General features: G+C 39.8%; 2 protein-coding genes across 3 annotated transcripts; one reads left to right on the top strand and one right to left on the bottom strand.

Annotated features, from left to right (window-relative positions):
* Positions 1-14,210: 14,210 nt before the first annotated feature.
* Positions 14,211-43,138, top strand: LOC149313043 (AP-1 complex-associated regulatory protein-like). 2 transcript variants are annotated; one of them, XR_016281341.1, is made up of 11 exons: positions 14,211-14,655; positions 22,565-22,613; positions 23,935-23,961; positions 26,232-26,257; positions 27,689-27,785; positions 29,411-29,509; positions 34,872-34,924; positions 36,548-36,621; positions 38,405-38,533; positions 40,772-41,276; positions 41,644-43,138. XR_016281341.1 is itself a non-coding variant. In XM_089525957.1 (10 exons), exons 1-10 carry the CDS (start codon positions 14,573-14,575, stop codon positions 41,035-41,037), a joined length of 903 nt encoding a protein of 300 aa, XP_089382083.1. In that variant the 5' UTR covers positions 14,211-14,572; the 3' UTR covers positions 41,038-43,138. The 2 variants fall into 2 exon arrangements, 1 of the variants encoding a protein (XP_089382083.1); XM_089525957.1 differs by having other exon boundaries at positions 40,772-43,138.
* Positions 43,139-43,284: 146 nt separating this feature from the next.
* TIFA (TRAF interacting protein with forkhead associated domain) lies at positions 43,285-49,004 on the bottom strand. The gene is made up of 2 exons (XM_089525958.1): positions 48,990-49,004; positions 43,285-44,799 (listed from the first exon to the last, which is right to left on the bottom strand). Exon 2 carries the CDS (start codon positions 44,778-44,780, stop codon positions 44,226-44,228), a length of 555 nt encoding a protein of 184 aa, XP_089382084.1. The 5' UTR covers positions 44,781-44,799; positions 48,990-49,004; the 3' UTR covers positions 43,285-44,225.
* Positions 49,005-60,275: the final 11,271 nt, after the last annotated feature.

Raw genomic sequence — 60,275 nt, 5'->3', positions numbered from 1 at the left:
GCATGCACATGCTCTGAGCCCTAGTTCCGCCACCGAGGCACCATCTTGGTGCATGCCTGTACACATGGGGGGCACCATAATGACATCCCTCGGGTGCAGCACCCAAACAGCGCTACGCACAAGGGGTATCATAGCGTGCAAGTGCATCAATGGCATCTCATTGGGGACAAAAAGAACCCACCAGGAAGTGGGTTCTTTTTCGTCCTTCCAAAGGCTGTGGCATCTGGTTGCCACAGCCTCCTTCTGGGGCAAAAACAGGCGGCATGGAGCCACCTGTCTGCACAGCCCCAAAGACATTGACTTTCAAATTTATGTAAGTCAGACAGCTCCACATCTTTTACTTAAAGACAACAGAGGATTAATTGTACCTGCCAATTATTTAACAAGCTTGAACATTCCTAAACTAAGAAGGGCTTTTATGCTAGCTGGATTGAATATTCTCCCTTCTGCTGTATTAGATGGCAGATATAAAAAGATCCCATTCTTGAAATGGATTTGCCCTTGTGGTTTAGATAAAGGTGAATCAGTGTGTCATGTCCTACTTTATTGCCATTTTTGTGAAGACTTCAGAGTCTGACTTATAATTCCTCTGATTCAAAGAATCCTGTGTAGACGAGATAAATGTATATAAAATACCTTCACTCAGATCTAAATGAGTGGATAACAGCCAAAGGTGCTAAATTATGTGCAGCTGCTATCAAATGCCATAGAGGGGTTAAAAAACAACATTGTCAAATATTTTGTTATGTAACACCCCCAACTTCCTTTTGTGATGGCTGAAGTGATTTTAAAATGTATATATTATAACCAGCCAACTGTCTTGTAATATTTGTATCAATTTTTATTATGCTGGCTATTTGTCATAATAAATGAAATGTACATGTATTCATATAGAGCAGTGATTTCTAAAGTGGGTGGTACTGTCCCCTTGGGGGCAGTGGAAAGATCCGGGGCGGGGGGATGTGAGCAAAAAAGGGCAGCAAGAACTATTTCAGTCAAAATATTGGCATGCAAGAAAGACAAGGGGACCTAGCAGCCTTTAGGGCCATGTTGGAGATGAGGATTGCATGAAACGTTTCTTTTCAGGGTCCCTTAAAACCACCACACAACCTTGTTGGTCACAAGGGCCAGTTCGGTCACTGCTCACCCAGCTGCTTGGTTGCTGTTCCCAGGGTGGCCAGATGCAAAGGGAACAGCAACCGAGCAGCTGGTTGAACAGTGACTGTGAAATCTCACCTGACCCAGCCTTTGTCACAAGACTGGCAAGGGCGAAAGGCTTATCAGAAAGGCTGCTCATCCAGTTTATCGATTGGTGCTCCAAAGATAACTGAGTGCAAAGGGAGCAGTAACCAAGACTGGTTGTTTTGTAATTTGCAGTAGATCTGTAGACCTAATATCAAGAAATAGGCGTTGGGGTACTGAGATTATTGTCCAGGAGGAAAGGCGGTGATAGCAAAGTTTGGAGATCACTGATATAAACACCATCTTTATTATTATATTCTTTAACAGTTTAAACAGTTTCATCTCTGTATTTGTGATGATTTTGTGTTTTATGCCTTTGACACTAAAACTCTGCCCTTTTGTATTAAATATGAGACACTTAGCAGCAAAGCATAAAACCAGTTTGTGATCCATTGTTCCTGGCTCAATGGAGCTTAGGCATTCTACCTGAAGATTATGAAGTTTTAACCTCACAATTAGGATTGCTCATTTTTGAGCTGGACACCACTCACCCTTTGTTTGATTTGCTGCAGTTAACAGAAAACAAAGCTTCCCTCCTACCTTAGAAATCTTCATCCACAGATCTCACACGAGAACAAACTGTCTCCTCCCTCACCCACCACAACCAACCTGCTGGATAACAACAATGCTGTTGGACAGGTTAGGCTGGATTGACCTTTCAATTGCCAGCTAGTGAACCTCATGGCTAAGAAAAGATTTGAAGCTAGGTCCCATCTCTGATTTAAGTCCAACATAACAACATAGGTGAGTTATAATTATTCCTTTTTGCGCTGCAGTTGGGCAGTTCAATAAGACAAGCCTTATGCTGTCAAAATAGCAGTATTTTCCAGTTAATTTCAGTTGCTGCACAATTATAATTTCCCTGAACAATAATATTTAGTTAAAAGATATATGGAAAGAGAAGTGTATGGTGAAATGTTTGTGTATACTGTGCTTTATCATCCGGTTATATAATATTATCACAGTGAGTGCTAGTTGTATAGGAAAAACCACTGTGTAAGCAGTTAGTTGTTAATCCCTTTCTGTCCCCATTTCATGGCTGTTGGGGCCTTGAGATACATGAACAGCAACATAGATTCATGATGGAATTTCTGTATATTTAAGAACATACATGTTTTACCAACACTGTATTTATCAAAGCTGATTTTAAGTTACCGGTAAGTAGTCATAAGCTCAAGGGTCCTATCAACCTCTAGCATGATTCTGTCTTATTTTCCTGATAAACTTGTAAGCATCCATTCTTATCACATATAAACAAACTCAGGGAGGCTGTCTTATTACTTTTGCAGGACAACTGGGTATATTTAAACAAATGTGGCCTCTAGCAGTGGTGAGTGTGATGGGATTAAGCAATCTCTTCCTCTAGCTATGGAAAAGTAAAAGCTGAGGTCTAAGTTCTCTTAGCATTGCCCTTCATGCAAAAAGCTGGATTGACCTAGTCGTGTATGCATTTCTTGTATGCATACTCCTCAGTACTGAAACAATTATTATTATTATTATTATTCAGATTTATTTATAAAGCACTGTAAATTTACACAGCGCTGTACATACAATTAAATTAGATAAAAATAAACCTGCCTGTGACATACATTCTATAAATATAATTGAATATAATACATATTAGTGCATGTTAACATTCAATAAAATAAGGCAGACAGCAAATTAAAATAACATCATAACAATCATGCAGTGCCTGGGAACGCTTCCCTGAACAGTAAAGTCTTCAACTCAGTTTTGAAGCTGGTTAAAGAGATGATGACCCATGCTCAGAGGAGTGATTTCTAGAAAAACTGTTCTACCAGGGAGGTCCATTTGGAAAACTAAGGATCTTACCACACTGCTTTTTGATACTGCATTAATCCACACCAATAGTTTGTGGTAGGATATCTGACTGTAGATGAACTGTACTGAACCTTGCCACATTTCTGCAGTAATTTCACAATTAGCATTCTCCTCACCTATCCAGCCCCTTGCTTCTTGATTGGTCTGGTTTGTTTGTCCTCTTATGTCCTCTGGTGTGCATTTGCCCTGACATGCATGCTTGGTGGGAAAACAAACTTGTAAAGCAGTCATGCATTTCCCTGGTGGAAAGTTCCATGAAGCTGTTTAATAGTGATACTAAAACATTATTAAGGTGCTATAATATTGATGTTATGATGGCACAACAGAAGGAGTGTTTTTAAATTACTGTAAATTAAACATGTCACAAAAGTTGTCTTTGTCGCTGAAGCACCGGCAGTAGTCTGTGAAGTCCCTGCCACACAGATCTCATGGAGAATCTCTGAGAGAGAAATAAGATGTCAACACCCATATCCCCTTCATCAGTTGAGTTTTCATGGAAGGAAGCACAATGGGTGCTGCAGGACAAAAAATTAGTTTGGTAGCAAGAAAGAAGGTAATCAGTTGATTATTTCCAGCATGTAAGACATGCACACTTGTAACAGAGCTACGACAGAATAATGCCAGGCCACCAACAATATCATGCAGTAAAGCATAATGCTAGTGGTACCGATGCATCACTATGGCACTTGTGATAAAGCCCTAGTGCATGGTAGTGAAGGTATAACACTTAATTCCTAACAACAGAGCCAGAAGAGGAATAGCAATAGCAAGTACATTTCTATACTGCTTATCAGTGAACGAAACACTCTTCTAAGCAGTTTACAATCTGTAAGCTAATTGCTCCCCACTGGGTACTTATTTTGACCTACAAAAGGATGGAAGGCTGAGTGGATCTTGGAGCCCTGCCTGGGATCAAACTCACAACTCTCTGGCTGCAGTACTTGCATCTAACCACTGTGCCACCAGAGCTCAGGCACATCAGGAAGTGATGCTGTCTAACCTAACCTAGCTCTAAACTATTTCACACTACAAAATGATAGCACTGTGAATCCATTTTAACTGCCATAGTAACATCCTTTGGAATCCTAGGTTTGTAATTTGGTGAGGCACTAGAGCTCTCTGGCAGAGAATTCTAAATTACCGCTCCCTAGATTGAAAATGAGTGCAAGTATGGTGTAATGGTTTGAGTGTTGGACTACAACTTTGGAGACCAGAGTTCAATTCCCCACACAGTCATGGAAACCAACTGGGTGACCTTGGGCGAGTTGCACACTCAGCCACAGCAAACCCCATGATAGGTTTTCCTAAAGGTCACTATAAGTTGGAGACAAGTTGAAGGCACACAACAACAACAAATATTGAAAATCCCAGAATTCCATATAAGGTTTCCATGGTACCTGAAGTGGTATCATAGCACAAAGCAAGTAATTGTGTAATGTGAAAGAGCCCACTGTCTCTCACACAACTACTTCAAATGAGTCATTAGTGAAGCAAAATTATGCATTTACTTCCAACAAAGCCAAAAAAGAACTTGCTATGGTGACTGTTCATGAAAGGATTTGAGAACTATCACCAATTCTACATAATCGAAACACTGAGAATCCACTGGCATTTCTTCAGATCATCTTCCTTAGAGGATGCTAAGAAAAATAAGAGATACATGTGCTTCTCTTATTTTGTCACAATGAGCCAGTTTTCAGCCTAATTTCAAATCCAAGGCCCAAGCCGTATGATGTAATAATAATGAACAAATCCATTCTGTTTCCTCCCACACAATCACACTCCCTCCTTTTCTTTCTTTTAAAATTTCTTCTGCCATTTATTGTGTGAGGGGCAGATGATGATAAAGGGAAACATTTATAGACTACCTCACCAAATTGAAACCATCATAACTGACAACACCCCAAAGACAATGTAGGCCTGTGACTTTAACATCATCACCAGTTTTCCCCTGTATGATTTTTAACAACTTTGCCTGATAAAGAAGACAATTAAGCTTCAAAAGCTTGTATAATGTATTGTATGTTTTGGAGTTGGCCCAAGAAAGGTATCATTGCTTGTGGATTTTGGATTTCGTTGCATTTTGCTGCACAGCCAACATGGCTACCTTTGAATATTTTTTTCTGAAACTATGCATATAACATTAAAACTGATCTCAGTTGTACAACACAAAATGAGTCCTAGAATAAAATCCAGAACTCAGTTTCCATGTGTTTATCACTTTAAAAACAACAACAAAGCTGTTTCTCTGTTACCCACTGAAGCTGTGAGGTCAAGCATTCTTTGCATTAGCTTTCCTGTAAAATGCATTAGAGTGTCCCTGTGGAAAATCAAAACTCTTATGGACTTAGGGTTTATAAGCCTCTAGTAGAATTTAAGGCTAGCAATTAGGATCATTATCTCTATGCAATTCTGTTTCATTGGCTTCATTATGGACTGAGTTTAGTGGAACAATTCTTGATCCATTATAGATTTATAGTATTTCTATTACTACTGTGAAGCGAAACAAGCTGTGATGCGTCTTTCAAAATGAAGGACTCCAGCTTTTTAAAAGTTTAACATTTTCCTGTCTGAAAGACATAAGGAGGCCCCTGCTCAGCTGGAAAATGCATGTCATGTCTGTATATTTCAATGTGTATATATTCCCTTCCCCTCCCCTCTAGGTATTTCCTCCCAAGAATAGCAAGATTTGCTTGTTCTTTATCATGGGCTCATTGACTCACACAAATGGGTTATTTACAGTAGCTGTGTTCATTGAGGCATACTCACTGGTGTTTAAGACCATGTGTTTATAGGGACATACAGTCCATTGAACTCAACAGGACTTATTTTCCATGCATATGCAGGAAGCTGGCTAGCATCTCACCATGGTAAAATGAAAAACTGTGCCCAAGCATATAATATGCTCTCTTGAATTGTGTGACACATTTTAGATTCATAGTATTTCTGTTACCATAGTGAATTGTGGGCTGCATCCTATCACTCTATTTGTTCAAGTTATATGCAGAAAACATTGTCAGAAAAGCAGAATTAGAAGAAATAAGAGTGAAGTTAGGAGGAAGGAACATCAACAACCTAAGGTATGCGGATGACACAGTACTGGTGGGAGGCACCACAAAATTGGAACATTTACTAAGGAAGGTAAAATATGAAAGTGCAAAGGCAGGATTAAGGTTCAACATAAAGAAAACTAAAATAATGACCACAGAAGAAATTCATAAATTGAATCTAGATGATGAGGAAATTGAAATAGTTAGAGAATCCCCATACAAAGGATCAAACATTGACCAGAGTGGTGACTGCAGTCCAGAAATAAGAAGAAGACTAAGAATGGGTAGAACAACTATGAAGGAATTAGAAAAGATTCTAATGAGTAAAGATATACAACTGAATAGTAAAGTTAGTATTGTCAAGGCTATTGTATACCCCATCGTCATGTATGGATGTGACAGCTGGACAGTAAAGGAAGCAAACGGAAAGAAAATCAACACATTTGAGATGTGGTGCTGGAGAAGAGTGTTTAGGATACCGTGGACACTGAAAAAAAAACAAACAGATGGGTCCAACGGATCAAACCAGAACTCTCCTTGGAAGCCAAGATGATCAAATTGTGGCTGTAGTACTTTGGCCACATAATGAGAAGGCATGGCTCGCTAGAGAAAACAATAATGCTACAAAAGGTAAAGGGTAGAAGAAAGAGGGGCAGACTGCATGCAAGATGGATGGACTCAATCAGGGGACCCGCAAGCATGGGTTTGCAGGGCCTGAGCACAGCAGTGGAGGATAGGGAGTCTTGGAGGTATCTCATTGGAGTTGACTCAAGGGCAACTAATGACAAATAGCAAAGAAGAGAAATGAGGCAAAAATTGGGGGGGGGGGGAGAACCTGAACAAAATCAGGATGCAAGTGCAATAAATCCAGTAGCTGCATAAATATAAAAACAAATTAAAATGTACAAACCAGGGAAATGTTAGTTGATTAATCAACAAAACCTAAGAATCGCCATAGTTTTCTGTGGCCATGTGATGCAGCCATCTTGTTGAAGTTAAGCTGCCCCACATTTTGCTTGCTTCTCAAGGGAATCAAGTACATTTCGCCTGGAAAACCCATGTGCCCCACCTTGAACTGCATGAATGAAGAAAGATGTGATATAATTATACCAAGAAATAATATTCTTTGAAAGTGACAGCTGACAGCACTAGACTATCAATGTCCTTGGCTTTTTTCCAAAAGCCCATTGTTTTAGGATTGTTCAGCTGAGGGAGGTCAAACCAGTTGCTTGCATCAGTCCTGGAGCAATACTACATTAATGTGGTGTCATTATGCATATTCGCAGGGAATCATAGGCCTGGTATAGATGGGCCCTTTGCAGCATGCCCATGAAGTGCTAGAGTTGCTCAGGGGCGGGACGTGGACATGCCCCACAACCCTAGCATGCCATGGGTGCGCCGCAGCTGCGCAGTGCCAACCAGACGGGGCACGTAATGGTGACGTCACAGCTGTGCCACTTCCAAATGATGTGGCGCAGCTGCGACATCACCATGCCATCTCTGGCACTTTGCTGCATCACAACAGCAAAGAGAGGTGCTGGGGAGGCGCCTCTTTTTGGCGCTCTGTACCGCACCATAGTCTTCTACATTTAAGGACTTGCTTTGAATGTTAAATTTATTTACCATTTTATATTGTTTTATTTATACGTCAAAAGATGCCCATGGTTTCTGGTTCACTAGCATTTCAGAAAGCACCAAGATACATTAAAATATTTGTGCATCCTGAGTGAAATTATTATTTTGTGTATAAATCAATGCACATCTCTCTTTTCTGTTCTGGGTCCAATGAGTGAAAAATGACATATTAAGAAGCTTAGAGTATACTTTAGTTCTTGGATAGCAATTCAGTGCAACTCTGTTTGAAATTTTATCATCATCTGCAATACTGATAGTTTAGGTACTTAGGCTGGTGTAGAAAGATAAGAACATAAAAAGAGTCATGCTAGCTCAAAGGCATATCTAGCTGTTGGAACTCCACAGCATGACATGATATTGACAGTACCTTTGTGCTTGTATTCCCTGCATCCATACATAGAGATATACAACATATGAAACTGGAATCATCATATAACCATCACGACTATTTGCCATTGATGGCCTTATCCTCCATCAATCTAAAGTATTTGTGTTATGTGCCCACTGTTTGCCATTTATGACGATTTACCACAATATTTCCTATTCCCCTATGCAATATTTGTGCATATTTTGATCCGTAAGTGAGTTCAATAAAATTGACTCCAGTCTGCCTAAGATGCACTGCTTCCAAAGTCACACAATAAGTATGTTCTTTGATCATATTTGGTAACACACCCAAAAAGAGGGTGACAACCATAAAACACATTTCTTATATTTTACCCACTTCATATAACAGTTAAACAATGACAATACCACTAAACCATAACAAAACAAAATGCATAACAAAAACACAAAAATCAGCAATTGTATAGCAGCATTAAATATATATTCCACACTGACTCCAAAATTCCTTATAGCACAGAAGAGTTCTTCTAAAGCAGGAATAGCATTTAAAGAATTAGGGTTAGATCTTCAATGGCACTTTCCTGGATGATCTAACCCTGATTCTATAAATGCTGTTTTAAACATGGAAAGAATATTTGGATATATTTTTAGATGATTGAGAAATATGCGTTTTTTCAAGTATCAAAAAATCTGGATAAAACAAATTCTGCAATCACTAGAATATTTGCACTTTGGGACTTATTATGCACAAAATTCACACATGGTTGTTTTGCACAGAAAACAGCATTTTCTGCGCTCTGCAAAACACAGTTTTCTGCACAGAAAATGTTACAATTGGGGATATTTCATCCCAAATTTGCACATGGTTGATTTATACCGAAAATACAGTAGTTTTATTTTTCTGTACAGAAAACAGCTTTTTTCTGTTCAGAAAATAATATTTCCATGCTTAAATATTATTTTCTGTACAGAAAATGCTGTTTTCTATGCAAACAGCCACCTGTGAATTGTGTTCAGAAAAGTTCTGAATGGTGAATAATGTTCAGAAACTGTGGTTTTCAAAGTCTTTCTCGCAGCAGGAAAAAATTGCTAGAATTACTTGTATCTTTCAAGAAGCAACTTATTAAAGAATTACATCCCTAAGAAGTATGTACTCTATAAAACACTGTTCCCATAGGATTTCTAATTTAGTCACTGATTATCTAGTCATTCAGTTTTGCAATCAAGACCCTAAAATGATTAAGTATAATATAAGGAAGTTAATGGAATAAAGTAACAGAAGCAATTTGTACATGAAACCATAATCTCTGAACCAGTTGCCAGTGCCAACTGAGCAGACCCATTGACTCACTTGCTGAATGGTATATCAACATATACATAACATCCATTGCTTCATTTAATGTAGTGGAGACTAACAGTTGGATTTATGCAATTATGTATTCATAATGGTATATTTACTAAACTAAATGTTCAACTGCCATTATGTCCTTTTAACTGCAGTTATGCACTTGTAACACAACAAATTTATATTGTGGTACTTGTTATCGATTTCCACCTTTTGGCACTGCACTTGGTCAGTAGTCATGTTTGCTTATTTTTAATATATGCAAATGTAGCAATGCCAACTGAGCATATGCAACAAAAAGATAAAATTGTGTTTTACTCTGCCATACATTTTGGCAAACATTCTCGCTACGCATTGTTATGGTGCCACCTGTCTTATCTTCCAGTCAGCAAGTGGCCTGAAAAGCAGATGGCTGGAATGCAAGAGCTGTTGGAGAGTTAATCCAGTTTAGATCAGTTGCACAAGTTGAAGGAAGTTGCAAGAGGGTGATTGACAGCCGGCCTGGAAGTAGTTACTGCAAATGAGTATTCCCAATACTAGACGCCAGCAAGGAGTAAAGAGAGGGGGGATACAGATGGGCGGACAAGTGCGGTTTCTTTTTAGAGGCGTCATAAGCACCGTGATGTGGCACCATGATGCATCTTCCGACTAGAGCCATTTGGGCGCGTGGATGCCCGTGCGTCACAATGCCATACCCTATGTGGACAGGGCCATGGCAAGATAGGGCACAGATGCCGATTGAAGGGCTGGGTGTGTATGGTCGCCCAGCCCTACGGAGCCCTAATATCAGCCCCAGGCTGGAGCAAAGCACCAGTCTGTACTGGACCAGAGTAATCAAATTTTAGATTGTAAGCCTGAGGGCAGGGAACCGTCTGACTAAAAAAATTTATGTACAGCGCTGTGTAAATTTACAGCGCTTTATAAATAAAGGTTAATAATAATAATAATAAGAAAACACTAATGCTGAAGAGTACTGCCAATAACCTAGACAAGATTGTTGAAAGCAAAAAACATGACAGAGAACTACTGGAAGATTTATAGGCAGCTGTCTCAAGAAACCAAGTGCCTGATTCATCAGTGTCTCCTATTTAACAGCTGCTGGGATTGTCATAACCTCTCCTTATCCCTTCAACAATCTGCAGTGGCAGTGTGTATTCCGCTTCTCCTGCCTCAGTCCCTAGCCCCTCAGACTCCTTAGGAGCTTAAATTTCTGGACCGCTGACTCCTCTGAATCTGAATTGTCCCACTTCAGAGGGCGAGTTATGACACCACCCAGGGGCTGTAAGTGTGGTGCAGAGACAAAATAAAAATGTTCCCTATGCACAGGTTATGCACAATCAAAAGGAGCTTAAGTATAAGCTCCACTGACCCTCTCATTAGGCCTTATTTGTATAGATCCATATAATAACATTATTAAAAATTCATAATAATGATTAATGGGTTGAAGTCTACTGGGTATGCTAGAAAAATAACTGGTGGGGATAATACAGGAAGCACAATATAAACAGATAGACAATGGAGGAAGCAAACTATAATTCTTACAGAAGACCTTGATTTATTTGGGACCATTGCTTTAATTGCTTCTTTAATTTATTCATAAATAATTCGGAATCAACAGTGAATTAAAGTTTTCAAGCCACGTTTTCAGATGGCATCTTGTCATTTAGAATGCTAAAGTATCTGTCAGACAGTTGGTCCAATCCATGCCACAGTATCTTACCATTCAGGCTATTTTGTTCTCTTTCCAATTACACATAGTCAAATGAGCCTTCAAATATAATATTGTGTTTAAAAGAATGCAAAATCCTATATGGGGCATTTGATCTATTAGAGTATGTGCTCCCTTCTCCAGTCCAGTATCTTCCAGCTAGTATATGTGAGATACATGTGTGTGTGTGTGTGTTGTAGTCCAATCCAGCTGTAGGGTGCCAGATATAGGAGGCCACTGTTTATGGTTTTCATTGGCACCAAGGATATCTCGCTTCAGTCAGTGTTTGCAATAAAATGAATATAAAAAATAAAATAAATTTTAATGCATAAACAAAGCTGATCTATGAAGTGCTCCATCCATAGAGCATATGTATGGATTAGTGCTGTTTAGTTCAGCATCTTGTTTCCCAAACTAGTCACGAAGCAAGTGCTTCTAAGAAGCCCACAAGCAGTAAAGATAGGAATAAGAGAGATTTCTGGCTGCATCCCGGTACTTTCTGAACTCGCTGGTGCTGGCTTTTGCATATATACATACAAGCATTGATTTTTATCTCAAGTGGACCACTTGTTATAGTCAGTGACACTGGACCAGATAGAAAAATAGTCAGACTTGGGATAAAGGAGTTTTCTATGTTCACTGGGACGTCTGAGCCCAGCCTGTACAACCTGTTCTTCTTCTTCTTCATTGTTTCACAAAATGAGTCAGTGATTCCACGGATCAAGTACAAGGTGACAACATAAAGGAATACTGGAATAATATGCTGATTACAGGAAGGGTTTTTCTTTTAAGCCTTATACTTTCATTTGTGGAGTCTCCTGGAAATGATCTGTTCTCCTAATCCTATTAAGCTATTGGAGGCAAATGACTGAAGAATCCTATCTTGGCAATGAAGCAAACAGAATGCTAAGATCAAAGGCATACTGAGGCACTGTGAATTCTGCAAATAGTCTGCATCTGGTGTGCATCAGCAGTTTACTTAGTTATATTTTTATGAGGTCTTTCAAAAGTATGTTCTCAAAGCAGTTTCCAAAGAAAATTGGCTAACAACAAAACATTTTAAAGTATATTACTGAAGGACAGCTGTGTGTTTGTGTGTGCGCACAAACATGTGTGTGCATACTTTGCAAGGCAGTCTGTGCAAAGCATGCAATGGTGCAATGAAAGCATTGATTTGGTACAGTTTAGAAATAATGTTATACTCTTTGTTTTTTCTCCTCTGTCCTGTATTGGCTTAGACCTTATGATACTACAAGCACAGAAGCAAAATCGCAGTGGGGTTATTATTATTGTTTGAAATGGCATACAGACAGCGGGATTGGATGCGCAAACATGGCACTCCTAGTACAACACTGAGTTGCTTGAGACCGCTATAACTGCCCTGGGTCAATGCTAGGGAATTCTGGGAACTGTAGTTTTGTGAGACATTTAGTCTACTCTGTCAGAGAGCTCTGGTGCCACAATGAACTACAATTCGCAGGATTCCCTAGCACTAAGCCAGGGCAGTTAAAGTGGTCTCAGACTGGATTATTTCTGCACTGCGTGAAGTTAGCCTTCTGTCCCCAATCTGCTGACTTTGAAAATACAGTATGTCCTACACGTTTCAAGGAAATTTATCTTTTTTCATACCTGCGCGGTTACATCAGGCCCAATGCTTCCACAAAGGATTCACAAAATCTCATTAGGGACATGTTATTGGGTGATTAAATAGGTGAAGGTTAACTCAGTACAGTGTTCAGTTGCAGTCCAAGGATTTGGAAGATTTTAGCTTTCAACTGGGTTTTGCTTTTGAATCTTCTGCTTGCTCCCTGAAACAAATAAGCCGTTATTACGTTATGACTAATAACACTTTTTAAAAGAGCCATGCTGCCACAACAATAAAAGCAGTAGCATGCATTGCAAGGTCAATAGAGCCTGATCCATTAAGTGCTCCAGAGCTGGAAAGCACAAGGAAGGATAACTAGGGAAGCGACAGGCGCCTGCAGTGTGAGCGAAGCCTGTTTTAAAGCAAACCACAAAAGTATTAGACTCCTACATCCTTCCCTTGCGATCACTGGACCACAAAAGTCCATTACCACCAGGATACCATGCATCCATGTTTAATAGGTTTGCCAGGAAAGCGATGGGGGAGTATTTGGCTTTAGTCCTGCCGCTGAAAATGCCTGGCCCCTAAGCATCATACCCAGGGTGACCGGACATCCTCCTTTTCTAGGACATGTCCTACATTTCTACCTTCCGTCCTGGAAGAATTCCACAATGGCCTCCATTTTGAGCATGACTATGCAGCATGGATTTATATGAGTGGGGTTTTTTAAACATTTTCTTTGGTCACGTCCTACATTTTTCCTGAATGTCATTTCGCGGTGCCTTTGTCCTCCTTGGCGGCAAGGACCCCTGGTCACTCTGGTCAATAAACCATTTCAAATGGTTTTATATCCATGTTTTAATCTATTTAGCAACGTCCGTCCTACATTTTCCTTCAACGTCCTGCATTTTAACCGTGGCTTTGTCCTCCTCGGCGGTTAGGGCCTCTGATAAATACAACTATATGAAATGGATTTGTATCAATGTGTTTATAATAATAATAATTATTATTATTATTATTATTATTTATACCCCGCTCTTCAGCCAAAAGGCTCTCAGAGCAGCTTACAGTTTGTTAATTAGACATTTCCCTGCCTCAGGCTTACAATCTAAAAAGACACGACACAAAAGCTTTGATTATTATTGTTATTATTTAGCTTTTATTGGGTCATGATGTTCCACATTTTTTTCCTTGAACGTCCTCCATTTCACTGCGCCTGGAGCTGAGTAACCTCGTTACTCATCCGTTTCCCAGCTCCTCAGGCGTTACTCATCATCCCTTTCCCATTAACTTTCCCTTCAGGCCACTTTAAGAGCCCTCCTATCCTCCCTCTTTCGAGGAGACACAACGTCCTCAACTGCGCATGCTCCAACCCCGCCGCTGTCAAAAGGACGGAGCCATGAATGAGCGCAGGGGGCGTGGCCTAGCGGGAGGCGTGGCTGGCGGGCATAACTTGCGAAGCGAAGACGAAACAGCGCCGTCGACGTAAAGCCACAGCGTTCCTCCTCTCTCCACCCACAAAGGGAGGGAGAGTTTGACGTCACGACGGTCGCCCCGCCCCTTTTTGCCTGTGATTGAACACCAGTCAAAGGGAGTGGTTGATGTCACGACGGTCACCCCGCCCCTTTTTCCTTGTGAGCCGAACACCAAAGGGAGTGGTTGACGTCACGACGGTCGCCCCGCCCCCTTTTTGCCTCGCTGACTGGCGGCGGTGATTCGAACGCCAGTGAAAGGGGAGCAGCCGTTGCTGGCTTAACGGACGTCGCTGGCTGTCTCGTGCCGCGCATGCGCACCAGCCCTCTTCCTCCCAACAACATGCCATGGGGAACAGCTGGGCGGCGCAGTGGTGCTGCTGGCTCTTCCCGAGGCGGCAAGCGGGACGCGTCCAAAGAGGCGCCGGCGGGTAAGCCAGCCCAGGAGGGTCCTGAGCAGAGGGCGAGGGCGAGGGCGGAGGAAGGCCTGTCTGTGTGTCTCTGTCTCCGCCTGTCGGGGCTGATGTCGTGTTCGTGTGTCCCTAGTTCCGAGTCGCCTCATCCTCAGTCGGTTGGCCGCTGCTTCTGTCTTGAAAAGGCCGCCTCAGTCGAAGGCCGAGCTGAGAGCGGACTCTTGGTAGCCCTGCTCCAGTATTTGAAGGGTGTCACGCTGAGGAGGGAGCAAGAAGAGGAGACTGAGCAACGGCTGCAAGCCTCAGGGGAAAGGGATTCGACTGTGGAACACACTCTTTCCTTCCTTAGAGGTCTTTTAGCAGAGGCTGGATGGCCATCTGTCAATGGAGAGTTCCTGCATGGCTGAAGGGGGTTGGACTGGATCAGGGCCCTTGGGTTTCTTTCAGCTCTATGACTTTGGAAAGCAGGGTTCGGAATAATCCGGTTTGGCACTGCCTTAACCCTTTCTGGCTCAAGGATGTGGAGTTCTGGGAGTTGGAGTTTGTCAGAGCTCTCTGACAGAGAAGGCTAAATGTCTCACAAAACTACAATTCCCAGGATTCCCCAGCACTGAGCCTGGGCAGTTAAAGCGGTCTTAGGCTGCATTATTTCTGCAGTATGTTTTGGACCCAATTCCCTATTTCCTTCTTAAAGGAATGTATCTGAAACGTATCACAAGCATGCTTCCTAAGTCATTTGATGGCACTTTAAATGCCCTGGCTCAGTACTGGGGGAATCCTGGGAATTTTGGGGTTTTTTTGTGGCCCCAGAGCTCTCTGACAGAGAAGGCTAAATGTCTCACGTAAGCACAGTTCCCAGGATTCCCTAGCATTGAGCCAGGGCAGTTAAACTGGATTGTTTCTGCAGTGTTTGGGGCCTGAGAGAAAGAAGCTGGTAGCAAGAGCTTCTATAGACTTGAGTCCGCTTCTTCAGATGCATGGAGTGGAGTGCAGAATCCAGAGAAAGGCCTAGATAAGCTGGTTCTGTGTGAGTCTCAGGACTATTGAACCCTCCTTCCAGCTCAATAGATCAGGCTTCTGTGGCTGATCATCAGGCTTTATGCTACTACAGTCAGCCCTCCACATTTGCAGCCTTGACTTCAGATTGGATTAATATGTTGTATTTGATGAACATGTTCACTCTAGGAATTGCTAGATCCCCCAAAGAAATTTTGTGGGAAATTGACCACGGGAGGACCTAGCGATTCCTAGAGAAATCACTTGTCTAGGCATTTGTAGGTCCTCCAGCATGACTCTGTGGTCAAAGTCTGGCAGATGTTGACCATAGAGTTGCATCAGAGATTCCTAGAGAGGTGTTCTCTCGGGTAAAAAGAATAGTGTTGTTGTTTTTTATTTGAGCTTTTCCCACATCCATGGGGGCCCTTTAAGCCCAGCAAATATGGAGGGACCACTGTAGTAGCCAGAGAAATGCAGCTAGTAAGTCTTTTTGCACAGAACTAAAGGCTAAGCATCAAGCATAAGCATCCCAAAAGCATTAGCTCTGCTCTACAAAATTGGTGGACTCAAACATTTCCCCATTGTCAAAACAGTTGGTTCATCTTTGGTTGTTTTTATCTTTTTTCCCCCCAGACATTCTTGCACAGTTATTCTGTTGCGTAAGGCTGATAACAGCAATTCAGTTAGCACACCTGATGTAAACCTGTCTTTATGCTCTTATAAAACAAAACATCTAAGGGAAGCATCATGACATCATATCATACCTTCCATTTGAAACCGTACAGTTGGATCATATACAGGATACATAACATGGTTCCCCAGCATAATAATCATAGCACGATTAGCTTGACAGTGAGAATGTCATTTTGAATCCCAAACCTTGTGGGCATGGAGATGAGGTGGCACGTTCGGTTTTAACAATGGTTGTTGGGAGCAAAGGCAGGAGGAAGGATGTTGCCTAAAGCCAAGGAGAGTTGCTAACCATATGAATGAGTACTGGAATGTAATCCAGGAAACAGAGAGGGGATGTGACAAACTGGTCATAGAGTTGGAAGAGACCTCAAGGGCTATCCAGTCCAACCTCCTTCCATGCAGAAATACACAATCAAAGCACTCCCTACAGATGGCCATCCAGCATCTACTTAAAAACCTCCAAAGAAGGAGACTCCACAACACTCCCAGGAAATAAATGGCACCCTCATGAGGAGGGGTCTTGGTGGATAGTATTGAAATCTGTGTAGTATGCCAGGAAAACATTGTCTCTATTCAACCCTCTGCTGATGGACTGGGGTCTGTCCAATACTCTTTCTCTTTCCAATCTTACTTTGTAATTCTTTTGTCTGCTGTCCTTGGGCAAAAGAACTATAAAGGAAGGTTGGAATTCCTATATTATGTCTGCAGTTACAGTCTCTAACAGTGAATACCTGTGACTCATCCTAGTTTGAAGGATCATGGTGATTTCATTTCAGATTGGTAACTACAGGTACTAGGTAATTCTGGGAATGATGGGAGCTGCTCTGCTGTGCTTCAGCCTCTGGTCAGTATTGCCCATGTTGAATTGGCTAGTATGTTGAAGGGTTTTTCCAGCCTTGCTGAATTGTGATCTTTCACGTCGACATATGGAGCCTGCTCTGTGTACACTTGAAGAAGGAAATTACAGTCAGCCCTGTGGAGCTTATTACAGCTAAATAATGCATAGAATTGCTGTTGGAATATAAACAAGGTGCTTGGAAACACAGGGAAATACATGAAAGGGTTTTTAGAGCCATTTCTGGATATTTATTTCATGATGGTTTCCTTTTTAGCTATTACAGAAGAAGGGAAGGAAAATAAAGCTAGGCCAGCATGGTGTACTACAACTCTAGAGATCAGGGTTCAAGTCCCTGCCTGATCATGAAAACACACACACACACACACGTACATGCAGCCCCAGAAAAGCCTGCCATAGGTTCACCTTACGGTCACCATAAACTGGAAATGACTTGAAGGCACCCAACAATAAGTGACAGTAGAGCAAGACTGTTGCAAGTTGGGGGAAAAGTAGAAGAAGTTGTGCCAAAATTATCTGGGCATACCTCTGTGTAATAATAAAAAAATAATAGAACTTTTATTTATATACCGCTTTTCCTCCAGATCAAAGCGGTTTACATACAGTAAACTATATGACACATGTCAGATACAATATAAGAACAATTACAAACAATTCAATAAAAATAATTTTAAAAACAGTATATTAAAACAGTGAAGACTATCAGTTGTGGGTAAGCATCTTAATCTAGTTGGGGAATACTTTCCCTAAAGAGAGTCGGGAGGGTATGCTAACCGGAAGAGATAGGTTTTCAATGCCTTCTTGAAGGCTTCCGGTGTACAACTAAGTCGAATCTCTTCTGGGAGTACATTCCAGTGAGTTGGAGCTGTCGCTGTATAGGCTCTGGTGTGTTGCTGCCAGTCTCACCTTGGGGTGTTCAAGTAAACATTTCCCTGTTGTTCTGAGAGTGCGGGGAGGATTATGTAGGGAGAGGCACTCCCTCAAGTAACTCAGGCCCACTTTGTATTGGGCCCGGAAGCGAATTGGCATCCAGTGAAGAGATTTTAATACGGGTGTTATATGGTCCGACCTTGAGGTTCCCGTGACCAATCTGGCTGCAGCATTTTGAACTAACTGAAGCTTCCAAACCTGATACAAAGGTAGCCCCATGTAGAGCGCATTACAGAAGTCCAAGCAAGAGGTTACCAGTGCATGTACTACTGTTTCTAGGTCCCTTTGGTCCAGACAGGGACGCAGTTGGCGTATCAGCCGGAGCTGGTACCAAGCACACCTGGCCATCACATCCACTTGAGATGATAACTGTAGAGATGAATCCAGGAGTACTCCCAAATGGCGAACCTTGTCCTTTAGGGGGAGTGTAACCCGGTCTAGGACTGGATGGCAAATTTCCCTGTCTGGATTTAGGGCACCTATCACAAGTACCTCTGTTTTCACTGGATTCAGCTTGAGTTTGTTTTCCCTCATCCAGCACTAACAGCTTACTGAAAAGCACATTTGAATTTTTCCTTTGTTGAAGGGTTGCAGTAGATTTTGCTTACATTTTACTTTTCAAAGAAGTAGCCATGTGAGTCTCTTACAGCATAAAAAGGAGTAAGGAGGGGGGAGGGGAAGAAATGTAACAGCACCTTTAAGACTTTTTATTTTTGCTTGAGCTTTCATGGATATAAACTCACTTCTTTGGATGCAGTACCATGTTGCAGGTTGCCTTCCAAACGTCCTACTAACTTATTTCAGTCCTGAATTTTTAAGTTCAGACAGCATTAAACTAATGTTGATCTGAGAGGCAAGGCAAATGTCTTAGCTTGAAATAATATTTTATTTCAAATACAGTTGAAATAATAACCTCAAAAATAGGAGGCTATAGAGAATTGTAGAGCAGAAACAGAGAGTGAACCATTCCTAATAAATCTGAATCTCTGGTCCAAAACACACTGCAAAAACAATCCAGTCTGAGACCGTTTTAATAGCCTTGGCTCAGTGCTAGGAAATCCTGGGAATTATAGTTTGTTGTGGCACCAAAGTTCTCTGACAGAGAAGGCTAAATGTCTCACAAAACTACACTTCCCAGAATTCCATGGCATTGAACAAGGGCAGTTGAAGCAGTGTCAAACCAGATTGTTTCTGTAGTGTGTTTTGGACCTCTGTCCCTTACTCATGGCAGTAATAGAAGTGAGTTCACCATGATATTCAAACAGGAGCAGCTATGTTTGACTGTTATAATCAGTCTTCAAATAAAATGCTGAAGATAAGGTAGTTATGTTGGAACTCATGTCAGACTTTTTTTTCCTCCTTACCACAAGAACTGCATCTCACTTGTCTTAGACATCAAAATAATAAATAATTATTATTTGTAGTTTTTTATTCACAGCTGTCAGTCACTTTGAGAAATTTAGAACAATCTCACCACTTTATATCATCTACATTTGTTTCAGCTTAGGGGTATTATGAGTTATCCTTAACAAGTTGCTCTGCATAGTAGTTATGATTTTCAGCTGTGAGTGAGCATATGGATAAATGAGAACGTCTCTATAACAGACTGACAACCCAATGAATTTTTTCCCCTCAGCCTTGTGTCTGTCAATTAAATATAGTTTCCTTGCATAATATATGAGGTATAATGTTTCTGAGTCAGGCTAATGGCTCTGAAGACAGTAAAAAAAAATAAGTGTTTTCACCATTGATGTCACATAGAGGGACCATTCTGTGAAAGGGGTTATGAAAATTTATAGTGGATCTGAAATATGCACCAAGTTTGTATTGATATCTGTAACTTGCTAAACTGGATGGCAGACATTGTATAATATTAATATGAACTGTAAAAATGTTTACATTTAAGTGAAAGTTATAAAATAGTGGATTTTACTTTTCCTTAAATATATTCTGATGAATGATTTGGGCCCTACATTTTGTCATTCCTGTTTAGCCTACAGATACCTGAAAGATGTTTGTGTATTATGAAAGAGAGAGAGAGAATATATGAATTGGCTGAAGTGGTTGATTTGTATAGATCATGCTTTACATTTTCATATCTATTTTTCTGAAGATTTCCTCATCTTTGGTAACTCTCCTGTAAATCATTCTGCTGTTCTTGATAATGTTATCCACTATACAGTATAACCTGGCCTTCTAACATGAGATTCACTACAGTTTTTTTAAATGGAATTGTCATTTATATTATGAGTTATTACAATGAGTAAAGAGTGGTCTCCCAGGCACAAGCTCTGTGTTATGCTATTGTAAAGTTGAATTATTTTTACAGTGTTTGAATGTCAAGCGGCTCTAAAATTGTTTGTTGTAAAATAATCATTGTCTGGGTGCTGCTGACATAATTAGAAACTGGGTCAGATTTAGTTTCAGTGCCCTCATTGCCAGCTTTCACTTTATTCCTAGAGGGTTTGTAGCATCATTCTTTAAAAGCCTGTGGGAGTAAATACAATTAGAGCTGTGGGTTTGCTTGCATGCTGTTTACTGGAGAACAACTAAACCAGAACATTCATGCCATTTGTATTGTGTGGAACATTCTATTTGTTGTTCTCAAACAGTTAAAAATGTACCTTAACTTGTGTAAGTTCTTAAGATTCCAAACATTGATTCAAGATATTTTGTTATTTTAATTGAGAGGTGAGTGATAAGATTGTGACAATTCACATGTGATAAGATTTAACAGTAAAATATTAAATGCAGTTGGTTAGATCCAAAGTGATTAGGTCCAAATTGTCTTTTCCAATAAGAGCTTAAGATCCAGTGGAATGTCCCACTACATGAAGACAGAGGAAATTTGCCAGTTTACTGTATAACCCACTGTAACCTCTTACACTTTTTCCAGAGGATTCACAATCATCCAGAGAAACTAGTGGGAAGGAGAGTGTGTGTCATTTTTCCCTCCCCTTTCATCCATTGGATTGTCTTATGAGTGGATCTCTGGATACAAGAATTCTGAATCCAACCCTGTGTGTGTGTTTGTCCGTCCCATAGGGCAGTACTGGTTATTCTGTTAGGCACTCATGTAATATTGCCCTAATATTAATAATGCCAAGGCTCATGTTGTGCTATGAATCTGGCCATGCTGTGCATGTGCACCAGTCTGTTTTTCCAGGGAGAAAATTATACTTTTTATTTACTGGAGAGCATGACACTCAGTTACCTTTTAAAAAATAAATAATGTCCCTTTTAAGTGTGTGTGTGTGTGTGTGTGTGTGTGTGTGTGTATGTAATTGATTTCAGAATTGGAGAGTTATATAAATAATTTTTCAGATTTTTTTCTGTAATTTTTCCTGTGTTGTAAAGCAATTCAATATTGCCAAGAGAAAAGGAGTAATGTTTTTCTGATTCCTCAACTTATTTCCCTAATGGCTTTTCAATTCCTGGGTAGATAGGTGTGGGGTGTAGCAGCTTCCCTGACTGTTCTGCTGATAAATGATACAGGCTGCATCCACACTGCAAAAATAATCCAGTTTGATATTGCTTTAATTGCCATGGCTAATGCTATGGAATTCTGGGAATTGTACAGTGGGCCCTTGGTACCTGCTGGGGTTTGGTTCTGGGACCCCCTGTGTATATCAAAATCCATGGATGTTCTAGTCACATTAAATGCATTGGATAGTAAAATGGTTTCCCTTACATGAAATGGCAAAATCAAGGTTTGCTTTTAGTAATTTATATATTTTTAAAATTATCTTCAAGCTGTGGATGCTTGAATCTGTGGATAAAGAAAAGGATACGAAGGCCCAACTGTAGTTTTGTGAGACATTTAGCCTTCTCTGTCAGAGTACTCTGGTGCCACAACAAACTATAATTCCCAAAATTACAAAATATTGACCCATGACAGTTAAAATGGTGTCATACTGCATTATTTCTGCAGTGCAAATGCAGCCATAGAAGGTGTTCTGACAGGGGCAAAGCCAAATAGCTCTTCAGCTAACTCTCCATGTGTGTGTAACTCTTCACTGGGGATCCAGGACTATTCCTTGTCTTTCTGTGTGAACAGGTACCTCTCTTCCTCCTCCTCAGAGTTGTCACTTTCCACGGGAAGAAAACAGCAATGGTGGAGGGTAGGGCAAAGCCTTCCCCTCCTCAAGTGTTGATTGAAATGATGCAAATACAGTAATTCCTGTACAAGCCTAAAGTCTTTCCACTTCCAGAAGAAGTGATTCTAATGAATTCTTTCTCTCTGTTCTATAATTATGGATCCTAGTTTTGAACTTGTTGTACATAAAACTAACAGCACAATTTTCTTGTCTTTACTAGTTGTGTAGGAAGAGGAATTTGTTACAGATAGGTTCCCATGACAGTGTTTGAAGGGGCCTGAAAGGTACTGAATGGAAAACCTGTTAGAAGAACAATTAATTATTAATCATATTGTTATGTTGCTTTCTTTCCTAGATCAAAGTACTTTAGGCCATGCTCAACAGGAGAGCACTTCACTATAGAGGTGAGTCAAGGTTATCAACTCCAAAGCTTATTGTTCACCTTTTGCAAGTAATAGGAAAAATTTGTGAGCCCCAAATTTGCTAGTGGAAATGTGACATAAAATAAATTAAATTGAATTTGGACTTGTTCCTAGTTAGAGCAGATGAAGTAAACTCAGTGGAGGTTAAATTAATTATGACTACAGTAATTTAAGGACCATTTATTTCACAAGTCTGTGCTAGGTATAATTAGGTCTGGGCTCAATTCAGTATTTTAAAAACAGTTACAGAAGTCATTTGGTGCAAAGATGTAAGCCTTTTGTGACAGGAAAAATATAAACATAGTAATGCAAATGTATACATCAAGTAGGTGTGTATATTTGTGGGATTAATGTTTTTAATGATAATTTGTTTATGTATTTAGTAAACTGTATCCTTATGTCATGAATTCTCTGGGTGGCATATAAATAATAGAATTATAAATAGATTTTTAAAAATTAAAATAATAAAAACAATTTAAATAGACTAACAATATATTGGCGTTGTTAAGTTAAAACACCATCCACCACAAAGCTGGGCCAGTGAGATGCTATACTTAATTGTCTCAAAAGCTGTTGAGAGAGCCAGGAAGAACAGAATAACACTATTACTCTCTTTCCCCAGAGTAGGTTAGAGAAACTACAGCTATTTTACTGTCATACCCAGGTTTGAAACCATTCCAAATGAGTCCAGATAATCTTTCTTCCAAGAACAGAGGAAAATATCTCTGTTGCCCAGCTACCACATGTTCAAGCCTCATGCACAGAAGTGGAATATTCAAAAAGGGCAGTAGTTCTCACTGTACTTCATAGGCAAGGGAGGTCCTCTTTAGGTGAGCATGCACTACTGTCTTTTTGAAGCACCAGGCTCTTCCCCTTGACAGAGTGAAGTATTTACCAGTCTTTGAATGGGAGCCACCAGCTACATTAGTTAGATGGACTGATTCAAACATTTTAGCCACCTCATCAAGCCACGGTAACTGAAACTGATGCCATAAAATCTGACCAGACAGTGCACTAGTCTCTTCTATGGACTCTGGACTAAGTATAACATTAAATGCTAAGTGAATACATGCAATTTTGGCAAATTTCTCACAAAAGGGTTCCATTTCTGCTCACCACTTGGAATAAGCTTGTTGAGCATCATGTTTTTAATTATATCTTCACCATATACTAAACTGTAGTAATATCTGGAGTAGGTAATTAAGCATGACCAAGAATATAGTAGATGATGTAGATTACTAAATATGTTGATTTGGAGCTAGAATTCTTTGTTTAATGGAAATACTGTTTTATCTGTTTTCAGTTTGAGAATCTAGTGGAAAGTGATGAGGTAAGCACTTGGTTGCTGATTAAAATTCAGGGCCAACATGTTATATGCATATGCAAACTGGATCATGAAACTATAAAGAACCTATAAAGCAAAGGTATCCCCAAATGGTAGTATACTGGGTGCTAATGGACAAAGTTTTTTTCTAGCTGATTTAAATTTTGGATGTGGGTTCCCCTTGTTTTTTACTGATACCATTGTGTATGTGTTTAATGTGCATGTGTGAGATAGAGTGAGAGATTGCAATTATCAGAGGGGAATTTCTGTTCTTGATTCATTCTTGACTAAGCCACCAAAACCTTGATCACTTTGAAAAAATGGAAAATATTGCACATTTGTATATTTGTTGGTATAAGGCAGTGGCTAATAGACAGGGCTATGAATTAGGAAATCACTGGTTTTAATCTCACCTCTGCATGAACTTGCTAGGTGGTTGTAGGCAGATTAACCTTAACCTTAATTAGCCCTCTTAACCTCAGTTAACCCTCTCCATCTATAATATGGAAGATAATATTAGCATACCTTACAGGAGTGTTATAGGAATGATAGCTAGGTATGTTTAGGAAGTGTCTGAACATTCAAAAGTGCTATACAAATGTTAGTCAAAAGAGACAGATGGAAGTGGAGGGCTAATTCATTAGTTCTACTGAAAAACTTGTTTCAGTGGGTTTCTTCCTCCATCAGCAGTCACCAACAGAAGTGCTTAGACTTTGAAACAGCTGAGCAAGAGATTAGATTGATGGGTCACTGCATTACCTGTACAGCTTTGTTTAGTTTTTTTCTCTTTCAGCGATTTTCATTAGTAAATAGGGGGAAATGGTAACTTTTAGAACTGAGTAACTGATTTGCTCATTTTTCCTCCCCATCAATTTTTCTTTTTATTTTTTGTGTGAGCAAGTGACCTTCCAGATGCTGATGGACTTTAGTTGCCATCAGCCCAAGCCACCATGGCTAGTAGTGAAAGATTATTGGAACTGCTGTCCAAAATTTTCTGGAGGCCCACAATTGCCAAGTCCAGTTTTAAAGTGCAATCCTATAGGCAGAGATTGTCTTGGTTATTGGTGATCTTATCCAAGTTTCTAGGGCCCTGCCCAGGTGGGCCATTTTGTATGTACTCCGTACGTACTAGGGTTGCCTGCGGGGGTCTCTTTCAGACGCCCGCAACCCTAGTACCTATGGAGTATGTACAAAATGGCGGCACTCCATTCACATGGGCGCTGCCATTTTGACGTAATGGCCGTGTCGTGTCCAAACAGTGCAGTGCGGCCGTTACGTCTTGGTGCCGCTGAAGGGTGCTTGTGGTGCCCTTTCAGCGTCGCCCGAAGGAGCTCCATTTTGGAGCTCCTTCTGCCGTGCGTATTGCTGGCGTGCCAGCAATACAGAGAGAGAGCCCCTTTCTCTCTCTCTCCCCGCCACTTGGGGCATGAAGCCCCAAGGACACCCCTTTACAGGCCATGGGGAAGCGGCCTTTTGTAGACCTGTAATGCCAAAAAAAAAAAAAATGTTTCTACCTACATTGTGGTGGTGGTGGGGACCCTTTGACCCTCTAGATGTTTTCACCTGTAGCTCCCATTAGCCCCACCCAGAGTGGCTAATGGTAAAGAGTCTCCAGAACATCTGGAGAGCCAAGGTTTCTTGACTTTTGGTACAGTAAATACTCTGAAGCATTTTTGTAGCAACCTCTTTGACTTTCAGCACCGAAGTTTAGCCAGAGTTTTAAAAAATCAGTGAAGGGAATCACTTCAGTAATTCAGAATGCAAGAAGAAGGAGACCTGAGCACATTACACATGCACATCCTTTCTGCTCTAAAAATTTAGGTGACTGGTCATTTAACAAGTTATTTAGGCAGATCTAGGCTTAGGCTAACAAACGTACTGTTTCATCTAGTTGGGATCAGTAGCAAAGTAATACTTAAGAAATTTAAGATATTACTGGAAAGGTATGTAAACTAGAGAGAAGCTTGGAAGAGAATCATATCTCTATAGAGGAAGGTTGATAATTGTTTGAAATCCACATTTCACTAGAATTGTTTACAAACAAAAACAGCTATCCCACCCTGCTCTTAATTCACCATGGTGTTCTGGAATAGAAATATGTTGACAAGTTTTTTTTCTTCCATACATTTAATACCTGTTTAATTTGTTTAAAGATAGGAGTATTTTAATTTGTTATTGTTTTAAGTTAGATTTATTATGTTTGAAGGATAATTTGATGATGAATCCTTTATAATTTTGCAACTGTAAGTATATAATGTTTTGGTAATTTGTAACAGGGTGAAAGTCCAGGGAGCAGCCAAAGGTAAGACGTTTTATTTATAATAAATGTTTCCCCTCCTTCATCCTAAAATAGCTGTGAAATGGGGTCATATAGAAGCAGGGAGGAAACAGGATATGATCTGCCAGGTCCAAAGTCCTACCAGACTTTTCAGGAGCAACAAGATCATATTATTAATGTATGCAGCCTAAATTCACCCCCATTTTTGGCCAATAGGAAACCAAAGCCCACTCTGCTGGAGTATTGCAATTGGAAGCACTTTCAGTCCACTCCACCTACTGAAAGCTGGGAAATAAACTGCCACATCACTCCATTGACCCCCCCCCCCCACTCAGAGTTAAATGGAACTTTCTTCCAGGTGTATGGATGTAGGTTTGTAATTTTAGCTCTGATTGATAAAAAAAAGATTCTGGCTCACACACGAAATAAAACATGCACAAAAGAAGAGGGTTGTACAACAGGAATTGTATATATTACAGTCCTTAGGATACTATAATATTTTGTCATTTGTAGAGCACTGAAGAAGTATCTTATTTGCATTTCCGCTTAAATTTGGGAATATGTAGTAAAAATATGGATTTTAATATTGGCCCACTTTTGGGGATTCCAAATAAGTTTCTGCCTTAGTCATTAATTTTATGGTTTTTTGTGGGTTTTTGGGGCTATTCGTTTTAGTCAGAATATACAACTAAATACCTCATCAAAAATTGCTAATGTGATACAAGGTTGGATTAAGTCCTTGCACTTGATTCTACAGTTGGCCCTTGGCATCTGCTAGGGTATGATTCCAGGAGCTCACATGAATACCAAAATCCATGGATGCCCAAGTCCTATTAATTACAATGCTATAGTATAATGGTGTCACTTACATAAAATGGCAAAATCAAGGTTGGGTTTTTGGAATTTATATACAGTCGGCCCTTCTTATACACAGACTTTTTATACACGGATTCAAACATCCACGGTTTGAAAATGTTCAAAAAAAGTATACATTTCAAATATCAAACCTTGATTTTCCATTTTTTTTTTACAAGGGACACTGTTTTGCTGTGTCATTATATTTAATGGGACTTGAGCATCCACAGATATTGTTATCCACAGGGGATCTTGGAACCAAACCCCAGTGTATAACAATGGTCCCCTGTACTTTTAAAAAAATTTCAAACCATGGATGCTTGAATCCATGGATAATAAATCTGTGGATACAGAGGGCTGACTGTACAATAGAGAGCTGGTAAGTGGTATTTTGACACTTTTAAATGTACTTCACTTTTCTACCCACCCTTACTGTTGGCTCAGAATAGGGGATTTCATGCACATACACTAGTTTTTCACACAGTTCACTCTTGATGTGAAAATTGCATGTGGAAGCCTGTCTCTCCATTACTCTAAAATGATGTCAATATGACTAATTTTCTTTTCTTCTTCTTCTTGTTCTTTCCTCCTTTCGTTCAGGCCTTTGACTGAAGAAGAAATTGCTGCTCTAAAAGAGAGGCATTATAATTCCATTGCTGAAAAACAAAGAACGTTGGATGATAAACTGCATTCTGAGGTAAGTAAATACAGTAATTTTTTGTATGTATGCTCTTTTTGTATGTATGCTCTTTTTAATACAAATCTTAACATCACTTTGGCACCTTGTTTCTGGTTTGTCATTAAACCCTGGCTTAATGTCCATTTAAAAGTAAAAGTACTCAACATTTACACCAAGAGTCCCCCAGCTGAGATGTAATGGGAACATTATAAGCCAGAAACAAACCAGCACATGAAGATAGCAGTGTTCTTTTTCTATACTTGTTCCTGACTTGTTCATAAAATGATTCTTGACCCAGGGCCAAGTGTAAATGTTACATGATTGCTGTGGAGAGTTGCCTTTGCAGTGTGGTATCCCACATATAGATCTTCCTCCCTGGGAAGGCACACTGTACTTGATCATATTTCTTCCAGGCACCAGAGAAAGACCCAGGCTTTGATGTAGCTGTGGACATAATGTAGGAAAGCAGTTGAGCAAGCTACTTGTAAATAAGAAGGGCAGTGGACTTGCTTATCCTTTGTTGGTTGCTTGGCAGGGACAAGAATTCTAACAGAAGCCCCATAGTTTCAGTCATGCTTTAATGATAGGGAGAGGAAAAAGGATAAGAATTTGTGTTTGGAAAGCAAAATTCTGTACAGTATTTTACATTGGGCTGAATAAAATTTTAGTCACAGATAGAGTAGACTAACACTTGCAAGACCCATTTCAGTGGGTCTGCTTTAAAACTGAATATCACCTGTTATAATTTGTCTAGGTGCAAAAATAGTCATATACCCACAAAATTGCATGATACTGTAAATGCGTTTCTAACAAGATCTGTTGTGCAGCCGAATGTGTCAGGTGGTTCAGGTGAGAAAGGTTCAGTGCTATTTATACAAACAACCAGAACTATCTGTGAAGCAGCACCCAAAATGTAGATAAGATGAACACATGTTTGCCAAAATCTTTGTAAATTGGCAACTTGCTTGATAAATAACACTACTGATTTCATGCAGTAAGAAAGGAGTTAGTTGAAACCAGCATGGCTGCTTAAAAGCTCAACATTGCTACTTCAGTCTGAATGAGCAAATGCTAAACTGCTCATCAGAAAAATAACAAAAGAGACAGCAATGTGTAGTGGTTTGAGCATTAGACTACAAGTCTAGAGTCTGGGGTTCACACACAGTCACACACAGTCTTAGCATCAGAGGAGAACAAAGGCAAACTCCCCTCTGATCAAATCTTGCGAAGAAAAGCTCGTCATAGAGTCATCTTACGGTCGCCCTAAGTTGGAAATGGTTTGAAGGCACACAACAACCAAAATTATAATAGAGGTTATGTGTTAATTCTTTAGTGTTTACAAATACTTAAAAATCATTTTAGTCTTCACCCTAGTCTTGCAATCATTACTGCTCTTAGGTTGCGATAGTTTAAATGTCTATATTGCACCATCAATAAAAATGTACATTAGAGGTTCAGTCAAAACTCAGTTGGTGTTAGAAAATCATATGAAAATATTTTCTTGTTTTTTCCCCTTCTTATCTTACGAATAATTTAAAAATATTTTTCCAAATAACATTTCCTTTGAATTCAGTGCATTCATTTTCATAGGAGAGTTAGCTAGGTTCTCTTTTGTTAACCCTTATTATTTTGTTCATATACAGTTAGCCATACAAGAGGAGAAGTTAAGAATAGAAGAGGAGACTTTATATGCTGCGCAGCGTGAAGCAGCCAGGGCAGCAAAGCAGAGAAAGCTCTTGGAGGTGAGGGGAGAAGACCCCAAAATATATGTGTTAGAGCCTCAATTATGTATCTTGCGCTTAGTTTCAAATGCTTTCTTAAATAAAGTGATGCTTGCTTTCTACTGGTTTCTATTTCTTGTAATCTCTCAAGCTAAGGATCTTTCATGTTGTCAGGCATTTTATGCAGGAAATATGTATATTAGGACTATGTTACAAATCAGATTGTTCCCAAATATTTAATAATAACAATAACAATAATGACAGCAGCAGTAATATATATTTATATTCCACCTTCCTCCCAAAATTGGGACTCAAGGCAGCTTACACTTTAAAAGAATAATACATTTAAAAACATACAAAAATTAACATTAAAATAGAATTAATATTAAATATTAATCTCTAATTAAAAGGCTAGAATACTATTTTAAACAGTTCACTTTAAAACAATACAGCACCCACTTACCTGTTCTTTAAAAACTTTCTGTATTAAACGTCTGCTTTAATAAAAAGGGGTTTTCTTGCCAGTGGAAGGACATCAGGGAGAGACCATTCTGGCCTCCCTGGGAAGGGAGTTCCAGAGTCTAGGGACACCCATAAGAAGGCCATCTCTCCCATCCCCATCAACCATGCTTATGATGCTAGTGGAACTGAGAGAAGAGACTTTCCTGGGCCTGAGTAGGCACATACAGGTCTGTCAGCCTGGTCCTGAGCCATATACAGCTTTATAGGTTATAACCACCACTTCAAATTGCATCCAGAAACAAACTAGGAGCCAGTCGAACTGTTTGAAAAGGGGAGTAATATAGTCTGTAACAGAGTTAATATTCTAGATGCAGTTCTTTGAGCTAGCTGAAGGTTCCAAATATTCCTTAAAGTAGCCCCATGCACAACACATTACAGTAGCCCAAACAGATTATAACTAAGACATGTACCACCATGGTCAGATCCAGCATCTCAAGGAACAGGCACAGTCAACACACAAGTTTTAAATGTACAAAAGTATTCCTGGCCACCACAGAAACCTGAGCTAAATCCAGGAGAAAACCCAAAATGCTAACCTGTGTCTTCAGAGGGACTGTAACCCCATCTAACAGAGTTTGAATTCCTATTCCCTGATGAGGATTTCAACTGACCAGGAATACTTTGTCTGGATTAAGTTTCAATTTGTTCGCCCTCATCCAGTCCATTACTGATGACAACCACTGGATTAAACCGAGACAGCCTCCTTGGTCTGAGGTGGAAAAGAGTAGATCTGGGTGTCATTTGCATATTGATAGTGCTGCACCCCAAAACTCTGGGGGAAAAATTCCCAGCAGTTTCATGGATATATTAAATAGTATGGGAGACAAAACAGAACTCTGGATTCACACCTCAAGGAAGCAAGAGAACCACTGTAAAGCTTCCAAGACCCTTCCCAGCAAGGCAGCCCAGAAGAATACCATGATCATGATATCAAATGCCAGTGAGAGGTCTAGCAGAATGAACAGGGAACACTTCTCCAGTCCAGTTCCCTGGGTAAATTGTCCACCAAGGTTATCAGTGCTGTCTCTGATTCATACCCAAACCTGAAACCTGGAGCTGGGAAGCCACCAGTAACTTGCCCAAGAATAGTACGTTAGACACTGGCTGGACTGCAGTGAGATTGTTCAGACAGATTTGGGAGTGAGACTCCTCCAAGGCAGGCTGAATCTGAATCTGAATCGGCACATTTAAAGATTCATTGGCAAACCTGGAGTCAGAAGGTCTAAAAAAAGTTCTTCATATAAGAAAAACATCAAAATAAATGAGGAAGGTAAGGGGTGTAGCTTTGGGACTAACAGTTCTAGTTTGAATCACAGTGAGTAGTTATATTGCAGCTCTCCAATCCTACTGATTTGGTAGAAGGATATTAAAATAATATGTCACAAGACTGACCCTGCCAATGTTCAGTGTTTGTTTGCTAATTTATCTCCCAGGAGCATTATTTTGAAGAGGGTAGTGCCAGGTAGTTGCTTTGGAAATGCTAGATGCAGTCTGGACCTTTGCCCTCTGCCAGTATATTCTCACTTATATCATCTACATCTGACCTGTTGTTTTTCCTGTATTTAATATCAAGAAAGCAGTGAACAAAACCCAAGTCTTAAATTACTTTTCATCCATCTTAACCCATTTAATATTGCAGCTTCATGTTTAGAGACACCTCTGTCACATATTTTATTTACTTACTAGTAGCCAAATTCTCCTTGGACAGTGATAAGGAAAAGCACATAACTTCTTCTCTCTGCCTAACTCAATTCTGAATACAGTTGTTCCTCCATATTTGCTAGGGTTAGGGGAACAAGACCCCTGTGAATATGGAAAAAATGCAAATAACAAAAACACTGTTTTTACACCTCTCTAGGAATCTCTAGGTCCTCCAGTGCAACTCTGGTCAATGTCCAACATAGACTGACCATAGAATGACACTGGAGTAGCTACAAATGGTCTTTCAGTGCAACTTTTAGTTAACGTTGACCACAGAGTTGCACTGGAGGACCTAGACAGTCCTAGGGAGAACATATTAATGAAATCTGTGAATAATCAAATCTGCAAATATCAAAGCCGCAAATATGGAGGGATGACTGTATTATGTTTCTTCAAATGCTGAACCTATTCTTCTGAAATGGTGTAGGTTTATTTATTATGCCTATTCTATATTATTTTTAAAACAGTTGCCCATGAGGATGGGGAAGGGTGGCAAAAAATCCTTGTGGCACAAGTGCACTCTTTGTCTGAAAAATCCCAAATGTAAAGATGTTAATGCACAAAAGTCTTAGTGCCTGTTGTTCTAAACATTGACAAACATTTTTGTCAGATATTGGGTAAGTTTATTCCCCTCCAGTGGGGATACTATATCTGCAAATTCCAGCCAAGTATTATAAAAGAGGAAGAAATATAATAATTGTTTAATTATCTATAATAATAATCAGTGGGAATAGTCAGGCATGTAGGTTTGGATTTTCAAATCAAGGTTTGGATTTGGACCTGAATAGAATTTTGCAGCATCCAAATTGGTCCAACCCAAATAGGGCTGTTTTCTGAATATGGTATATTTTAAATGTTTTGTAGAGTTCAGCCTAGGGTGATCAGATAGTGTTCAGCTAGTGATTTTACATATTTTTAGATGCTAACAGCATGTGGCTCAAGTATAAGAAAGCAGGATTCCTTATTTGTGTATTTAGACAGGGTTGGTTTTTGTTTTTGTTTTTGTGTGGAAGATATATTTATTCTGGGTTAGCTGTCAGTGTAAACATAGCATTGTTGCTTTTCATGCTAAGAAGTGCATACTGCAAATTGGGGGACTGTCTAGCAAAATTTAGGATAAGGCCCTTGTAAAATTACTAAACATTCAAAGGAGTACTGGAAGCAAGTGAGGGAAAGAACAAAGTATGCCACCTTCAACTCATTCTAGGGAACCCAGATTAATAAAAACCACCTGTTTGAAGAGCAGTTTCTGTTTGTGTATTATGTTGATTTTATTGTTCACAATCTTTACTTGTTTTCTTTTACTCTCCTTTTTTTCTCCTAGCAATTCTAGCTTGCCATACCAAATCATACACTGAATTTCTAATACTGGAGAATTTTCCAGTGATTTTTTTCATGCAACAGAGATCAGTTTTTAGTTTTATAATTGCGCAGATGTTTAAATTGTGACTCCCATTACTCTGGTTTGTTAGAGCTTCATAAGCAGGTTTTCGCATCTCCTTTTTCTATGCACCAACTTGCAGAGACTGTTTCAGCTGCAATTTATTAAATAACAATTTTCTGTGACATCCAAGCACTGTGGTTGAAGCTCTGCCTATCAATCAGAATTGCAATCATAATTTGATTCTCCTTTTCAAATCAGCTTTGTGGACAGCAGCAATTAATCCGGTCACGTATCACAGGATACTATGTTTTAACAAACTGGGAGGTTCCCCCTCAAGCCAAGGGGAGAAGCAAATATTTCTCATTGTTCATGTATGTTCTACCCAATCATAGTTTGTTAGTAGAGCAGTGTTATGACTGACCTGGTCCCATATATAATTAAAAGTCTTTAGCCTCTTACCACATCTCTGTGTAAGGAAGCTGTTTGTGTTGTTTCATATTATATAGAGAGATAGTTATAAAACATAGCATTCATGATTTTGATATGATTCCCTTTTTAATTCCTTTTCGGAAAGGGGGATGTAGCTTAACAGTGGGTAGAATACTGAGGCCCAATTGATTAGTATTGGATTAGTAGATTACTAAATCAATGGATTAATAAACATTAGAGGATTGGTATTGTGGAATAAAATAAAATTGTCTCAGTGTTACTTGGCTTTTCCCAACCAATCCACATACTTTAAGATTATGGACATCTAGAGTCAGTTACATACAGACATAATTAATATTTCTTACATTATGATAAAATATTTTGAAAACAAGCATGTCAAGTCATCCCAGTACTTTAGTAATTAAGAGTGTTGTGTCTGATAGCATCTTAGGCTTCATGTATAAAATTGCCTGCAAAGTGCATTCTTAAAAATGAGGATGCAAAATCTGTTCTGATCTGTCAGTTGCTTCCAGCACTATTGAAATTTTGAGGAACCACTATCAATAAAAGATATTAATAGCACAATTGATATTTCTGTCTGCTGTCTATAGTATTGGTTGTATCAGGTATTACAAACTAAGTGCAGGTAGTTTACTTAATGACCTGTTCCAAATATTACCCATTCCCATTTAAGAAACATAGCAAACTCATCTTCATTTTAGAAAATTATGTTTTGCATGCTTCAAGTTACACTTACTGAAACATACCTTTGTTTTACTTTTATATTGTGTAAGTAAGGAAAGCTTTACCACCCAGTTTGCATTCAAGTATTTTGGGGTCTTGGTCAAAATTTTGAATTGTCTTTTCAAAAATGAGTAGCATTGGATTTTCTGTATCAAATGAATTCTTCGCCTTAATTTTTAAGCTACTGTAAAATAGTCAGAATTGTTAGTACAAGTACAGAATATTTAATAGTAGGATTAAATTTGCTTCTGTAAATTGAGAAGTAAAATAAAAATAGAAGAGCTGTTTTAACTGCACTTGAAACTGATTCTCACACTTGGGCACCCTCAGACTTGATATTATTAAAAACATTTGGGAATAAAGTCATTCAGCTCCTAATGAGAAATGATCCATCAAGCATCAGTTGAGACATACATGATATTGATCATTTAACTTAACTTGTAGAGAAATGGCCATAAATTGGATATGGCATGAAAACACTATTTAAATGAATACTTGAGTTGTAGTAGAGCATCCAGGCAAAAGCAGATTCTAGAATGTGAATAGTTTTTCTTTTGAGTTTATTTATTGAAAAAAAATATGTTCATTTTTTGTTGTTGTTAGCAACAAAGGCAGCAGAGAATAACACAACGAGCAAATAATGGAGACCCCCAAAGGTAAGATGCACAGTTAGAATTTGGAAATTTGAAAGAAAGATATATTGATTTATTGATTTATCTATGTAGATAAATCTGAATTTTAACAAAGGAATGTATTCATGTTGCACAAGTCTATATGCTTAGAAGGAAATATGAAAAAATTAACAAGGAAAACAGCATCAAACAAAAACAATGTCATCTTAAAACTATGCTGAAATTCTGATCTGTCACACTAGCTACTAGCTCCTTCCCCTGGGAGCCTTGGTGGCACGGTAGTTAAATGCTGGTACTGCAGCCATTCACAGCCATAAGGTTGTGAGTTCGATCCCAGGCAGGGCTCCAGGGTCAACTCAGTCTTGCATCCTTCCGTATGTTGCTAAAATGAATATCCAGCTTGTTGGGAGCCATTAGCTTACACAAGGGAGTGCTTACGTGCACTGATAAACAATATAAAAGTATACTTGCCATTGCTATTGCTATTCTGCCAGTGTCACCCATCAAAAACATACTTCTTAGCCAGTCAGCGCCACAGCCGAACTTTTTCCAAGATATTGCTGATCAGGGAGCAGGAGAACGATGACTATAGTGCTCTCCTGACTGGGGTGCATTGAGATAGACAACTAGAGAGATTCCTTGGGGTCCTGCTGCAGCTGCTTCTCCCAGTACACTCTGCAACCAGGCAGCACCTTGGACACCTATCATTGTCAAGGATTCTACCTGGCTTAAGAGGTAGGTTTAGAGGGACATGTTTGGTCATTAATGACTGTAAACATGAGTCCCAAAAGTTACAAGATTGTAAGTCCATCTTTCAGTCTCATAAATATTGAATAGAATGCCAGCTAATGGGTGTCTTTTACGTGGCTTTCAGCTTATGCTAAAAGCCGCACGATGGCACAAGCCCCATTATATCCAATGGGGCTTGAGCATACGCACTATTTGCCTTACACGGGAGGGTCCGGAATGGATCCCCCACATAAGGCAAAGGTGCACTATATTTTTTAGGAATTGTGTTTGTGCTTTTAATCATTTGGAATGTCCTGCAGCTAGTTCTACAGAATGGTTCTCATATAGGGTTAGGCCCTGTGCAGACTGGCTGTTTGGCCGGCCTAGGGGTAGAGTCAGGGCGTAGCGTCTACATGATGCATGCCCGGCTCTGCTCCCAGGATGCTGTGACGCATGGCACATGACGTTAAGGCGCTCTTCCAGTGCTGCGGCCTCATTACGCAGTACTGAAGAACTGTCTTAAAGTCATGGCACTGTGGCTATTGTGCCCTTTCCAGGGCGCAAAAAGGAGCCGCTTTTTGCAGCTCCTTTTTGCACCCTGGAAAGGCCAAATCAGTTGCCACGGCCCTGATCTGGGTGTAAAAGGGGCAGCTGCATGCCACCCTTTCAGGGCTGTCTGTACAGCTCCTTAATCATAGAATCATAGAGTTGGAAGAGACCACAAAGGTCCTACCTCCTGCCATTCAGAAACTCGCAATCGAAGCATCCCTGATAGATGGCCATCCAACCATCTGGTTGTTTGTTTGTTTGTTTTTTAAGTAGAAAATTATGTTAGTGTTGTAAGCAAATTTTCTGTTGGTTCTAAGGAACTCCTCCAAACTTATTCCTCCTGGATATAACTTGCTCTTTATTTTACAGCTCAGCTGCAGAAGAGGATTTTGATTCTTACCTGAGAAATGTAAAACAGCAATATGAAGCTTTTCGAAGTAGCAGTAAGTGTGTATGTTATGTTATTCCCCCCACCTTAAATTACAACTACTACACCCAGTTATTGCAATGAATATAGCGGGTTAGGCCCAGTGCAGACTGTTTGCATATAAATACCATTCATACAGATGTCAGATTGCAATAATTCAGAATGTATTAATTTTAATTAAAGTTACTTGTAAAAATAATTCAGAGGTGGAATCCACAAATCATATTAGATGCAAGTAGAACAGTAAACATTTAGCTAAAGAGAGTTCAGTCTCTAAAACAAACTGGGCCCTCGTTTGTATAATTAAGTCTCCAAATAGTGGGCAATTGGACAATGAAAATGAGGATTTCTAGGTGAATGGAGGCACATCTTTTTCTGTGGTGTAACCATATGAGTGTTCCTAAGCTATTGCAAATTTGGGTTCACTCCACAAAGTCAGTGGCATTTTTTATCATATCTACTTATTTATTTATTTATTTAGGATCACCATAACCAGTACAACATTAAAGGAAGTTTGCAGAGCAGCAGGGTGGAAATAATACTTCCTCTTTCACAAGACATAGCAGAATTGACCAGTATCAGTTGGCTCAGGCAGCCTTTGGCTGACAGATTCTACAGTTAGTAGTTCAGCAAAAGGCAGATACATCAATCCCAAACTAGAGAACTTGTATAAATCCCAAATTATTGTGGATTTTTCCTCTGTACTATCCAGAGAATGAGATATTAGTGGATGTCCAGAAATCATGTTGTTGTTACCTAACTGGGTATTATTCTGGAACTGAATGAATTAAGAGCCCTGGTGGTGCAGTGGTTAAATGCCTGTACTGCAGCCACTCGCTCAAAACCACAAGGTTGCGAGTTGAAGACCAGAAAAAGGGCTCAAGCTTGACTCAGGCTTGCATCCTTCCGAGGTCGCTAAAATGAGTACCTAGATTGTTGAATTAGCTTACATTTGTAAACCACTTAGACACTGCCTTAGGCGGTATGAAGCGGTATATAAATGAAGCTTGTTTGTTTGTTTACCTCAGTGCCTGGATTGTGGGGGGTTTTCTGAATTTTTTGTATCCATTATGATAAAGATTAAGACATCTTGACTGTTTATAATTATGGCAGGTCACTTTATTTCCTATAATTGTTGATGTGGGAGACATGAGAATAATGACTCTCTTTTGTTTCTATATATTTGCGCCATCAAGCTTTTGTTTACTCCTTCCCTCTGCCCCTGACACATTCATCAGCCAAGTATTTTATTGCATGTAGAGGTGCTTTTCTACTATGAGGATCCAGACACATCCCATCTTGTCTGATTTTGGAAGCTAAGCACATCCCAACATGGTTAGTACTTGGGAGACCACCAGAGAATACCAGGGGTCTCCAGGTAGGACTAAGAAAAAATCCTGGCTGCCATCTTGGAGAGCAGTGAGAATTAAATTCAGTATAAAGCAGCTTCCTTTGTTATGAGAGCAAATAGTGGTTTTTGCTAGAGGAATAAATATGGAAAATATTTTTGGTGATTCCTGCATGTCACCTCTCACACTATTCCAGAGTGTTCCCAGAGCCTCTAGATTAGCTTTGTGGGGAAGGGGGGTGCTGTAGAGGAAGGAAAGCAAAACGCTACCATCTTCCCCTTCACTGGAAAGATTATTTCCATGGATGAAGTACCATTTGCAGGAATGTTGAATTCAGATGGTAAGCATATTTGGTTATACACACACACTCACACACAAAGCTTAAACATATTTGGGTTTATCTATTTATATCTCAAATGTAAACATGTTTGGTTGTTGTTGTTTTTGTAGGGCTATCATCAGATGCTACTGTTCTGACACCAAATACAGAGAGCAGCTGTGACCTAATGACCAAAACCAAATCAACAAGTGGAAATGATGACAGTAATTCCTTAGATTTAGAATGGGAAGATGAAGAAGGTACTTATACTTAGCTGTATTAAAAATCTCACCTAAGTGATAAAAATATTTTTGACTGCACCTAAGCTGATACCATTGCATACTACACAGATACTGTTGGATTTTGAATATCAACCCACGTATGATATCCTTATTGATTTATAAATTGCCTAGGCTACACAGGATAATGGAATTCATAAACCAAAATTGTCTACCACTCTTTTTCAGAAAAACATACTGAATGAATAGAAAACATTAAAAAAAACCTGGGCTTCTAATTCATGACGGGATGAAATCCCATGTCAGTATTTTCTTTTCTCTTTTTTAAAATATATTATTTATTGATTTATTTAAAAAATAAAGTAAAAAAACCAACTATATACAAAGATTCAAAGCAGTATAAACAATTCAGTGAGTTTTCAAAAAAGTAAAAAATATATACTTGGACATTTCTTTCTTTCCTTCCTTCTTTCTCTTGAGTTCTTCTGTTAATTTGCACTACATTATGATCACCAGATAATATAGACAATGAAAAATATTTACCAAAAAACAAAACATAAACCTACACATACCAAGAAGTATCTATAATTGTTACATGATTATAAAACCCATCTATTTTTGTTGCTTTATATATTCTAAATTGATTTTTATCATTTCGCTTACTCCAGTCCAGCCACTTACTCTCCCCCATGAGCTCTGTACAGTCACCACCCTTGGTGGTTTTAAGAAGAACCTGAAGACCTTTTTATTTCGCCAGGCTTTTCCCCCATGAGCCTGTTGTCATCTTTTCTCCCCTGGCAATGTAATTGGCAGATTCCATCTATCCAGCCATTTGTATGGGGTTGTTTTGTAGGGTTTTAATTGTTTTTAATTGTTAATTGTTGTATTTTTATGATATGATGTATGTTTTACTTGCTGTTGTACACTGCTGTGATCCCTGGAATAGCGGTATAGAAATAAATTAAATTATTATTATTTCCCCACCTTGATTTCAGGAATTTTTTCAAGGTGTTCTGTTGTTTTTCAGATTTAATCATAGGCTTCTTTTTTATTAAATTTGTCAACTTATCAATTTCTATAATATCATATAGCTTTGTCAACCAATCATTCACATTTGGTATGATTTTCCCTTTCCATTTTTGAGAATAAATCATTCTCCCAGCTGTAATCATATAAAACAACATTTTTCTGTATTTTTGTTCCAGTTTTTCATCTGAAATTATATTTAGTAAATACATTTTTGGATCTCTTTATATCTTTTCTTATAATATAATTTGTATAAATTTATGTATTTTATTCCAATATTTCCTTGTATTTTCAGTATTTCAGTATTTTCCTCAGATCCATATTTGCTTCTAATGCAGCTTTTCTTGGCAGTCAAATGTCAGGTATATGGCCAACGGATATAAAGAATAAATGTATGTGCAGGCAATAACATGCATCTTCCCAAAAACATTGGTAGAAACAGAGGTAGATTTAGCTTGACTATCTCTTCCTTTGTCTACTCCTGGCTTTTCCTTGCTTCTCCATTGCTCAGATCTGAATTCCAGATTAAGCCAGAGCTTGAAAGAGTCACTACTGTACTTTGTTTTTAGGGAGAGTTCATGCTTCCTTTGCTCTAGGACCCATTTATTGGACTTTTTAGCAGTCCATGATATCGCTAGAACACTTCTTCAGCATCACACTTCAAATGATTGTACTCAGCATATTTAATAAGGGGTTTCCATAGACCTGTAGCAAGGGATGGCTCAAATATCAATGACTTTAGATTTCCTGAAACAAAATGTATCCCAGGAAAAAGGCGGGCTATAATTACTGTCTTTAGCTGTAATCTGATAAGTTGAAAAGTAGGATATAAAATACCTAGGTTTGATCAGTGTCAAGAGGAAGCTACATGACACCAAATCAGTGAAAAATCTCTTGTACACAAAAAAATGAATGCTAATATGATGGACAAGATTATTTTTTCCAATATGGTGATTATGTAAAACAATTAAGAAAATCCTATTTGAAAAAATAGTATTTATGGAGAAGTGTCCTGATTTTTGATGCCCAAATTTAGCAAAATGAAAACATCAGTGAAAATACACAAGAAGGCTCTATATATTCTCAATTTGTTTTAATGTATTGTGAACAGTAGAATGCTCATTTGGATGCTAGTTAATTCCAGAAGTCTCTGTTTGAATCCCCAGGTTTTTCAAAGATAAGTAGATAAGATAAATTAAATACAGTTCTGTTAAAACAAGTTCTTAATTGCAGGTATAAACAGAATGATCCCACTACGAGAACGTTCAAAAACAGAAGAAGATATACTCCGTGCAGCACTAAAATTTAATGGGAAGAAAACAGGAAGTAATCCAACTTCTGCCTCTGATGATTCTAATGGTTTGGAGTGGGAAAACGATTTTGTTAGTGCTGAAATGGATGATAATGGCAACTCTGAGTATGCTGGGTTTGTGAACCCTGTTTTAGAACTGCCTGCATCAGACAAAAAAACATCTGACGCTGCTCAACAAGACAGATAATGAAATCATGTGACCCTCGGCTATCTGACCAAATGGTTGAAGTTGGACGAAATGTACAGATCTGTATTGTGCACAATCCTCCAGTCATTGCGTTTGCCCAGCTTCCTTTAACATAAGGAAGTGGCACAGCAACAGTACTTGGTGAACTTTGCTCAAGAAGATTCCTAGGCAAAGAAGGAAACTGTGTTAGTTTGTCAGTTAAAAAATAATAGTATGGTTTGCTATCTCAATTTTAAATTGTAAGTGCAATTTTTTCATCTGCCTTTGGAATTCTATGAAAATACTTAAGTAATTCCTTTGTGTCAGTTCTTGGGCTTTAGCATACAGTTGTCCACACTAAGTGAAGCATCATAGCTTGATATTTTGATTGGTGGTCTTAAATCTAGGGCTGTTTGTGTTTTTTTAAAAAAATTATTGGCATTATTTCAATAGGAAGTCTGAATAATACCTTAATACTTGAATCATGCAATTTAGCAAGGTTTTCTGTTAGACATACCATATTTCTGTTGGGCAAGGTTTTCTGTTGGACAGAAAACTTGTATATTTGGAAATTATCATCCCTTCTAATTTATCTGTTTTTTTGTTTTTTTTAAAAAAAATGATTAGATACCAAGCACAATACCTTTCACAGATGTTGTCAAAATGAGACAAGATAATGTAAGGCAAGAAATACTCTATGAAGAAATGAACTATGAATAGAGGAGGATATTAGAAGACATGTCTTGCTGTAGATATCACTTTCATTTAAAACACTGGAAACTAATATGTTTTTAGAAGTAAAACTTAAGAGAACCAAAGGTTCCTCTTTTACTCCAACTTGAAATGCCAAATGCTGCTGATATTAAGATTTTATTTGTATATGTTTTTAAGTTGTACAGAATTATTTCTGTTTAACAGTTGCTAACTTAACAGTAGCTGATATAATAGCTGTTTTTTAAAGTGTTCTTTTCATGTGGAAGACACAAAGCATGACTACTTACTGTGGATGTATTGATGCAAATACCACTGGTACAAATCTATTTCCTGAGTGTGTGAAACATTCCATTCATATAACTAATTACGATTATTGAAAAAAGCTTGAATTTGAATTTGATTTTAATTACTTTTGAAGGATGATGAATGATGTTGATGGTATTGCTCAAATACAGTGTTTCTCTCAGAAAGAATCTTGCTGGTTTTAATTATCAAGAAAAGTTTCTTAGTGCCAAGTTTCTCAGGCACTTGTAAAACTCCATTTTGATTTTTTTTCCTAACAAGAAAGCTGCTTTGTATTGATACTTATTTTTTAATTATACACCAGGGTGTATGTCAGTAACACAGATAATTTGATTCATAGCAAACCTGAATACTAGTGCACAGTAGATCAGACAGCAGGAATATTCATTTTGCATGATTGCCTCATGCTAGAGTTACTGGACTATGTGCTGGCTTCCTATTCCTCCTGTAGGGACATCTTTCTACTCTAAAAGGAGCATAAAGGTTGTTTGCAATACATATGTAAGATTGAAGCTGCACAGGTTCATACAAGCAGGACCATTGCTCTTGATAACAGCTGCTACAGCAAGGAAAACAAAACAACTCAGAAAATAACCAACTTGGGTAGAATTGCATCTTGTGCTGAAGCTTTGCTAGCAGTGGCAATGTTAAGGGCAATGGGCAAAATACATCCACTAATGAACAGTGGTCTCCTTTTAGACTCAATCTCTACATCTGTCCCTCTGCTTTTCTGCAACAGACCTTTATTGCTGTAAAGATACATTAACTCTATCCTCTAGTGTCTTCTATATCTTTTAGGTTTTCTTGCTCTCATGCCTCAATTAATTTATAAAACTTGATTCCAGAGCCACTGTTTACTTTTTATACACACTATTCATTGCTCCAGTAATATATTACAGATGTTAAGTGGTCAGTGGCAATACATAATTATTAAATATTTGTATAGCTACTTTAACCCACATAAGATGCCAGGATCACTTTAGACTGATTTCTTTCCTGTGTGCCTTTTATGTTATGAGAGAAAGAGAGAGAGCACTTATGTATATACGACAGCTCACACAGCTTAACATTTCTTCATTTATTGCATTTCTTGAACATAAGTTTTGTTGCTAAAATATTTACATGTCAAGGTCTACATTTGCAATGCCTGTAATATGTTTTATTACAAGAAATTTATACACTTCAAATGTATATTTTGTTTGGCATAAGCTTCTATGTCTCTCTGCCTTTTTCATGTTGCTGGTCTTTAAAGTTTAAATTTCTCAAGCTGTGAATAAATTTTTTACACACTTGAAAATTAGGATAATGTTAAAGTTTATATTTGAATCTTGAGAATTTCGTTGCTCTATTCTTGCTCTTCTGAAGAAAAAAATTGAATTGGCACACTTCACTTCCAAATTCTTTTCTCTGATTTAAACCAGTGGTTTAAAGGATCAAATATCCTTTTTCCACTTTACCATCATGTAGTCTTTGGAAGATGAGATGCATGTAGAGATTCATGTAGAGATAAAAATCTTTAGTTGTTCTTAAAAATACAGCAAAAAATACTAGAAATAACAGTCCCTACCCATAAGATTTCAATGTAAAAGACACTAAAGAAGAAGATTGGGAAGGAGGAGGTGGAAAACCAAGATCAGGCACTAGACACAAAGTATGTAAATCAGGGAGCTCTCCCTCTGATGGCCTCAGGAGTGGCAGGTGGTAGCTGCAGAGCCATGAGCTTTCAGATGGAGCTGTACAGAAGTACAATGGAATGTCTACCTGTTACTGTTGCTTCTAGCTGTGATGATCCAGTCACAGTACTTACTAAGTGGAAAGAGGGAATTCTTCGAAGAATAATGCCAAAAGGTCTGTAAGGTGGTAGGAACAGAAAAGGTAACACTAACATTAATAGTGCAGTTTAATGTGCTATTATACAAAGCTAGATGATAACACAGTTGTTATAAAACATTGGGCCAAATTAGTCCATTTCTCAGTGTTATGTACTTTCACATAAGTTGTTTCTGACTTATGCCAAACCTAAGGCAAACCCTCCACAGTGTTTTCTTGCCAGGATTTCTTTAAAGGGTTGTCTTAGGCTGCGAGACTATGACTTGCCCAAGGTCACCCAGTGGGTTTCCATAGCTGACTAGGGATTCAAACCTTTGTCTCCAGAGTCACAGTCCAATACCCAAACCATGGCCCTCTATTTCTCATTGACTCTTTCCCATGTATTCATTTTCATCTATCTCTACTGCAGATGTAGTATATGGAATACTTTCAGGTATAGGTGTCCACAAAGACAGTGTTTCTTGCCACAGTGATGTTTTGGACATGTCAAAGCTGATCTCAAAATAATTCTCTGATTGTCCATCTTGTTTTTGCATTAGCAGCTGGTAATCTCCAAAGTGAACCAAGCATCTCTCTGGTAGGATAAACTTGTTGAAGTAGGCCAGTTCAACATTGTTAACAAATAGCTTGACTCTTTTGCTCAAATTCTTAATCTCAAAAACAAATTCAGAGCTGCCAAAGGGTCTAAAAAGTTCCAGGGCAAACTGAATACGTGAAACCTGTGCATCCTCAAAGTTAAAACGACAGATGTTACAGTTTCTTCCAAACTTAATCAACTCATCCACTTTCAGCTGTTGTCGCTTGTAAAATGGTAAGGCCTGGAATACTTGTTTTTTCTCTTGTTCTGGATGGAAGACAGTGATATGGAGACAGGTTAACATCTCTTCTGTATCTGCAGTCTCAAATCCATCTGCCATGGCAGTACCTCAGAAAATCCTGGAAGGAAAAAGCCAGTATCAACATCACTAGAGAGAAGAAAATGGAAGTATTACCCTCAAGTTTCTCTAGAAGTGTGTCATTTCAAGCTCAAGATAGAAAAGTTAATTTTTTGGACTACACGTCCTATAACTCCTGAACTAGTGGGGCTTTTGTTACCAGTGCTAATTTTAGCCCTATCCTTATATGTATTCCTGTGAACAAGGTAAGCATTTTGAAAGGGGCAGTTGGGGCCTCATGTTTAGTCCTGCCTCCAAACTCACATCATTCTTTCATATCTGAAGCAAACTAGCAGTGATGTAGACTAAGTCAACTCACTCAGACTTAAGTCTGACTCAAGTCACTTCAATGTTTTGACTTGGCAACAATGCCACTCTGACTCGACTTGAGAATTGCATAATTTTAGTGACTGGCTAGCTGCTGGCATTCACTTTGAGTACCTCTAGAGCACGGGACACATTTTTTGGAAGATAACAGCAAATGTGTTGTTAAACAATGGTCTTGAGGCAGAAGGATCCTACAGCTTTTCAAAGGCTTTAGAAGACTCATCCTGACATAAAGCAGGGACACTGCCAGCCAGACATCAACTCTCACCTCAAGCCCATTGCCTAACATGTTTGTTCTTTCTCTCCGAGAAACACTCTGCCTCCTTTTTTTCCTATTGTTGGCTCCCAGATGTAAGACTCAACTTGAGACATGACTTAAAAGTATCTTGCAAGGACTTGAGACTGGAAGAATTCAAAGATATAGCAGTGTTAAGTCTGTAGAATCAATATGTAAAGAGATCTTGTAGTACCTTTGAGACTAACTGAAAAAAAGAAGTTGGCAGCATGAGCTTTCCTAGACTTCAGTCTACTTCCTCGGATGCATTTGGAGGAAATGCATCTGAGGAAGGAGACTTTAAGTCTAGGAAAGCTCACGCAGCCAACTCCTTTCAGTTAGGATCAAAGGTGCTACAAGATCTCTTTACATACTGATTCTACAGATTTGGCAGTGTGAGCTTTCCTAGACTTAAGTCTCCTTTCTCAGACGCATTTCCTCCAAATGCATCCGAGGAAATATACTGAAGTCTAGGAAAGCTCATGCTGCCAACTTCTTTCTTTCAGTTAGTCTCAAAGGTGCTACAAGATTTCTCTTGTATATTGAGACAAAGGTAGAGGCTTGAGACTTGGAGTAAAAGACTTGAATATATTACTGCAGACTAGTTATGGGGATTCCTCACATGATTCAGTCCCACAGGATGTTTACCAACTGATTTTGAATGCTGTTTGGACCTTGTGGTCATGTGCCTTCAAGTTATCTATGACCTATATAGCAACCCTTTCATGGGGACTGTTTGGCAAGTTTTATTCAGAGGTTTGCCACTGCCATCATCTTAAGCTGAGAGAATATAACTAGTCCATCGTCTCCTACTAGATTTCCATGGCAGAATGGCAGTTCATTGCCTGATCTCCAGTCCTACTACAACGCCAAAACCACTACAGCTCTCCTAATTCCACCAACAGCCCAGAACCTACTTTAAAAGAATATGCCATTAGGGTTCTAATAAGGATCAGGATGGATAAAAATAAATGGAACCAATTCTAGTAGTTTGTCTTGGTTGAGCACTCTCCATGGACCCTGAAAATGGAGGGAAAATAGCCCTCCACAAGATTAGGCTGGAATGGCGGAATTTCCCATCCTTCACGCAAAATTGGATAACCAAAAACTCATGTAGTTGATCCTGTTCGGTTATTATGAATTAGAAGTGTATTGACGTATATTAAATAGTATTATTTGCTACTGCTTTCATGGCACTCGCGTTATCGCCAGCTTCAGCTAGGATTGTTTTAATGTAACACATTTTGTTCTCACTGTTTTGAAAACACATACCTGCAATTAGTCCAAAGTAGTAACAAGCTGCCTAGCAATGTCAAGTCCCTTCTCCCAGCTTGAAACCATTCTGGATACCCTGGTACTGCATCTACACTGCAAAATGAATGCAGCTTGACACAGCTTGAATACTGGGATCTGTAGTTTTCTGAGATTTTGGAATGCTGAGATTTGTAGTTTTCTGATATATTTCAGCCTTCTCTGTCTGACAGCTCTGGGGCCAAAACGAACTACAAATGCTCACATTCAATAGCCAGGGGCCTTTAAAGTGGTGTCAAAGTGCATTCATTCTGCACTGGGGCAGCATCCCTTTACCTCACAGTGACCCAGCATCCTCCTTTTCTGAGACATGTCCTACATTTCAACCTCCAGCCCAGGAGAAATTCCCCAAAGGTTCTCCATTTGAAGCCAGACTAAGAAGCATGAGTGCTTTTAGATTTTATTTGGTGATTTTTCTTGAAGGCCCTAAATTTTGCAGTGTCTTGTCCTCCATTGCAGTTAGGAGATTTGGGCCCCTTTCCCACTTACACATAAATTGGTGTGTGATGCGAACTGATGGATCGATTTGACAGCGGCGCATGGTTCCCACTACATTTGGCTCGATAGCATTTTTCCCCACTACATTGGGCCCAATCACATTAATCCACTTGTGGTTCCCAAAATGATTCGGTTCCAGCTGGCTGAAGGGGAAATTTGAATCAATTCCAATCTGGAATTGGTTCACACTTGTGTAGGCTATCAGAAGGAAAATCTAATTGCTGACCTCTGACTTCATCACAGTTTATTGAATTGTTTTTAAGTATGTTTTATGTTTTAAATTCCACATTGTTTAATTGTATTTTAAGGGGAGGAAGGGTTGAGGGTTTGGACTGTATAGTTTAACCTTGTAAGCCACCCTGATTGCATTTTGTAGAGAGGTGGGATATCAATAAATTTTATTATAATTTATCAAAAAAGAAGTGGGAAAAATCAGCATCAAAAAGGCGGGGGTTAAATGGGTCTAGTGCACCCCTCCCTTCAGAATCGCTTCAACAATTCAGATTAAGTGGGAACCAGGGTTGTCTGAGTCAGTTCAAACCAATTCACGATCCAGTTTAAAGGGTAGGGGGAATGAGTGCTCACGCTGCCTTGGCTGCATCCACAGAGCAGAAATCATCCAGTGTGACACCACTTTAACTGTCCTAGCTCCATGCTATGGAATTCCAGAGGTGCCACAACCAACAGATCCCAGAATTCCACAGCATGGAGCCATGGCAGTTAAAGTGGTGTCACACTGGATGATTTCTGTCCTGTGGATGCAGCCCTGGAGACCTAAAACCACAATTGTGCCAGTAACTCCCATCTGATCCAGCCAGTTGAAAGCACAGCAGCAGCAATTTTGCAGACTGTGTGTGTTGCCATTCTCCTCCTCTCTGCACCACTTGCACAATCCCGGACGTGTCTTTTACACACAAGCAAAGCCAAGCCCACAAACCCTTCCCTTCCAACAGCCAGGAAATGGGAGGTGGAGAAAGAGAAGGGCTTTCATTTCCACTTTGCTTTCCTGCTGACTTCTGGAGCTTGCAATGCACACACACAGCGCAGGAATCCAGGCTGCAAAGGGTTGAACATAGAGGGCCCTTCCAGTCCCTGCCCAAGAAGAACAGTGACCCCTAAACTAAGGTGAGCAGGCAAGATTTTCCTGGATCAGCTGATTTCCCCTCTATTGTACTGTATGCAATCCTCTGTTGTAACAAGGGTTAAACAAATACAGTATTTGGTTGCTTTTGACACCCCCCTGGGTGATCTTGGGTGGGTCACACTCTCTCAGCCTCAGAGGATGGCCATGGCAACCCCCCCCCCTCTGGGTCGACAGAAGCTGGAAAACACTTAAAGACACTCAACAACAACAACAAGTGGGATTAAAAGGAGAGGAAGGCACCTAAGAGGGAAGTATTAAACCTATGAAAGAGTGATCAGGCGTCTTCCTTTTCCAGGACATGTCCTACATTCCAGCCTTTTGTCCAGGAGGAATTCCAAAATGTCCTCCATTTTGAGCAGGACTAAGAAGCTGGAATACATACATACATACATGTGTGTGTGTATACACTGTATATGAAAATCTAAAAACACGAGAGAGAGGTGAATGAGAATGTTTTAGACAAGCCAGGGCTTGGAAAAGTTACTTTTGTGGAGTGCAAATCCTAGAATCCCTCTCCCCCCAAAAAAGTCTCCCACCTCCCAAAAAGAAAAAGAAAAAGTTTTCCCAAGCTCTCAGACAAATGCTAGACAAGGAGATAAGACAGGTTTAAAAGAAGAGGCTTTCTTTCCACACTCACCTTTGGAAAAACGACTTCCAAAAACAGCTGGGAAAACTGGGTGGCTGTTTAAAAAGAGTGGCTTTCTGGGCGGTTGCTTTCAGATCTGGCTTTAGGGAAGGATGCTGCTGGGTAGCTTTAGGGGGCATGGACTTCCTTTCTGTCCTCCCGCCCCCAAAAGAGAGGAGGGGAGGTGACTCAGGTGAGAGGCATGGGTTGTCATCTGAAATGCATCCTTTCATCTGGGCTGAGGAATTTCCTTATTTTTTCTCTAGCAAGGCAGATGGGATAAATAGAGAGCAAGGTCTAAGAGATAAGGAGATAATAATGACAGTCAAGGATGAGATCCCATCATTGAATGATTCAGATCTTCTAAATTTAACAGATCCTTTTTAAAAAATATATGTTTTTATTGTGAAGTACTGTCAACTCAGCTTTGATTTATGCATGGGAAACCTCCAAGAGACCCAGGATGTTATCAGACATGGGAAATTGGAAGTATAATCCAATGGCAATCCAAATGCAATCATGGGGTTTAACGTTATTGCATGCTAGACTACCACACACAAATTCGTACAATGGCATGCTATTTTCGGGCAATGGGAAGCCAGTTTGAATGCAATTCGCATTCACGTAAATTCGCTGAACTAGCAAATTCACGTAAATGCATTCTGGCCCCACTTTCTTTTCATTTGAAATTAAGAGAAATTCCTCACATGTGATAAAGTCCTCTGTTATTCACCAGCCCTGTTGAGGTTTTGCAAATTGAGGACCATGGCTTCCTTCTAGTATCAAGAAGCCACATATGACAGCAAATTCCAATAAGCATTTGAGCAAGTCAGACTTCCAGCAAAGACTGCATTTGCACTGTGGAAGTAATACAGGTTGACACCACTTTAAGTGTCATGGCTCAATGCTATGGAATTAAGGGATTTGTAGTTTGTTGTGGCACTAGAGCTCTCTGATAGAGAAGGTTAAATATGACACAAAACCAGGAAAACCAGAATTCCATAGCATTGACTTATAACAGTTAAAGTGGTGTCAAACTGCATTAATTCTGCAGTGCAGACACAGCCTTAGACAGTGAGCTCAAGGAAATCAATTCTATTCTATTCAATACCCATCCATTCTCTCACTTTGTTTTCTCCTTTGTTCACCTTACAGAGTTTCAGGGGCAAGATACTAACTAATCTGTCAGGCATATCATACACAACCTGAGCTAACAACAGTCATCCTATACAACAGGTGTAGGCAATACACAGCCCTGGGACCTTATGCAGACCAAGGCCAGTTTTGTGTCTGCAAACTTCCCTGAACTTCTCTTTTTGTGGCCCCCAAAATGTGACATTGGACTGCCAGTCCTAGAGGCCTTAATATGCAAAGGTCAGAGGGTGACCATAATAGTTAGAGCCATGCTGAAGGGGAAAAGTACCTTCAACCAGGCAAAAGTTTGGATGCTGCAGTGTTATCAAGCTCTCAGAGACAAAGAGATTAAGCATTTCAGAGCATTTTGATCCTGCCACTGAATAACTGGTGCATTCAACTCAAAACAGAAACAGTCTGAAATGTAAGGGGAAGTTTTCAACAATAATTGTTTTCTCTTGGTGCTTGCTTAGTAATTTCCCATTACGTTTTGACTGCTCTTTAATATTGGCTAGTATACATATAATGTTCACCTACTATTGGCTATATGTTGTTTTATGCTGTTGCAGGGTAGATTTTCCAAAATGTCTATAAATGGTAAAGTGTGTTTCCTTGAAGGACAGATTGCTCAGTTGAAATGTAGACATAAGGACTGGTCTTGTAGTCTTAAAAAAAACAACAGCTGTCTTCAGTTTATTAATTCCTCCATTCTTTGAACCCTAAATGGTGCACGTTTTCACGTTCCAGGAATGTGAAATAGACTGTAAAATATCAGTATTTTAAAACCAGAAATGGGCTGGTAGCCAATTTTGATTTTAGATTTTGGATTTTTGGTAGGCCAAATGTTGTATGAAAACTTATTCTGTTTAATAGGTGTAGAATATTAGTCTGGAATATCAGTAAAGATGCTATAAGATTCCTTTGTCTTATAGTGTTACTGAATGACACCCATGGATCACTGTCCTGGTAGTTATAAGGAAGAGTTGAATAAGATTGTGTACAGGAACCCTTTTACTAGTTAGCAGGATCAATTGGCATGGATTGTGTAGTATATAATTCATGCCTTACTTTATTTTTAAATTTCACTGTAAACATTGTAAAGACTGTAAACAATTTCAGTCCAGACCTACTGGGATACAACAACTGTAGAAGCTGAACTTACACCAAATGATCAAATAGTTTCCCCCTTACATCTCCCTCATCTTTGTGTTGCTTCTTCAAGCATTAATGCAAATATGCACTGTATGTGCACTAAAGCATCAACTGTGAAAACAAAACCTGGTTTTGTCCGTTCATTCCTCTGAAATATAGCCTCCAGCATCTGGTATTCATTTGTGGTCTCCCATCTAAGTACTAATCAGAGCTAACCCTGCTTAGCTTCCAAGATCAGATGGAATCTGGTGCCTTTAGTTTAGAGTATATTTAGGCTCTGTGGAATAGTGGAGACAAAGGTTTTAGGGTTTAGGCTCAAACCAACAATGCCTTTAGAATAGAAAAGAAAGTTTTCAAGTCCAGAGCCTTGAAAAATTACTTTTTTTTTTACTACAACTCCTAGAATTCCTCACCTGTAGATCCAATGGCCATGGTGACTGAAGATTCTGGGTGGTCTTACTGTGATGTGGTTTCACTAGTTCCTTCCTCTGAAATATAGCCTATACACCTGGTATTCATTGGCTGTCTCCCATCCAAGTATTAACCAGAGCTGAACCTGTTTAGCTTCCAAGATCAGACAGGATCTGGGCATTTCCAAAGTTTCAGTCGAAGAGGTCTAGTGCCTCATCAAACTACAGACCTCAGAATTGATGCAGTTGTGGCAAGTAAAATAGAATCATAGCGCTATGTAGTGTGCTATGTAGTGTGCAAGGACTCATAGGCCTGTTACAGACAGGCCAAAATAAAGCTGCTTCGAGTCACTTTGGAAGTATGGTATTTCAATGATACATGAGTCCTAAGAGTCTGGAAGCTGCACCAAAGCTGCACTCCAGTCCTTAGGACTGGAGCGTGGCTTTGGTGCGGCTTTTGGACTCTTAGGACGCATGCATCATTGAAATACCATACTTCCAAAGTGACTCGAAGCAGCTTTATTTTGGCCTGTCTGTAACAGGCCCTAGTTTGATTTGAGTTACAGAGTTCCTCTTAGATTCTTATTTATTATGCCTCTTGATGCATACTATTATAGATCCATTTTGGCTGAGTTCATTTACTGCATTTCTGACATACTTACACTCTTTCAAAGAGAAACCTCTAGAATTTTGAACGCCCAGTAAATTACTACACACAGTGCTTTGTTGCGAGTTGGCACTGAGGCTTGAGGAAGTTCCCCTCTTGAGCAATATTTGAAAACCTTCCAATAAATTGTTTTTCACAGAGTTTTTCCATACAAGTCTTGTTTCATTTTCTGTACCTTTGCTTCATACTAACTTACAAGAAGTGTGCATTTACAGGAAAGGAGAAGCCACCTTTTTCTGAATGCTGCTGGTTTTATTGCTTTATTGTTGGTATCTACAGAAGAAGTCAATCATATTGTATCTTTTCAAGGAGTCACTGGTTTATGACTGAAAGAATATTAGTTTATTACTCTTTCCCATCAGAAATGCACAGATAGGTGTGTGTGCGCGCATGCGCGCTTCACTAAATGTGCAAAAACTGTCATCACTGCATCCAAACAGTGCTCCTGCTAATTATTTTCAAATAAATGTGCTTTGATGGAAAAGGCCATAACTCATTAATAGAGCATATATTTTACAAAGATTTCAAATTCAACTCCTGGCATTGTCATGCATACTATGTTACAGAGTTTTAGAGCCTTGAAAAGTTGTTAGTTTTTTTGGGGGGTGGGGGGATTACAAGATCAAGAAGCCCCCAGCGAGTATGATCTGTCCTATGAGTGTCACTATAGGGGTGTCATTATAAATGTTCAGATCGTATCAGGTGACACCATAAATCAGTGTGTGACATCACTGCTCCTGAAACATTTGCTTTTTGGCAGAAACAAGCTGTTAATTCACCTGTGTCTCTTTAAAATGCAGAAGAGATGGTGTGAGTGGGGTGAGGCTCAGTAGAAAGAGAGACAAGAGGCCCCAGGTTTTTTTTTTAATAATTATTAAAAAAAAACAAATTAAAATTTTATTATTTTAGTTTTAAAACAATAAAAATAAATTTTATTATTTCAAATTTTTCTTTAAAAACATCACATTTTACCAAATTTTCACTTTACCCACATGAAACTATATACATATCAATACATTTAGGCTGTCTGTATGGTATTGTAATTTAAAGGTATACATTTAATCTTGCTAGTTGTTTATGTCACAACTATTGCCATTACATTTGGTGGTATATGGGCATTATGACTGATGAGTAACATTAGACCAAAAAAACATTGCTAGGATTCTGTATGGTGTGAAATGGGGGGAAGTCAATGGGGTTTAACTGTCATGGCTTCATACTGTGAATTCCTTTGAATTTGTAGTTTGATCAGGTGGCTTAGTGGTTAAGATACCAAATCTGATGATCAGAAGGTTGGCAGTTCGAGGCCACATGTTCGGGTGAGCTCCCATGAGTAGTTCCAGCTTCTGCCAACCTAGCAATTTGAAAGCATGTAAAACTGTGAGTGGATAAATAGGTACCACTTCAATGGGAAAGTAACAGCATTCCATACAGTCATACTGGCCACATGACCATGGAGTCGTCTTTGGACAACGCTGGCTCTTCTGTTAAGTAACAGAGATGAACACCATCCCCTGCTGTCAGTTACAACTAGACAATCATATCAAGGGATAACCTTTACCTTTTAAAGAAGGTATTCAGCCTGGACTGTCAGCAGTCTTGTTCCTCACCAAACTATAACAGAGTCATGGCTGTTAAAGTGGTGTCGGACTGTTTCATTTCTGCAGTGTGGATATGCCAAAAAGGGCATTTTGCTATGCTATATATGTGTGTGTGTGTTGCTGGGGCGCAGTGAGTGGGTGTTATACAGTGGGCCCTTGTCTAGGGTTTGGTTCCAGCCTCCCCCCCCCCCCCATGGATAACAAAATCCGTGGATGCTCGAAACCCATTAAATACAATGGCATAGTAAAATGGTGTCCCTTATATAAAATGGAAAAATCAAAATTTGCTATTTGGAATTTATACTTTTTTGGAATATTTTCAAGCCATGGATGCTTGAATCCATGGATAAAAAATATGTGGATAAGGAGGGCTGACTGTATGTGTGTGTGTTTTCCTGAGCATCACCAGGGAGCCATTCATGAAAGGGGGTGGTTTTTTGTGTGCTTCACAGGGACTCAGTCCCCATCTCTGCCTTGTTCTTAGCTTCTCATCCACATTACTTGTCTCCGACCCTGATCATTTTGCTTGTCTGAAATGGGTGTTGGTGCAACAACAACAACAACAACAAAAAACCCAACCCTGTTGGCTTTACTAGGGTGGTTTGTTAGTTTGGAGCTTAGACTTCACCTCTAGATGGCAATGTTGTATCAGAGAAGCTTCAATGGTACAAGGTCTCCATAAGTGCTTCATTTGTTTGTTCTGAAGGATTTAGTTGGTAATAAGAAATTGATCCTGCACGTGATTGCTTTTGTGTGCATAAGTAATCTCGCTGAATTTGACAGAGCTACTCACGTGCATATGCTTTTGACAAGATCAGGGTTGAAAGTTCTGGACTGACAACCATGGAGACTAAATCCTCTGTTCACCCGCAGAGCAGGTGCAGAGGCAGCAACGGCAGATGCAACACAAGCTCCTTCTTCTTCATTCTCTGCCAAAGCCCATAGTGAGATTATGGCTGTAATTGTTTTTGAAAGTTGGGAAGTAACAGAATTGAGGAATTATACTCTCCCCCACTCCCAAATGAGTGACAAGTGAGGGGTTGTATTGGAAACAGTAGAGAGCTATGTGAAGCCGAAAAGCAAGAGAATCCAGGATAACAATTACAAAACCATAGCTTGATATATAAAAAAAACCCTTGCTGATTCAAAATGAGATAGAATATGAAAGAGAAAAGAAATATAACATAAAGCAATAAATCCTAATTCAAGGGGAACAGAGTGTTTTCTAGGAACTACTACCAAGGAAACAGAAAAGAAGAATTTTAATAGTCTTTTTTTAAAAAAGTGGTTCAGGCTGTGTGCAGCTCTGTTTTACTCAGAGGTACACCCCACTGAGTATAATTGGATTTATTCCTTGTAAGCATGCATGTGATTGGAACATTTGTGAAGCATTTTAGTGTTAAACCTAGACGTACAGAAGTTCAAAACATTAGAAGCTTTTTCTCTCATCCTAATATATCCAGAATCCTATATGCATAATCTGCCTTCTTAGTGAGTGTATTTCACCAACTGTCAGATGAGTATACAAGGAGGAACTGCTATAGTGGCATCACTAGTTCTCATCCCGTTATTTCCCATTTTCTGTTATTTCCCTCTTCCATATTCCTTTCTCCCAGAACTTCATAGGCATGTAGGAAGCTATTTTACACTAACCCAGACAGTCCAGCTAGTTCAGTATTGTCTACCCTGAGTGATAGCAGATCTCCTAGGTTTCTGATGGAGGTTTTCCTTAGCCAGCCCTACATAGATATGTCAAGGATAGAATCTGGTAATTGCAAAGCACATACTTTATCATTGAGCTGCAGCCCTTCACATTGGCGGGATACAAACCGCCAAATAGTACGTCATCAATACGTACTAGGGTTAGGAAGGGGCGGTGCTTCTGCACCCCCCTAACCCTAATACGTCTTGAATACGTACAAGATGGCGGCGCCCTGTTCATACAGGCGCAGCCATCTTGACGTATCGGACGCTGAGCGTCCGTACGCGTCACGTCCTTTGTGATGTAGTGAGTGCGCCCCTGGCGCCTCGCTCCGTCGCAAACGCGACTCCGAAAGAAGCTCCATTTTGGAGCTTTTTTGCTCCGCGTGGGAGCCGCGCGGTTTGGCTGCTGCAGCTCCCGTGCGGAGCAAACGGCGGCGGCGGGGAAGCGCCGCAAAGTGGCGGTTTGTATCCCGATTTGCTAAATGTTTCTTTATAATACATGTACTATTGAGCTCATGTTCTCAAGTTCTGTAGGCTTTCCAGAAGCCTTTGGTAGACCACTGTGGGAAACAGGATGGTAGTATAGCTCAGAGCTTGAAAAGAGTCATTTTAGGGGCTATAATTCCCATTCTGGTTGAAGAAAAGCCATTTTGATAGGGTTCTGAGGGATTTGGGGATTTCTCATCCAAATAAGAAACTTTCCCAAGCTCAGGAGCAGATGGAACACCAGTCTGATCAAGCAGGGCGGTTTTATGCAGGTATCTCTTTCCTCTACAACTAGAAGCAGATAGATAGATAGATAGATAGATAGATAGATAGATAGACACTTTGACCTTTAGCTTTTAACTACAAAAAGCTACAGCACAACAAATGATAATACAATAGCTATATAAATCATACTAAAAAAGCAAAAGTGGTAGCAATGTTTAAAAAAACCCAATAAGCAAAACACTGCAGCATTAACACAAAGCTTATTTAAAACAGTTAGGACAAATACAGTGAGCCCTTGGTATCAGCTGGGGTTTGGACCTCCTATGGATTCAAAGTCCATGGATACTTAAGTCCCATTAAATACAAAGCAAACCTTGATTTTGCCATTTTTATATAGAGACAGAGTGTGTGTGTGTGTGTGTGTGTGTGTGTGTGTGTGACAGATTGGGAACAAAGAAGGTGGGATGGCTTGGAAGAAACAGAAGATCAGGTGTGATGGAGGGGAAGGGCAGACCACATGCTTTCCAGGCAAAAGTTCCTAGGGTCAACCTCTAACATTGAAGATAGGAATAGGAAAGACTGTGGAGAGCTGTCAATCTGCACACTTGGGATGGGAACCTGTGGTACTCCAAATGTTGATAAACTTCTGTTGGGGCATAGAGAAACGCACTGCATCCACTACGACCATGTGCAGAGTTGATCCACGCAGGCAAGATGCCACGAGAAGGCTCTTGGAGAGATATCTGCAAAGGCTTCAGGCTGAAAAGGAAAAATTCCTCCCATGCAGGCTCTAGCCTTGAGTTCCCAGCTTGAAGAAATAAGCACTGCTGGACAGCAAGGCTCTCTCGAACATGAGGGCTCACTTGTTGCAAGCTATATACAAGATCGCACAGAGTACCAGACAGCCGTCTTGGATACTCACAGCTCTATATACAAACAGACAAAGTGCTTTACCAGTCACCTACCACAACAACGGAGATAGTTACCTTCTCCCTTATATAGATGGTCTTCTGTGAAGTCATGTGATAGCCATGCCACCAATGAGACCTTGCTGGTTTCATACCCAGTGCATGTTGCATCATACTGTATCCCATATGCACCCCCTTCACTGACTTCAACTACTGTGCATGTTGCATCACATGTCCCATGATGCACAGCTTCCAAATGCTGACTCGTGCACACCTGCCACTTGACCTGTAGTAATCTCTGCTCGAATTCCACCTAGTGGCCACATCATTTCCAGGCCAAGTGTGCCACATGGTCCTGACACCTGCTGCTCCCCTCATCCTTCACCATGGCCAGGTTGGTGGAGTCTGATGAGAATTTTAGTCTTTCAGCATACATAGAGCCATCGGTTCCCCTGTCTTGTAGACAATTCTGAGCTGGATGCACTCTATGAAAGGCAGCATCCAGCAAGATGGTACATTCCAACCAGCAGCATTCTGAATTCAAACCAATTAAAACAAACAACCCAAACCAACAGTGTATTTTGATGGCCATTATTATGTCCTTCAGAGATGCATTCAACATGAAATTGCCACATCCAATTATATCACAAGTGGTATCAGTAATTAAATGGATGACCACTAAACGAATTCACTGGTGTATAAAGTCGGGATACAGACGGGCAAAAAGGGGTGTGTTCATGACGTCATGAAGGTAGAGCCTTCAGACGGCCCTTACCTGAATGCCGCCATGAACACGCCGCCCGCACGCCCCAAGCGGGAAGAAGCGGCATTAAAAAGGTGCTGCTTTTCCCCGCTTCTTTTCTGTATGATGCGCAGCTGCGCAGCTCCGTCTGTAAGCTGCTGCACCGATACGCCAGAATTGTTACGCTGCTAATTTAAGTTGCCCATTTAAAAGCTCCGTGTCTGCTGCGTCACATAATGAGTCGGGGTCCTGGAACATGCGCAGTTTGCAGTCAGGCTTTGCAGCGTCAGCTGCCATGCAGGTGTGGAAGCTGCAGTACAGCTGCAGCGCATTTTAAGACTCGTAACCCTAACCCTAACCCTAGAGCAACATGTACGCATGCGCTGCTAGAATCGGGGAAAGTTTGGAATTTAAAGTGAACCCCTACACACATTCCTGTGCCATTTTCACCTAACAATAAAAACCCCTAAAACTTTAAATATTTACATATGTACAAGGGAGGTGATGGGGGATGGCAGGGGGACAGCGGTGGCAGCGGCGACAGCTGTGGCTGTGCATTGCAGATTCAGCAAGAGCGCGGGGACCAAAGGAGAGGAGGCATCCATGATGCTGGTGACATTGGCAACGTGCAAGCGGACAAGGATGCCAACACCAGCTGATCACCAGCTGGCAGGAGACCACTATTGTTCTTGGGCAGGGCGAGGGAAAAAAGTTTTAAAGGGGCTTGGGCGCTTTAAATGTGCACATAAGCTTTCTGCCGCCGCTGCTGAGCGCCGCAGCTGCACCACAGCTGCGCAGCTGCGCATCCGCCAGCCGGCAAAAGAAAAAAAAAGCCCCGTTTTTGGCTGCCCGTGCGGAAGCTGCCTCTCTCTTTGCAGCGTCCTCCAAGGTGGCGGTTTGGAAACTGCGGGTCAGAAACGGCCCCAGGTGAGGCATCTTCACTGCCCCCCATGTGGAAGCCCCATACACCTGAGCCACGCCCCCGGGGTGGGCGGTCTGGAGGCTCCGTATTCAGCAGAATACACCTCCAAGACGTCTTCCCCTGCCCGTCTGTATCCCGCCAAAGGAACTCAAATCTACTGCAGATAGACATGACTGTGACAACTGCAGTGTGTTATTTATGACCCATTTCATATGATATGGCTGTTACCCTTTGTAGTCCTCATGAGCAGCTGTGGTAATAAAAAGGACTTGTGGCCATCTCATCAGGAACAAGGAAGTTAGATCAAGAGTCTGGCTGAATTTTCTCTGCATTTTAGCTGGATTTGATTTTATCACGTTTTCTACAGTAAACACATTTATACACTACACTGTCAATTGAGACAGTGCTTGTGCAAGGATTTTGGGTATGAAATTAATATTTAGAGTTGCAGTGCTCTTCCTGAACTGAACAATATATCTTTTTGGTGGAACTATAAAGACTAATACATTTTATTTGACTTAAGTTTGTAGACCCCAACCCATTTCATTAGATGTATGTACTGCAGCAGCCTCTCCACAGACAGCTAAAGGCCAGGTGGGGGCGAGGGGGGAAGAAGAGGAACAAGCGTGCACCTGTTCCTCCTCCTGTCCTGTTCCACCTCTTCCCCGCCCTCCGGTTGCCATGAAAAATGGCTTTGCGTGCCATCTCTGGCACGCATGCCATAGGTTCACCACCACAGGCCTAGATCATAAGGCGTACAATGGCTTTTGACCCTGAGCATTCTCAGAACCATATGACAGCCTTATTTAAAATCAAGAATATTTTGCCAGGTGCCTCTGGTTTCCAAGGAGAGGATATCGGTATGGTTGTCTGCAGTAAGAAAAACTATGGATACACTCTTAACAGCAAAACACAAACATACTGTCAGTGTAATAATATGTGTCTGAAAAAGTGCTAAAATACATTTGTCAGTCTTAGATAAACATCACAGTGTAGGAGACTGTAATAATTGGAGTTGATAAATAAATAGCAACTGCCATTTCTTTTGTTTCTTAAACAAGTTTTGATTATGTGAAAATGTTGACAGATAGGTAAAGAATAGATTGTTTAAAAATACATGTTTTCAGAAACCTGGTGAAATGCTCAAAATCAATGAACTTTATTAGCCATTGGTATCATCTGAAGAGAAGACAGAATAGACTGTGCTTTATTAAAAAGTCTCAAGTAAACCTCATAACAGGGAAATGGGAACATTTTGTCTTCCAGGTGATTTGGACTCCAATTCCCACAGTCCTTTACTAGTTGCCATGTTGGGGGGGGTATAATGGGAATTGTAAGGCAAAGCAT

Source organism: Sceloporus occidentalis, unplaced genomic scaffold, assembly GCF_023333645.1.
Source record: "Sceloporus occidentalis isolate IW3139 unplaced genomic scaffold, rSceOcc1.0.p SCAF_5, whole genome shotgun sequence".
Taxonomy (NCBI): domain Eukaryota; kingdom Metazoa; phylum Chordata; class Lepidosauria; order Squamata; family Phrynosomatidae; genus Sceloporus; species Sceloporus occidentalis.
The sequence above is the reverse complement of the archived record's forward strand: the minus strand, read 5'-3'. Positions and strand labels throughout refer to the sequence as shown.

What these genes read in the sequence shown, in the direction of transcription:
- LOC149313043 (XM_089525957.1), top strand. Translation starts at nt 14,573, where the DNA reads ATGGGGAACAGCTGGGCGGCGCAGTGGTGCTGCTGGCTCTTCCCGAGG. An exon ending in GAGAGCACTTCACTATAGAG is followed by an intron (nt 22,614 to 23,934) that starts GTGAGTCAAGGT and finishes ATCTGTTTTCAG; the next exon opens with TTTGAGAATCTAGTGGAAAG. An exon ending in TGAAGCTTTTCGAAGTAGCA is followed by an intron (nt 36,622 to 38,404) that starts GTAAGTGTGTAT and finishes TTGTTTTTGTAG; the next exon opens with GGCTATCATCAGATGCTACT.
- TIFA (XM_089525958.1), bottom strand. Translation starts at nt 44,780, where the DNA reads ATGGCAGATGGATTTGAGACTGCAGATACAGAAGAGATGTTAACCTGT.